The 72,089-nt window shown below is 45.0% G+C and overlaps 1 protein-coding gene across 1 annotated transcript; it reads left to right on the top strand.

The window, feature by feature from the left end:
• The first annotated feature begins 11,310 nt into the window (after positions 1-11,310).
• Positions 11,311-56,624, top strand: LOC126285242 (uncharacterized). The gene is made up of 4 exons (XM_049984539.1): positions 11,311-11,571; positions 43,318-43,539; positions 55,815-56,022; positions 56,146-56,624. The coding sequence occupies exons 1-4, from the start codon at positions 11,311-11,313 to the stop codon at positions 56,622-56,624; spliced, it is 1,170 nt and encodes a 389-aa protein (XP_049840496.1).
• The last annotated feature ends 15,465 nt before the right edge of the window (positions 56,625-72,089 follow it).

The raw sequence follows: 72,089 nt of genomic DNA on the forward strand, positions 1-72,089 counted from the left end.
ACTCCTAAGAACTGGGCGGGGAAATTGAGGAAGTACTTGCATATCTTCTGGTTCGTGCTGAACAATTTGTACATGGGGGAAAGTATGTGGCAATAAGAGGAATCCAAGAAAATGTTGACATCGAAATGAAGGGAATCAGGGATGCAGTCAATTTTTTGCATTGAGGCAGTATTATACTGTATGCCTATTGAGGTATGAGTGATACACGAGAGTTGACTACTGTATTTGGTGCTTTTCAGGAGTACAGAGTACTATTCACTTCCACACTTACTTGCATCTGCACTAAAGGATAACTGAGAGTGGATTGGTTTATCGATTGAGATAGAGCTGTAACGAGGTATGATTTAATGGTTGACTGATTCACACTAGAAAGGAGAGGTTGCTGGAGGTCAAATTTTTTGCAGTGTTCTGTCTGGATGCATCAGTCACGTGACATAGCCTACTACTCGTGTACAGCAACGTGTATGTGGTTTAAAGCATTGTCTACTAGGGATCGTTAACTTTAAACCTGTCAGTCATCAGAGGACTTCCATATCATGTATGATGAAACTTGATGCAGTCCTCTAAACGAACTTTGATTTATGCAATCCCCCCTGTCGCATCTTGGGTATAGAATCGAGACTTCAGCATCATAACTAAGCTAGCGATAGGAGATTGTGAGTTAGTGACGAAATGACTTGCAATTTTCACATTTAGGACGCTGCTGCTATGCGTTTATCTGTTTTCATGTCGGATGTATCCCCCACTGCTAACGATCATTTTATATAGGCCTTATGCAGGCATGGTATAATTTCTGAACCGTGATCGGATGTGAACAGTGGACGCTATACGTCTCTGCAAAGCTATATTGAGCTCGTATCAGGCAGAGCGATCGTTTTACGGAAGTAGTTTGTTTTTCGTTTTACGGTTCGATAAGATAGTTCATCGTAGAGAAATCTGGGAGAAGGATGTATGTCATTCGCTTGAAATATATTCCTCAAAATGCAGTATTAGCAACGCCAAATTCCATACAACTGATAGGTCAGAAACGTAGGCGATCTAACATTATAGGCCCATTTTAAGTGCAGAACGTTGTAGCCTTAGGAGTGTGTGTGTTTGTGTTCTCTCTCTTACCAATACCTCCAGGTACAGATCCTAGATTCTAGAACAATACTTTAGAGTTGATAGCTTCGATGATTTACGTAAAAATGTGTCGAACTCCACCCGTCTGGAACTACATCGTGTATAAAAATTAATTCTTTCTTGTTCTTCTTAACTGTCTGCTATTAAATTACGGCACTTTGAAATCTGTTACTCTACATCGATAAGGAGTGCTAAACTCCTCAACATGGTCCCATCTCGAGAAAACTGGTGCACTTGGACGGGTTAGGACTCGGTAAGCTCGATTTATTGACGAGACGTGGAGTGTGGCAGCCTTCTTCTTCTGATCGGTTGCAGATTAATTAGGTAACGGTGCTGCATGGCAGGTTGGTCATTGACACTGTGAGGATGGTCCTTCAATCTCAAATTTTACCATCAGACAGGGAAATGCTGTGTGACTCCCATACACAGAGGGATGGATCGTAAATTAAGTACTATGCTCGAGGTGTTAGAAATATGTAGAGCGCTGTCTGGTATACTTTGATGATTTATGTCTTCAAGAATTAAACGTGAGTGGGGGTACTGAGCACTGATCTTTCCATGTTCGCAATGATACTCGCAAAGTAGAGAAAGGATGGGTTAGCTATGATACTGAAATTGCGGAAACATGTTGTCACATTATTGGCTGGTGTTGTAGTTACTGTATATTTGGTAAAGTTGTTCGCGGTATCAACTGTGTTGCTTAATATTCTAATACATGGGCGGTGTCTTTTCCATCCCCTCCACGCATTAGTGTGCTGTCGGTTACCACACAGTGATTGACTGACAAGTCTTGTTTGAGCTGGGGAATAAGTTTTGTGGATGGGTGACAGCTTCTGGGGGTTGCTAGCAGCGAAACAGTGATCGCGTACATGAGTGCAAAATGAGCAATCACTTGAAATGGAACGCAGAGCCATCATCTGTTCTGTCATTGTGGCAGATGAGTTTAAATGTAGCGGTCGTCAATAGCTTTCGGACATAAGTTTGGAAACTCTCCACAACTCAGCCAAAGTCTTCTACTTTCCTTATGTTGCAAGTGTCTTTTATTTAAAACCATCCACCGTGTGTCGCGAGTTACCATAGTTATAATAACAAAATCATTTACACCGTGAGATGTCTAGTTTCCTGCGAGAGGCCGTCGATCAGAGCATCTTAATGTCAGTTTAGAACCTGGCACAGGCATCGAAGTTGTGGCAGGAAAAAGGAAATGTTTGGTGATGTACAAAAGCGTGTTAGAAAAGAGTGTTTGAAACAACTAGACAGAACCAGAGGTGGCGTCTCATACGATCATTCATCAAGTGCAAGGGTCTCCAAACTACAGCCCGCGGGCCCAAACCGGTCCGTGTTAGCTGGCCGGACATCCCTGGTATCCGGCCCGCAAAATATTTAAGGCGGTGCCTATACTGCCAACAATTGAGTTTCGAGGCCTATCGTGACCAATACACCGCGACATTGTCGGAGCTCTATCTTTACAAAGCGGAAGGTCATGGTTAAACTTGTGGCTATCCGCAATAAACAGACAGACCATTCTCCGTGCGATAGTGAAAAAAAAAAAGGTTAACAGACTAGTTTGGCGAAAACATTTTAAGTAAAAAAAATTCTTTGCATTTTATTCTACTCACAAGTCTGGTACAAGTCTTTCAAATGGACGCCACTGCGGCGACTAGCCTTAGTAATCAATCATTATTGAAGATGCTTCTTAAGCGAGGTTTCAATTTCTTTTCATTACGTTGTAAAATACGTTTTGCAGTAATAGTGTTGCTAAAAATGATTTTGAGATTTCGTTAACTTTGCAGGACGCTTTCGTGAAGAATGTGCAGTGACACTTTTTTGTCGGTGAAATTCGCCAGAATAAAATATGCCAGAAATTCGGTCAGGTACTTCCACCAATCAAAATTATGTAATTAAATAAAAATCGTAGTTTGTGCCATAGAGACAGCATCAGTAGCAGTAGCAGTTTGATTTGAGGGAGTGGGTACACCATTAGGTTGTTTGGATGGCTGCACGCTACCCTATTCCGGGGAAGTATTGTGAAGTCTGTTTCTCTGCGCTGGAGGCCGACAGCAGCTATACGTCATTGCACGCTCATCGGTCCCTAGGTGACTTGCAAATACGATGAGATTTTGTAATTCGTAATTTTTCTATGTTGGGGGGGTAGAGAATAATGATGATATGATGTTTGGCTGATTGATTTGAATGGACGCGGACCTGTAATACTTGCATCTAGTTTGGGGATGTAGGACATTGCGCGCATTTGCACGCTCGTGTTGCAGTAAATGTGGTCGTTCTATTTCTACATGGAGTGCTGAATCTGTTGTATATGTCTTTCTCCAAATTCTGCTCAGTTCCAACTTAAATTGGAACGATCACACGCGCGAAGCTATAGAAATGGGTGCGGCTGCATGATGTGTAGGGTGTGACTAAAACCATGTAATTTTACTGTAGCAGATAGGTTCGAGGGAGGTGACTCGTTTAGAGATAGGAGAGTGCCTGAAATATGATTGACATGTGGCTGTGAGCATATGCAAGTACGTGCTTGAATGGAAAGGCCGGACTGCAAATGATGGACACGATTTCTAGCGGATGGTGTAACACCAGAGATCTGTGAAGCTTGTGTACATTTTCTTATGACCTCAATCCGCACATCATCTACTACTACTGGTTGTGTCCCTCCTCAGTCAGTCATCGCCTGTGACTCAGTGGATATATTGCGGAATGTGTTACATGGTATTGAGAGCGAAGGCGCTGGAAATAGTGTAGAATTATCCGTTTGAGGGAGTGGCAAATACTGCTTAAATACTACGTTCCTTAACCGAATCACTTTCAAAATGTGGTAATTTTATCCATAGGGTGCATCGTGGGCTTACACACTCCTACGATCACTGTCACGACATTTGTCTGGAAAAAACTACCTCATTCAGAGGTAATGTTGTACCACCATTTATAAAGCGGGTATAACTTTTAACCTGGATACTTGTGTGCATCTGTAGAACTAAGATCGCTTGTGACAGTAACGTACGGTAGTTGCTGCGATCGGGTTTTTTTCTTTAACATCTGGCCGATTACGTCTCTCTAAGACACAGTGGTAGCACTCGCAGGAAGAAATCTAAGAGACATGCTCACAAGTTGTTGATTTTGGGTCAGCATTATTTCCTATAATAGGCAATCATCCATTGACGAAGTATTATAGTTAGTAGTAGTGGTGGGTGCGAATATGTTCGCATTTGAGTATAAGGTTTATGAAGTCTGTGTTTGTTTAAAGGAAATGACTATGTCTGGTCATTAGGAGGGTATGGATTTAACTTGGAGTACTGCGATAGCAAGGGGAATAGTATATCGAGTCATAAGAAAGGTACTGATATTTATATTTCGAGAGCGACTGCTGGCAGCATGGTGTATTTATGATACTTGGCTCATTGTTGAGCATCTTGGAGGACGACGGTTCAATCCGAGTCCGGCCATCCGTGATTTCCCTAAATCGCTCCAGGCAAATGCCGGGATGGTTCCTTTGAAAGGACATGGCCGACTTCCTTCCCCGTCCTTCCCTAATCCGATGAGACCGATGATTTCGCTGTCTGGTCTCCTTCCCCAAACAACCCAACCCAACTCATTGTTGAATGACCTTCAATTGAGACCGCGATCGTAAGATGGGCGGCCTTCATGATCAAGTGGAGATTTGAGAAGATTGCGTCTGGAGGTGCATTTGCGCTTGACCGTTATTCGCTCCCATCTAAATTGTTCTGTTCACTCCTTCTGTACATTTCGCGCATTTATTGAGTTGAGAGAAGATCGATTGTGGTGTGTGCACCTGGCATGTGGAAGACATGGTTGCCAGTTCTCTAGACGTGGGAAAGACCGTAGTTGGCTTGTAAATTTTAGGGACGACTTGGAATCTGTTACATGAGCGGGATCGGTATTCGCGGGTGGAAATATGATTTTTGATGTGTTTGTTTCTAGTTACTCAGTGGTCTAGAGCACACTCCACGTAGCTAAAGTTTCGCGTTTGTAGAGAAATAATTTCCAGTGTATATCATCGGAATTACGTTGCGTTAGCGATCGGTAAGCTACTGCTGTGTGCTTGATATCGAGAAGTACTGCGTAAATGATACAATATTATGGCGAAAATAGGTGTGTTCTTGTAATCCCAGAGTCTGGAGATGTCTGTAGGAACACAAGCAAGCAGGCAGGTCCAGACCAGAAACAGTAGCGCGTTTATACCAAGGGGGAAACGTGTCTGTCTTTGTACATCAGTTCTGAGAGTGACTTCGATTCACTGACGGCGTTCTGATGTAAAAGGGGTGATTTTATATGGTGTAGGATAGGAATTGTATGTTTGCTACATCGACACAGTATGTGTTGATATATTGCTGCTGAGTTGGAGATCGGTTTCACGTACTAATATTCAAGCTCCTGGCCACAGTGGGAGGAGAGTGTAAATGAGTAGGTGTCTTTAAGTATTTGACGATATGTGTGGCGAGGTTTAGTTGTTGATGTGAAGTGGTGATCAGTGTAAAGTAGTTTATTACCACTGAATGTCTTGTCTGTAGAAAGAAAGAAGATAGTGCTTCTCTAGGACTGGGGAGCATCGTAACATATAGCCGGTGTGAGTGTAGGCATACGATAATTTTTCAAGGTCTAAGGAGATGTAAAAGGTAACTGCACTGTTTGTCTAAAATGTGTATATATTGTATTGTAAAGTTACTGTGACTTACATTGTATATATATATATATATGTATATATATATATATATATATATATATATATATATATATATATATATATATATATATATATATATTGCATTGTAAAGTAAACATGGTTTATGTTATGGCATCACTAGAGAGGATGACTGTGAGTCCTATCGCGAGGGACATATAGATTGAGGACATTGATAATGATGAGTGTATGAAAGAGAGTTTTTAAGTGGAAAATTATATGCTCTATAGATACTGAAGTACAGTTGTCAAGAGGAGAGATTACCTGTACATTGGTTTGTGTCAGACTGTAGGAGCAATCATAATATTTAATTGTAGTTACAGTGGTAAATATCTTCCTGGCTTGCAATGTTCTTGTGAGTCTCATATGTATTTGATAATGTGGAGACAATTTTGCGCGTTTAACTGTCAATGCAATTTAGCGATCTGTGTAAAATAACTGCTGAAAGCCCCAGAAAGAGTAGGTGGATGGTGCTTCGATATCAGCGGCATAAGTAATTCGGCGTGTAAATTCGATAAGAGCCAATCAGAATCCTCGATTCATTGACATCATTTGTGTTGGGATATAGGGGTCTCTACATAGTGGAGGGAACATTTGCGTATGTTGAAATCTGGAGGGGTAAGACGTTAAGAGCGCTGGGATGAGAGCATTCGATGTTATTTTCGTAAACAAGTTCTTTTAGAGTAGGAATTTCCGTGCTTACAAGCTGAGACATCTAGAGAGCTAGTGTTAACTATTTCTGGGGCACTATGCAAATGCCGAGAGGTAGACTTGGCCTTTTTTTTTTTTTTTTTTTTTTTTTTTTTTACAAAGCCATGTGACGTAAGAAGAACATTGGGACCGTTGTTAGATCGTGAGCCGCCACGCAGACGTCTCGCCGGGAGATACGGCTTGAGCCATGCTGGGGCGGGCACCCTCGGCTGAACAAGTCACGTATGTTCTGTTAGATGGTAGATGGAAGCAGCGTGTGCTCGTCTGCCATCTGCTGGCCTGAGGTGTTTCTGGTATGGGGGCTGTGCCTTGGAGTTCTGTGACGTCGGTATAAGGGAAACTGTATAGATGCAGATTTCACCTGCATCAACCACTCGCGCGCGCAGCAAAACTTGGAATGTCTGCAGTCTGTATGTTAGGCATCGCTCCCGTCCGATCGTGTCGTCATCGGCGTCTAGGTGAACACGTATTTGGATAGGAATTCCTCTAGTATCAAGTATGAAAAGGGATGTATCTGCATCATGCCTGTGGGCAGCTGTGTGTGGTTTGACATCTGACGGCCACGTCCCTTGGTGGAGCTGTAGGTAACTTCCTATGCGCTCTAGTGGACAGAGGGCAGAGTTTGCGTACGTTGGTTGCGTGTCTGTTGGATTATTTTGCAAGCAGGTATGTAGGCTGTGCTATGCATTATTTTATTTGAACAGTTTACGTGTACTGAGCGTGTCTACACATCACTGTGCTGCATTATTTAGGGGGAGTCTGAATGTCTGTACTTAAATTGTTTGCTTAAATTAGGAGTTGTTTGCGTGTCTGCAGACTGTGTATTGTGACCCCAAGCATAACATGGCGAGTGTTTTGCGTCAGTGTGATAAATATATTTGATCCCTAAATAAAATGTTTCAAACTCCTTCCTTACTCTCCCCAGCAGCCCAACGGAGTCTGAGTCATTTTCGCGCCTTTTTCCTCTTACAGACCACCATTTGGGATTAGGTCACAGGAGGGATGACAGAACCCTATGGTGGCAGTAATGTGTACTAGGTCAGTTGGAGTCTAGATCTCATGGTGGAGACATTGATTGCAAAATAAAAACTCATGTCCATAATAGAGAGAGCAGTTTCTCCACCATTTCACCCAACCATCTGGGATTACATCATGCACTATACACGTTAGTACACAGTAATGCACGTTAGCCTGACAACATTGTCTAGTAGGGGGATGTGGCGATCTGCTGAGGATCGTGGTGGAGACTTTAACTATTTGATTCCAGATCCAGGTGGGTGTGGCATTCCCGAAAATTGATTCCAAGTCCTAGGTTCTATGAAGTTGAACCACATGACTAATGCAGTAGCCAATTAGAGTGCAGCATTCTAGGGGAGGGGGCTCATGAATGAACACTGCACGCATAGTGGGAAAATATGGAACTTCTCATTTGGTCATTGAATATTGAAATTGTAAATTCACTTATTGAATATGATTAAAATTGAAATGGAATTAAGTACTTAGGTAACTGATAGGTTAGATGCATGATGTTAGTGTCACATGTGTTCAGTTAAATTCGTTAGCATATTTACAGAAGACTATCTCCGGCGCGAGTATGAAGGTGCGGGCTTGAGGCTGTGATGTAATCGGTCGCGCGCTCACGGACCGCAGACGCGACACGTATGTCGTTATAAAACGGGGGAGAGAAAGCGGACGACCTTGGATTACGTAATGGGACCGTGCAGTGGCTGTATGTCCTAGAGCACATGGATAATGTATTGGTTGCAGCCATGTTGAATAACGGTACTTGCGTCATCACCCGGCGTAACGGTAGCGCCCTCTGGCGGTGGCGATATGTGCTAAGTCAGTTGGGGTCTTGAACTCGCGGTAGACACACTGGGTGTCGCCATCTTAGATTACGTCACAGATGAGAGCGCCCTCTGGTGGTGGCGATGTGTACTAAGTCAGTTGGAGACCAGACCCTGTGGCGAACACACCTGCAAGGAATTGTTTAAATAATAAAGACAAGTCCTTTTTCCACGAATCCTTAGGAGGAGGTCGGGTTAGCATAAGTGTCGTTTCTTTCATGCCACCAGCGAAACCACATTCATCCATATTCAGAGAACCTCGCACGAAGTAATGGCTACTATCGGTAGGGGATCTCAAGTTGACTCTGTATTTCTAGATTTCCGGAAAGCTTTTGACACCGTTTCTCACAAGCGACTTCTAGTCAAGCTGCGGGCCTATGGGGTTTCGTCTCAGTTGTGCGACTGGATTCGTGATTTCCTGTGAGGACTATGGGGTATCGTCTCAGTTGTGCGACTGGATTCGTGATTTCCTGTGAGGAAGGTCGCAGTTCGTAGTAATAGACGGCAAATCATCGAGTAAAACTGAAGTGATATCAGGTGTTCCCCAGGGAGGCGTTCTGGGACCTCTGCTGTTCCTGATCTATATAAATGACCTGGGTGACAATCTGAGCAGTTCTCTTAGGTTGTTTGCAGATGATGCTGTAATTTACCGTCTAGTAAGGTCATCCGAAGGCCAGTATCAGTTGCAAAGCGATTTAGAAAAGATTGCTGTATGATGTGGCAGGTGGCAGTTGACGCTAAATAACGAAAAGTGTGAGGTGATCTACATGAGTTCCAAGAGAAATCCGTTGGAATTCGATTACTCGATAAATAGTACAATTCTCAAGGTTGTCAATTCAACTAAGTACCTGGGTGTTAAAATTACGAACAACTTCAGTTGGGAAAACCACATAGATAATATTATGGGGAAGGCGAGCCAAAGGTTGCGTTTCATTGGCAAGACACTTAGAAGTTGCAACAAGTCCACTAAAGAGACAGCTTACACTACACTCGTTCGTCCTCTGTTAGAATATTGCTGTGCGGTGTGGGATCCTTACCAGGTGGGATTGACGGAGGACATCGAAAGGGTGCAAAAAAGGGCAGCTCGTTTTGTATTATCACGTAATAGGGGAGAGAGTTTGTGTCAGATATGATAATGCGAGTTGGGATGGAAGTCATAAAACCAAAGACGTTTCTCGTCGCGGCGAGATCTATTTACTAAATTTCAGTCACCAACTTTCTCTTCCGAGTGCGAAAATATTTTGTTGAGCCCAACCTACATATGTAGGAATGATCATCAAAATAAAATAAGAGAAATCAGAGCTCGAACAGAAAGATTTAGGTGTTCGTTTAAAAAAAAAAAAATGGTTCAAATCGCTCTGACAAGGGAACCTCGCCATCGCACTCCCCTCAGATTTAGTTATAAGTTGGCACAGTGGATAGGCCTTGAAAAACTGAACACAGATCAATCGAGAAAACAGGAAGAAGTTGTGTGGAACTTTGAAAAAAAATAAGCAAAATATACGAACTGAGTAGTCCATGCGCAAGATAGGCAACATCAAGGATAATGTGAGCTCAGGAGCGCCGTGGTTAGCGTGAGCAGCTGCGGAACGAGAGGCCATTGGTTGAAGTCTTCCCTAGAGTGAAAAGTTTACTTCCTTTATTTTCGCAAAGTTATCATCTGTCCGTTCTTTCATTGACGTCTCTGTTCAATGTAATAATTTTAGTGTCTGTGTTTTGCGACCGCACCTCAAAACCGCGCGATTAATAGACGATAGGTCGTGCCTCTCCAATGGGAACAGAAAACATTTGATCCCAAGGTCATAGGTCAACCGATTCCTCCACAGGAAAACACGTCTGATATATTCTATACGACGCTGGTGACGACATGTGCACCACATGACAGGAATATATTGTCGACCCACCTAACTTGTACGCTTGGCGAATGGGTAAAAAAATTCTTATACCTTGCCCGATTTAGATTTTCTTGTGGACGTGATAATCACTCCCAAAAAAGTGACGAAAACATAAGAGTGTGTCACATAAACTACAACAAATGAATGCAACAGTTTCACAGTCGCACAGTTTTCACTGTGCTCTGTGAAACATATGTTTTTAACGTTTTCAAATTTTTCCGTGTGTAGACCGTCAAATCTTGCATATGTCCAAGCAAATCTGAACATGTCCTGGAATTTTGGAGAGCGAAGTTGATTATGTGTGAATGGCTGAACTTTGGTAATTGAAACACGATCACGTAAACAATACTGCTCTGTGTACCTGTGCAGCTTCGCAACATCATAGAATGTTTTCACAAAGTTATCTCGCATCGCACGGACGGACAGATAATAATTGCCTGAAAATAAAAAATTAAACTTTTCACTTGAGGGAAGACTTGAACCAGGGATTTCTCGTTCCACAGCTGCTCACGCTAACCACGGGGCCACGGCGCTCCTGAGCTCATACCATCCTTGATGTTGCCTACCTTGCGCATCGACTACTTAGTTTGTATATTTTGCTTATTTTTTTCCCATAGTTTCACACAACTTCTTCCTGTTTTCTCGATTGATCTGTGTTCTGTTTTTCAAGGCCCATCCACTGTGCCAACTTATAACTAAATCTGAGGGGGTGCGATGGGGAGGTTCCCTTGTGTGCAGTATGGGACTTAACTTCTGAGGTCATCAGTCCCCTAGAACTTAGAACTACTTAAACCTAACAACCTAAGGATATCACACAACACCCAGTCATCACGTGTTCGTTTTTCCCGCGCGCTGTTCGGGAGTGGAATAGTAGAGAGACAGCATGATTGGGGTTCGATGAACCCTCTGCCAAGCACTTAAATGTGAATTGCAGAGTAATCGTGTAGATGTACATGTAGAACCTACATCGTTTCAGTCGGGGATATTGCCAAAGTGTGGCTCTCTGTGCCGCCAGGTCCCCATGTCCCAGAGGAGGATATGCTACTGGCCCGGTCAGACGGACTGGGCTCGGGACTGGCTGTTTCTGGACCTCGGCGACAGCGACAGCGACAGCGACAGCGACGACGAGCTGAACGCGGCACGCATAGGCGCGACCGCGTCGTGCTACGACCCGTCCTCGGCCCTAGACGCTTGCTGCTGCTCGTACAACCGGCCCTGGCGCCACACCCCTGCGGTCAAGTCTGGCTTCTCCAAAATCGAGCGCAGCAAGGACGGCTTCAAGGTAAGCAGCTAGACGATATCTGCTTCCCTTAAACTGTTGTTTTCATTTTATAAGCCAACCGAAAAATTATTACCCTTACTGTGAAAGCAGGTGTTGATAGATGTGAAAATTACCGAACAATCAGTTTAATAAGCCATAGCTGCAAAATACTAGCACGAATTCCTTACATACGAATGGAAAAACTAGTAGAAGCCGACCTCGGGGAAGATCAGTTTGGATTCCGTAGAAATACTGGAACACGTGAGCCAATACTGACCTTACGACTTATCTTAGAAGAAAGATGAAGGAAATGTAAACCTACGTTTCTAGCATTTGTAGACTTAGAGAAAGCTTTTGACAATGTTGACTGGAACACTCTCTTTCAAATTCTAAACGTGGCAGGGGTAAAATACTGGGAGCGAAATGCTATTTACAACTTGTACAGAAACCAGATGGCAGTTATAAGAGTCGAGGGGCAGGAAAGGGAGGCAGTGGTTGGGAAGGGAGTGAGACGGCGTTGTAGCCTCTGCCCGATGTTATCCAATCTGTATATTGAGCAAGCAGTAAAGGAAAAATTCGGAGTAGGTATTAAAATCCTTGGAGAAGAAATAAAAACTGTGAGGTTCGTCGATGACACTGTAATTCTGTCAGAGACAGCAAAGGACTTGGAAGAGCAGTTGAATGGAATGGACAATGTCTTGAAAGGAGGATATAAGATGAACATCAACAAAAGCAAAATGAGGATAATGGAATGTAGTCGAATTACGTCGGGTGATGCTGAGGGAATTAGATTAGGAAACGAGACACTTAAAGTAGTAAATGAGTTTTGCTATTTGGGGAGGAAAGTAACTGATGATGGTCGAAGTAGAGAGGATATAAAATGTAGACTGGAAGTCGTTTCTGAAAGTATTTGTATGGAGTGTAGCCATGTATGGAAGTGAAACGTGGACGAGAAATAGTTTGGACAAGAAGAGAATAGAAGCTTTCGAAATGTGGTGCTACAGAAGAATGCTGAAGATTAGGTGGGTAGATCACATAACTAATGAGGAAGTATTGATTAGGATTGGGGAGAAGAAAAGTTTGTGGCACAACTTGACCAGAAGAAGGGATCGGTTGGTAGGACATGTTCTGAGGCATCAAGGGATCACCAATTTAGTATTGGTGGGTAGCGTGGAGGGTAAAAATCATAGAGGGAGACCAAGAGATGAATACACTAAGGATATTCAGAAGGATGTAGGCCGCAGCAGGTACTGGAAGATGAAGAGGCTTGCACAGGATAGAGTAGCATGGAGAGCTCCATCAAACCAGTCTCAGGACTGAAGACCACAACAACAACAAATGTGAAACTGGCTGATTACCCAGCGTTGCCAGCTTAAGAGGAGAGGCCGCTAGACCTGATGGGATACCAGTTCGATTTTACACTGAGTACGCGAAGGAACTTGCCCCCCTTCTTGCAGCGGTGTACAGCAGGTCTCTAGAAGAGCTAGTGTTCCAAAGGATTGGAAAAGGGCATAGGTCATCCCCGTTTTCAAGGAGGGACATCGAACAGATATGCAGAACTATAGACCAAATATCTCTAACGTCGATCAGTTGTAGAATTTTGGAACACGTATTATGTTCGAGTATAATGACTTTTCTGGAGACTATAAATCTACTTTGTAGGAATCAGCATGGGTTTCGAAAAAGACGGTCGTGTGAAACCCAGCTCACGCTATTCGTCCACGAGACTCAGAAGGCCATAGACACAGTCACTCAGGTAGATGCCGTGTTTCTTGACTTCCGCAAGGCGCTAGATACAGTTCCCCACAGTCGTTTAATGAACAAAATAAGAGCATATGGACTATCACAAAATTGTGTGATTGGATTGAAGAGTTCCTAGATAACAGAACGCAGCAAGTCATTTCCAATGGAGAGAAGTCTTCCGAAGTAAGCGTGATTTCAGATGTGCCGCAGGTGAGTGTCGTAGGACCGTTGCTATTCACAATATACATAAATGACCTCGTGGATGAAATCGAAAGTTCACTGAGGCTTTTTGCGGATGATGCTGTGGTGTATCCAGAGGTTGTAACAATGGAAAATTGTACTGAAATGCAGGACGATCTGCAGTGAATCGACGCATGGTGCAGGGAATGGCAATTGAATCTCAATGTAGACAAGTGTAATGTGCTTCGAATACACAGAAAGAAAGATCCCTTATCATTTGTCTACAATATAGCAGGTCAGCAACTGGAAGCAGTTAATTCCATAAATTGCCTGGGAGTACGCATTAGGAGTGATTTATAATGGAATGATCATATAAAGTTGATCGTCAGTAAAGCAGATGCCAAACTGAGATTCATTGGAAGAACCCTAAGGAAATGCATTCCGAAAAGAAAGGAAGTAGGTTACAGTTCGCTTGTTCACCCACTGCTTGAACACTGCTCAGCAGTGTGGGATCCGTTCCAGATAGGGTTGATAGAAGAGGTAGAGAAGATCCAACGGAGAGCAACGCACTTCGTTACAGGATCATTTAGTAATGGCGAAAGCGTTACGGAGATGACAGATAAACTCCAGTGGAAGACTCTGCAGGAGAGACGCTCAGTAGCTCGGTACGGGCTTTTGTTGAAGTTTCGAGAACATACCTTCACCGAGGAGTCAAGCAGTATATTGCTCTCTCCTACGTTTATCTCGCAAAGAGACCATGAGATTAAAATCAGAGAGATTAGAGCCCACACAGAGGCATACCGACAATCCATCTTTCCACGAACAATACGAGACTGGAATAGAAGGGAGAACCGATAGAGGTACTCAAGGTACCCTCCGCCACACATCGTCAGGTGGCTTGCGGAGTATGGATGTAGATGTAGAAGATATTACTGACTGCAATAAAAGAACACAATGGTCGCTCTCGAGCGCTGTAAGTGGTGCTGAACTGCTACCATGCCATTGTGGAGACCTTCACCCCTGAAGTATTATTGTTGAACAGAACTTGGGCTCCTGCCTTTCTTACTTCTCTCTACAACTTGCCTTTAACAAACCTATGACGAGCTCAGTGGAATGCTGGTAAGTCTTAACCACAGATCAAACTACCTCGCATTTAATATTTAAACGAAAAGGCCAAGGACCTGCTTTCCATGGAGTATCGTCATAGTAAGACAAACAAATTAGGACTGCACGGTTATACAGTTCAAGGAAAGAAAAATGGCGCACCACGAAGGAATTATCGTAATGGGACGGAATTCCACTGTTGTCCAGTGCATCTCCAGACACTTCTTCGGCCTGGAATCTCATTGACTGGAGTAGAATTGTCTTCACTGATGAGTCTCGCTTCAAACTGAGCCCCAATGACCAGCGAAGATGGGTCTAGAGACGCCCTAGACATCGATGGGAGACCAAACAGACTTTCTCCCGCCGTAAGGTCCTACAACCAGGAGTAATGGTCTGGATACCATTTCATTTCATAGCAGAGCCCCTTGGTTGTCATCAAGGTACTCTTACAGCATAGCAGTTCGTCGACGATGTTCTGCGCCCCGTTTTGTTGCCCTTCATGGCAAGTCATTCTGGGATTGAATTTCAGAAAGATAATGCCCTCCAAAACATGGCGAAAGTTCCTACTACTTGTCTTCATGCTTGTCAAACTCTACCTGGGCCAGCAGGGGCACCCGATCTCTCCCCAACAGACAACGTTTGGAGCAGTATGGGCAGGATCCTCCAACTAGCTCGGGATTTCGACGATCTAACACGCCAGTTGGGCATAATTTGGCAGTATATCCCTCAGGAGGGCATGCAACAGCTCTATCAACAAATGTCAAGCCGAATAACTACTAACGTAAGGACCTGAGGTGGAGCAACTCTTTAATGACGTGCTCAATTTATGAAGCTCTTTCTCTTGAATACATCATCCTGTATTTTTTCTCTGAAACTGTATTCATTTGCTTGACCGTGCATGTATATGACATCTACCGACTTCCGTCCTATTCGGATACTTCCTTCATAGTGCGTCTTTTTTTGTCTTAGAGTGTATTTGTTTTAAGTGTATGTCCTATCCAGGATATGTTCTAGGGCAATAGTTTGGGTCTGAGATTCAGATCGAGTCTGAGTTTAATAAGTTATTTATTTACTCTAATGTCTCTACTCATACCATTTTAATGTGGCAGAGAATAACTTTCAGCACTAGGAGCTCAAAGTCACCTAAAAGTTTTAACTCTCTAGAATCTCAGTTCAGTTATGAATGTCCTTCTAACACTATGGGGAGGTACCTCACCTACATGGAAGACTGCTTGGAAACGTTGCAAGCTTTCCTAAGCAGCGCACCTCGCAAATGCAAGGTAAACGAGACCAAGATCCATAAACAATACAGTTAATCACGGAAGGCAAATTTAGCAGCATACTCCGCAGTTTGTGAGCTGCTCAGAAAGTGGACAGCGCAAATGCGAAATGTAAAGCTTACTCTAAACGTTGAAAATGTGTACCCCAATCGGCAACGGGAACAGAAATCTCTCTCTCTCTCCATGGCGGGACGGCATATCTCTCTCCATTTGTGCCAGTGCGGCCATGCCCAAAATTATCACCCTCTAAACCAAACTCCCCACTTTTGGAAAATCTCTCCATGGAAGGTAGGATACCCAGCCATTGTCACAGAGACCAACGTCAATTTCGCTTTACTGGCGTGAATACAGGGGAACCTTGTAGGAATTCCTCATTCCTGGCTCATACAATGCTTATTAACATGCGAGCTGATATCGGCTGCTAGCCATGTTCCATTCAGTGGTCAACCCCTTCGCACCTAAGCATGGGGGTGGGCAAAGTTCATTTGATTGGATAGCAAAATCTGGAGGGAGAAGCAACTGATTTTATTGTGGAGGCCGAGGATTGTTGTGGCGGCCTGTTCTTAGATTTGCACAGGAAGGTGAACTGACACACACAGTTGTACCCTAGGGCCTTTCAGTAGCTTGATGGCAACTGCCTTCAACAGAGACCTCTACATTCGCCACCAAAGCGTGGAGTAGGGTTGTACCGCAACTGCTTCCATGAACTGCAATGTCCTGGGGAGCCACTTCCCTTCTCTATAGCATCTGTGACTGACCTCAGAAGGAAAACCTGGGCCTGCTCATTTCTTAAGCAAGATAATTGGAAGCCTTCTTCCTGAGTTAGCATGAGTTGCACTCTCCTCAAAAGCAGTTAAAAAATGAGTAGAATGGTAGAAAGTAGCTATTGTGTTTGGATGTGCTCATGACCACACTGGGAATGAAGTTGCCCGATGTGTTAGTGTGGACTGCCCGACATCTCTACATGGAGTGGTGTATCAGGCACAGCCATGTAACACTGCGTTAGGGCAGGGGTCCCAAAAGCATCCTATCTACCAGGGGCCAGAGACGCATTTCGCGGTGTGGCAATTACAATCGGTTTTAAACCTGGTAGGTATTGCAGTTGTCAGTGATTGTAGGTCCATATCAATAGTTTCTGAGGGACCATTCGGAAAGGGATCTGTATGCAATAAATATTTGGAGATCTGGAGAAGGATTCCTTGTAAGAAGCCATTCTCACAGAACTGCATAAAGGTGCACGTCTTCATCTCAGGAAGTGGACTACGTAGCTGACTGTAGGAATGTAATGTCGTCCGACAAGTAGCGATTTTGCACCAAAACCCCCAATGAGGTTTTAACATGTAGAGTGCAGAGAGCGTAGTTCAGGTCGGAGTTGTTTCTGTGATGTGTTGGTTATGTCTTTCGCACCATCACTTGAACCCATTCATTTTTTTCGTCTGGTTTTTTAAGAGTACTATTAAATAAGATACAGGCAATGGCATATGTAATTTGCAAACAGATCTTTAAATTTTTATATAGTCAGTTGCGTCATTCGTTTCCACCAGGAATTCGTTGAAAGTTCCGTGATTTGGCCTGCTGGCATGTTCTGCGACAGTGTGGCGAACGGTTTGCCTTGCTGCTCCACAGTCGCGTTTTAAAGATGGAGCGCTACCCCATTTATAAAGAAAATCTCCGCTTGTGCCATGATTAGAGCGTTTTCTGTTAACAGTTGTTCATATTCTGCACGGTTGGTCAGAGGCAGGGGGTATCTTTCTAGAACGTAGCAAGTTATGCCAATGTGAAGTATAAGCCTCTGACCAGTCTCATTCCCATGCGTCAGTTAAGTTGAACTGAGATGTGTGTAGTTCCATGGTTGTTTTCGTGGGTGGTTTTCTTGATCGAAGTGAGTTGCAATTTTGTAAACGTCTGTAGGGTAATGCATCAGTGTTGTCAAAACTCTGCAGCCGTTTGCACTTCGTAGATGAAAGCTCGTAACAGTGCTGCGAGCTGCCAGGCACCTTCTTCCACTCGACAACAGGTCGTATCTCCGCTGCGGTGTTTTGCAGATGATTCTTGTAGGACAGTGTCGGGTTCAATGAAACCCCTACATATTTTGGGTGCTGAATGTGGTGAAGTAGTCACCAAATTGGACATGGAGCTGTTTATTCGCCTCTGTGTCACACCATTAAAGCAAGTTGCCTCTATTTTTGTGGGGTTTGGTTTCCGTCTCCATTTCCGAAACTATGTTCTCGTTATTACCAGGTAAGACGTTAAGATGGCTTCCATTGCTTCAACATTTCCTTGTGCCACTTCTAGATCCGAGTCATCGGCATAAACAAACTTGTGAGATCTAGTTTCAAGCATATCGGATATGTATAGATTAAACAGCAGTGAGCGAGGATATGTTCCTTAGGTAGACCATCGCTTATCGTCATTGAAGAGCTTATCCTGTTGCCCAGTATGATTCGAAATGACCTACCGGCAAGCATGGTGTTAGTAAATTAGACTGTTTTTCAGAGTGGGATTATATGAACCAGTTTGTAGAGAAGATAGTGTCTCCAGACTATATCGTAAGCTGGTGAGAGATGTTTTTAAGACCAACAGTTACACCTTGCTTCACATCTTCATGATCTATGTAATGGAAATTCTCGTCTTCCAAGATGACGACATCAGTGTTCACTGGTCCGACGAACACTCTGGTGACTTATCTAATCTCGAATGGCACGATAAGCCACCCTATTTTAATACCACAAAAAACCTGGAGCTATATGGAACAGTGGGTGAGTTGTAACAATCAGCATCTTCGCGGTTTCGTAGTCCTGCGGTGTCTAAACATCAGTGAGTGGAGTTAGATGGATGTGGCACGCCTGAAGAAACTGTGGACTCTATTCCTCACTTAATAATTGTGGCCACTGCCAAGGCAAGACGCGTTGTTACACGGTATCAACGTAACACCACCTAGGGGTGAATATATTTTTTCCAGTGTGCTTATTTTGTGTTGCCCATGCCAACTCCTACCCACCAGTAGAGATGAAACAGCAATTGGATTCTCACCAGTCAGCCTACCGCTTCAAGGACCTGTGATTATGAAAGTAATAAAAGTCAGTGATTCTTCAACTTTTCCCGGTGTGTTTCGTGACGATATAGTTCGCCGGTGAACGGCCAGAAGTCAGCGTCGAACGGTTAAGCGAACCAGTTTGCCATCATCCGGTCGGTTGATGAACTGATTGCCTAGAAGCTGGCGCAGTGCTTTTACACCCAGACCCTTGCTTCCAGCCGGGTGCTCTATTAGCGGTCCGCACCCAGGTGAGAGCACACATCCATCATATCCTTCCCCCTCCTCCTCCTCCCTCATCCCCTCAACAGTGCGCTTAAGCCATGTTTCGCTCCCAAGGCGCATGCTGAATGCGGTGAATACGTCTTGGCTGTTGCTCCTCCTGCGTCCTCCCACTTCTTAAACAGACTGACAGGGTAAGCACAGGTTTCCAGGGCTTACTAAGGATGTAGCCAGTCACGGCTCACCAGCAGTTCCCTTACTCTCCCCTTAATGTCAATAGATCCTTTAATGACACAGTCCCAGAAGTTAGATGTCTGTGTAAGTACCATTGGTCATAGTCCATCCTGTATAATGAAGTCTGCAGTGCGTTCGCTGACGACAAGTTTAACAAGGTAAAGTTAACAACACAGCAAACTATCATAAACTGTAACGATATTAAGCAACGCAAGTTGCGTGGCAAAGTAAGCAATTAACGAGATGCTCTTATAACGCAACAGTGATATTTACATTTCCGTAAAATCGACATACCGGGAGGCCATTAGTACCAAACGGTGGCCATGAGATGAGTGACCCTCTGTCGGGCAGTGAGTGAATGACCCATCAAGGAGGTCCAGCGCAGAATGACCCAGAATCTTAGTTCACAGCGCTCAACCACCTTACTTTCTAAAATACTATATGAAGGGTACGACTTGTTGCTGTTGCCAATGTGACAGACGAGAGCATGGCTAATTTAATGAATGAACGGGGGAATGCTGCATAAACTTCGCACTCTAGGCGTTCAAAACGCACATTAACAAAGGAGAAGTTGGTAGTTTGATGGTGCAGTGTCCCGTCAATTGGTTGACATCTTCGAGCCAAGCGGGATGGCTCAGTTCGATTGGGTGCACTAAATTTTGGAGTGAAAGCAATGGACCTGCCGACGCTGGTCGGGTGGTGTCTCGTCCTTTGATGTCCCAACAGAACAGGCAGAAATGTCGTGCTCAGTTATCCTCTGAGGATGGCGGTGGCAGCATGGCGCCCACCGCTCAAGGCGAGGAGAGGCGCCGGCTCCGACATGCTGCAGCCTAAGGACTGTATTACACTATCATATTCCTTTGACAAAGAAATATGATCAAATATTCGTCAATTTTTCTTCTTTAAGGCCAGCAACGTAATATATGTCTGACAACGACATGATTGTTGCAGTAGATAAATCAAATAGCTGCTTATAATGAGCAATCTTTATTTACAATTACGACAGACTGTTTGGCTTTATCGCCATTTTCAAGTACCTGCAATTACAATTTTGGTGAGAATAGGTATATTAAAGTAGCTGTCTTGTACTCACGTCTCGATTGATGTGACGTCCATATTGCGTCGTTAGTGGACTGTTTTGTAACTGTCACTGCTTTAATAAGATCGTAAATGTTGTTGTCAGTGTGTTAAAAATTAAATGTTAATTACGACGTGACAAAGTTTCACAGTTCCACTATTACGAAGCTATATGTATACAAAGATTGTGCACATGAGTAGGGATATTGTTTTACTAACTAAAATTTGTTAAGCTTATCTTTGGTTGTCGCATATGTTTCTTCCGATTTATCCGTTTTCGTGTTCTAAAAGTTCAGCCAAGTTTTTAAGGTAGTGTTTGTGTCTAAATTCTCTATGTTCGTTTAATGTTTCCTGTGAGTATTTTCTCGTGTACGTATAAATACTTGTGTACGTTGACATCCATACCTATTCTCACCAAAATTGTAACTGCAGGTGCTTGAAAATAGCGATAAAGCACAAAGAGTCTGTCGTAACTGTAAATAAAGATTACTCGTTATAAGCAGCTATTTCTTGTATCTACTGTAACAAATATTCTCCGGCCGAGGTGGCCGAGCGGTTCTAGGCGCTTCAGTCCGGAACCGCGCTGCTGCTACTGTCGCAGGTGCCTCGGGCATGGATGTGTGTGTTATGTCCTTAGGTTAGTTAGGTTTAAGTAGTTCTAAGTTCTAGGGGACTGATGACCTCAGATGTTAAGTCCCATAGTGCTCAGAGCCATTTGGATAATTTGAAGAAATATTCGTCAAATATTTTTACAAAGATTTCTGGCGTGGGGCTATACAACGGGTATTAAACTGTCACGACATTTTTCGTCATACTCAAGATGGCAGAGAGCAACAACTTGTTATTATGCGCTGCAATTGCTCGCACCACAGTTGAGTTGTGTGTACATTTGGAAGAGAAGCGGAGGATAAAAAGAAACACATTTGGGTGAAGCTGTGGGTTTTAGATCGAGATAGTAAAAGCATTCAGCAAAATTTGTTACGAGAGCTGCAAGTGGCGGACGTCAGTCAAGTCTTATATAAATTACTCACGAATGATGAAAGTGCATTTCAGTACTTGCTCAGTAAAGTGGCTTCTCATATTGCAAAACAGAATACTTACTTGAGAAGTGCTATATGTGCAGAATACAGTCTCACCATAACACAACGATTTCTTGATACAGGGGAGAGCGACTCTAGGTTACAATACAGTGCTCAAATACCACATTGCGCATTAACCAAAATAATCCCAGAAATGTGTGAAGTGATGCGTGAAGTACTGAGGGGGGAATATCTGAAGGTAAATATATATTTAGTACACTATGAGGGCAATAAGAACTATTTTTATTTTTTGAATAATTTAATTAATGGAATTAATGTACCAACAACTACAAAACTAATAAGTACGAAATATATGATGCAGTTTTTAACTAGTAGCATTCAGCGTTCAAAAATAGACAAAGTAGAATGGAAAGCTAAGAATATTATTATTTTAGAGTGTGACCACCTCCTCTTCTCTGGCTTGCTGGAAAGCTGCCTGGATGTTTCCAGATGTAGAGGTGGATAGCTGTAGCCGTGACTGGGGATATGAAGTCGCCTGCAGCATATTCTACCTGCTCATCAGCACACAATTAACGTGCCCCTTGCTCACCTCCCCCCCCCCTCCCCCCACAGTCGAAGCAAGGTTATGAAAAAGAATCGAATTAACATACCAACTTAACTTTGAACTCAAACACAGTACAGAGACGTCAGATAGCTGTTGCAATGCCAGCGCTCTAGGCCGTTACATTTCACAATGCAGTCAACAGAAGACGAACAACTTTTATCGTCAACTGTACAATGATCGTATTTACACTCCTGGAAATTGAAATAAGAACACCGTGAATTAATTGTCCCTGGAAGTGTAAACTTTATTGACACATTCCTGGGGTCAGATACATCACATGATCACACTGACAGAACCACAGGCACATAGACACAGGCAACAGAGCATGCATAATGTCGGCACTAGTACAGTGTATATCCACCTTTCGCAGCAATGCAGGCTGCTATTCTCCCATGGAGACGATCGTAGAGATGCTGGATGTAGTCCTGTGGAACGGCTTGCCATGCCATTTCCAACTGGCGCCTCAGTTGGACCAGCGTTCGTGCTGGACGTGCAGACCGCGTGAGACGACGCTTCATCCAGTCACAAACATGCTCAATGGGGGACAGATCCGGAGATCTTGCTGGCCAGGGTAGTTGACTTACACCTTCTAGAGCACGTTGGGTGGCATGGGATACATGCGGACGTGCACTGTCCTGTTGGAACAGCAAGTTCCCTTGCCGGTCTAGGAATGGTACAACGATGGGTTCGATGACGGTTTGGATGTACCGTGCACTATTCAGTGTCCCCTCGACGATCACCAGAGGTGGACGGCCAGTGTAGGAGATCGCTCCCCACACCATGATGCCGGGTGTTGGCCCTGTGTGCCTCGGTCGTATGCAGTCCTGATTATGGCGCTCACCTGCACGGCGCCAAACACGCATACGACCATCATAGGCACCAAGGCAGCAGCGACTCTCATCGCTGAAGACGACACGTCTCCATTCGTCCCTCCATTCACGCCTGTCGCGACACCACTGGAGGCGGGCTGCACGATGTTGGGCCGTGAGCGGAAGACGGCCTAACGGTGTGCGGGACCGTAGCCCAGCTTCATGGAGACGGTTGCGAATGGTCCTCGCCGATACCCCAGGAGCAACAGTGTCCCTAATTTGCTGGGAAGTGGCGGTGCGGTCCCCTACGGCACTGCGTAGGATCCTACGGTCTTGGCGTGCATCCGTGCGTCGCTGCGGTCCGGTCCCAGGTCGACGGGCACGTGCACCTTCCGCCGACCACTGGCGACAACATCGATGTACTGTGGAGACCTCACGCCCCACGTGTTGAGCAATTCGGCGGTACGTCCACCCGGCCTCCCGCATGCCCACTTTACGCCCTCGCTCAAAGTCCGTCAACTGCACATACGGTTCACGTCCACGCTGTCGCGGCATGCTACCAGTGTTAAAGACTGCGATGGAGCTCCGTATGCCACGGCAAACTGGCTGACACTGACGGCGGCGGTGCACAAATGCTGCGCAGCTAGCGCCATTCGACGGCCAACACCGCGGTTCCTGGTGTGTCCGCTGTGCCGTGCGTGTGATCATTGCTTGTACAGCCCTCTCGCAGTGTCCGGAGCAAGTATGGTGGGTCTGACGCACCGGTGTCAATGTGTTCTTTTTTCCATTACCAGGAGCGTATTTGACTAAAGACTACATTTGACAAAGTAGGCTATTACACTATCAAATTTCTTTGACGTAAATTTTTAACGTATCAACTTTGACAAAGAACGCACTCTGGGATATTATAAAAAGGAAACGGGAAGAGGCAAACAAATTCAGAATAACATGCTGCTAAGGGAGGGGAGTAAAAGTACTGCAGAGAAGTTACAGCAAAAATTCCCCAAAACAAATATAACACCAGTAAATAATGTAGCACTAAATACAATGATGTTATTTTCAACGATAGAGAATAAAGTCAATAAAACTGTTTAAAAACTAAAAAATGAAAGGTCAGTAAGCTTAGACGAAGTACCAATGTGTGTACTGAAACAATGCATCGGGATTATACAAGGCCCCTTAACAAATATGATAAATGAATCCGTCGTATCAGGGACATTTCCAGAGCAGTTAAAACGCAAGAGTTGTACGTTTGCTTAAGAACGGTAACATAGAAGACAGAACATTACTGACACATTTCTCTGCTGCCAGCACTCTCGAAAATAATAGAAGCAATTATGAAAGACAGATTAATGAATTACCTGAATAAATACAATCTTTTAAGCGAATAACAGTTTGGTTTCCGAAGTGGCAAAGATACAGTCAGTCACAGTAGAATTCACGAAAGTTGTACTTGATGCTCTTGACAAAGATAAGTGTGTCACAGACATATTTTTGGACCTTTCTAAGGCCTTTGATGCAAAAATGGTTCAAATGGCACTGAGTACAATGGGACTTAACATCTGAGGGCAATAGTCCCCTAGAACTTAGAACTACTTAAACCTAACTAACCTAAGGACATCACACACATCCATCCCGATGCAGGATTCGAACCTGCGACCGTACCAGTCGCGCGATTTCCGACTGAAGCGCCCAAAACCTCCTGGCCACCGCGACCGGCCTTTGATGCATTCGACCATAAGATTCTATTGAATAAACGAGAAGCATTAGGAATAAGAGGGATAGTTAATGACTGGTTCGATCATACCTAGCAGATAGGGCACAAAGAATAGAGATAACACATACTTCAAATAAATCTAAACATTTAGTAAAACATTTATCAGAATTAAAATACATTAATATAGGGGTTCAGCAGGGTAGTGTATTAGGACCAATACTGTTCATGATATACATCAATGACTTTCCCAGTAGTATTACTCATGGTGAAAAAAATTCTCTTTGCTGATGACAGCAATATTATAGTCACTGAGAAAACAAGAGAACTCCTTGCCAAGAAAGTAAACGAAACTCTCAAGGAAGTTTATGAATGGTCAATAAGCAATAAAGTGACATTGAACATAAAGAAAACTAAAGCCTTGAATTGAAGAGGGAAAGTGACAATGATAAATTAAATGTAGATGGTACCTCTATAGACTGTGTAGCAAATGCAAAATTTTTAGGAATGAATATTGATTCTCAGTTGATGCGGTGTGAACACACAAAAGTACTTGTAAACAGAACGTCATCAGAATGTTATGCCCTTAGAATCCTATCAGTGTGTAACACGCAGTGCCTTTTAGTTACATACTTTTCATACGTACACTCAATTTTAGCTATGGCATTCTTTTTTGGGGAACACAATTTTCAAACTCCAGAAAAGAGCTGCAAGAATAATAAGCAAAAATAGTAGTCAATCTCATTGTAAAGATCTGTTCAAAACACTGGGGATTTCAACTGTTCCATGTGAATACATTTACCAGTCAGTTGTAAACATCAAAAATAACATTGGTAATTATTGCACAAACAGCTCTGTCCATGACCATGGAACAAGAGCTAGATTCAACTTACATTTACCAAGAAAAAGTAAACATAAAACTCAAAATAGCATTTTCTACCAAGGAATAAAACTGCACAATAAATTACCAAAAGAAATGAAAGAAATTGCAAAAATATACTTATTTAAAAAGGCAGCTAAAAAGAACCTGTTATGCAGTACATTTCGTACATTGAAGGATTACTTAGATAAAAAAGAGTAAGGGTTTGTTAAAAACGAATGTTATACAAATAAATAATAATAATGATTATAAAACATCCAACATTCCACATAACACCTTAACGCTATGTTTTTTCCTTCTTTTTTCCTTTTCTATAAATTCTTTCCATCAAGCTATGCATAGCACAACACTAACACCTCTTCCTCTTTCTGTGCTCAACATCTCACTCATTATAAAGGGATGCTGACTCAGTTTTCCAGGATAGCAAATGGGAAGTTGTGGTACAGAAAATGGCCCAGAGAGCACCGATGTATGTGTGTGTTTGTGTATGTAGTGAGTGAAGTGTTATGAAACAATGTGTGCACAGTGTGTGCACTAACTGATAGTGGGATATGAGTGAACAGTGTGGCATTACATTATTTCAAGTTATTTGTATAAAAAGTATTGTATACCGGGATTAACTCTGATGATTGTTTCTAACTAGAAGTCTGTAAATGTATTTGTGTACAAATGAGCTTATTTTAAATTGGACCAAATCTGTAAATACTTTGACATGTCCTATATCCTTTCAAAAAGAGATCTACAGATGAATAAAGCTACTACTACTGCTACTCCTAGATGATAACGTAATATCGGACTTAGTCCCACAAAAACTGGCCTCCTACCAAGAAAGAGGACCCAGACATCTCAGGGGGAGGACACGTCAACCAGTGAGAAAAATTCAGAGCTTTCGTCCTATCAAATGTACCTAGTACATTCTAAATAAAATTAAGCAGAAAATGGTGGTAAAAGTTAGTCAATATCGTATAGCGATATGAAACGGTAATGCCACAATAAATTGCACTTTCATCATTACTACACCTTTAAAAAGCAGTGGTGGACTTTAATTTATAATATTTACAGTTGTTACTTGCCCGCGAAAGGCAAAGTCCCGAGTTCGAGTTTCGGTCGGGCACACAGTTTTAATCTGCCAGGAAGTTTCATATCAGCGCACACTCCGCTGCAGAGTGAAAATCTCATTCTGGAAACATCCCCCAGGCTGTGGCTAAGCCATGTCTCCGCAATATCCTTTCTTTCAGGAGTGCTAGTTCTGCAAGGTTCGCAGGAGAGCTTCTGTAAAGTTAGCAAGGTAGGAGACGAGGTACTGGCAGAATTAAAGCTGTGAGTACCGCGCGTGAGTCGTGCTTCGGTACCTCAAAAATGGCTCTGAGCACTATGGGACTCAACTGCTGTGGTCATTAGTCCCCTAGAACTTAGAACTACTTAAACCTAACTAACCTAAGGACATCACACACATCCATGCCCGAGGCAGGATTCGAACCTGCGACCGCAGCAGTCGCACGGTTCCGGACTGCGCGCCTAGAACCGCGAGACCACCGCGGCCGGCTCGGTACCTCAGTTGGTAGAGCACTTGCCCGCGAAAGGCAAAGGTCCCGAGTTCGAGTCTCGGTCGGGCGCACAGTTTTAATCTGCCAGGAAGTTTCATACCAGCGCACACTCCGCTGCAGAGTAAAAATCTCATTCTGTATTTACAGTTGTTGTGTGTAGATGAATAATTATAACATTGTAGAATTAATTTCATTTAGAGGTATTCTGTAATAATGTTTAAAGTCTTTATTATTGCTCTGTGTTTAGCTTGAACCATTTTCATTGGAACACTATACTCTACATATTGCTTTCCTTTCTTCGAGTCTCAGGGTATTTTGCATCTCATATGCTGAACGCCATTATTTTAGTTATTGTCAATATGTTCCTTTAATTCATTTCTTCAAGTAGACAAAACATTTAAACGATACTTTAAAAGTCTACACAAGCGTCAGTTATTTCCTTCGTACTCATATTGATTTCAGATATTTCTCATACTAGAGATTGATTGTATCTTCTCAACCTGTTCAAAGCCATTTACGAATACTTTTATTTAATTTCGAATATTTCTTCAAGTTATTATTATTGTTTGCTTGAAACTCTCGCCTTCTCTTTAATATTTACCTATTCCATTTGTGATTTTCTTTCCTTTTGCTTTCTTCTTGGTTGCAACACGTTTTGATATTTAAATAGGCGCCTCTGTTAAATGTCTGTGTGCCGTGTTCCCTCAGATTAGACCGACTGCAGATTGGTAGACACTGCAGTGTGATCACTGTTCAGCGGGGTGGGTGAGGGGGGGAGGGAGGGGGGAGGAAAGGGTGGTGGTACGGTGGCACCTTAAGTTAAATCCGGCGATCGTGGCGGCCACGCGGTTCGACCACCTCTGCATTTTTCACCATATCGTCTGTTGAGATATGTCCAAACGGCTCTTTAGAAGTGAGCTGGTGCACCATCATGCTGAAACCACATCTTCTGAGCGCATTCTGTGGCATGATTCGAAGAACAGATCGAATACGTTTTGTAGGAAGATCGGCTATACAGGATCGGTTAGCTTAAGTGGAAGGAGTTATGAACCATTCATATGGCCCTCTAGAATACCAGCCCCCAGGGGCTCAGCATTCCTTTGCTGGGCACAGGGTTGGCGACCCCGGGGTTCCTGAGCTGGGGACTGGTAAGCGCCGCCAGTCCCCTGTCACCGTAAGCTCTGGGCATGCTTCAGCGACCACCGTGCGGCGCAGCGGTGGAACGTTGTGTGTCTCAGGGAATGGGGATCTTGGCTTGACCGCTCGGATCGCGAGGGTGGAATAAACCTCTATAAACAACCCCTCAATCTCAAGGTGTGCTGCGCACTGATGAGACACATGACTGTTGAGGTGGAGCAGTCACTAGCGGGCAACCTCTGGGGAACCTGCCGCACCTCAGTTGTATAAGGCTTACCTAGGCACGTGGGGCTCTGTCTAGGTGGACTTCTAGTTCCCTAGCTGCTCGTGAGACCGAGATCGAACCCTCGAACTTTTATTCTTCTCCGCCCAGCGGAAAGGGTGGTTCAAATGGCTCTGAACACTATGGGACTTAACATCTATGGTCATCAGTCCCCTAGAACTTAGAACTACTTAAACCTAACTAACCTAAGGACAGCACACAACACCCAGGCATCACGAGGCAGAGAAAATCCCTGACCCCGCCGGGAAAGGGTGGACCGCTGGTGGGTTCTAACACCAAATCCAACAAGAGGGCTCATGTAGCCAGTTCTCCTGATTCAGTTGCTAGTAACACAATGCAAACTGCTTTGCAGAATGTGTTTCTCATAATTAAAAGAAAGGAGGGGAGTTTCGATAAAGTTTTACCATTATATGTACAGAAAGACTTAGAAGGCATTGCTGGCACCTTAAAATCTGTCAAGCGCTTGCGAAATGGAACTTTGTTGGTTGAAACATCTAGCTTCCAGCAAGTCCAGAACCTTCGGAAAGCACAATTTCTTGGGGCGTTTGCGATTGAGACTGAATTTCACAACACCTTGTACTACAGCAAGGGTGTTGTGACTTGCAGAGATCTCGTTGACATTCCCCCAAGACGAACTGTAGGCTGAATGGTCCCGGGAAGGAATTGTCGGCGTGCAACACGTTATGAAACGGGTGGATGGTACTCTCATGAAGTCTGACTCATTTATCCTTACTTTTAACAGCACCAAATTGTCAGGCCATGTGAAGGCAGGTTTCCTACGTCTCAGTGTATGGCCTTATTACCCCAACCACATGCGGTGTTTTAAATGCCAACACTTTGGACACACTACTCTCGGCTGTAGACGGGAAGCCACTTACGGGAAATGTGGTAAAACCGCCCATGAGGGAGATGGTTGCTCCTCTCCTCCCAAGTGTGTCAACTGCTCTGGGGATCACCCTGTGTGGAATAGGGGATGCAGAGTTTTCCTTGAGGAACGGAAGATCCAGGAACTTAAAACCACAAAACGCATCCCGTATGGTAAGCAAAAAATATATACAAGTCCATGCAGCCACCCGCTGAAACAGCCAGTCTTGAAAACCGATGCAGCTACACAAACGGAGGTTGCTACTGTCAGCACTAGCACCTGCGTTTGTCAATGTACGTGTGCTGCTGTCGTTCCTGTGAAGCCTACTGCTCCCCCCCCCCTCCCCCCCCTCCCCGGCCTTGTGACCAGGCCATGGTAGCTGACATCATGGACCTTCCTGCCCCTTCCCAGGCCCAGTCTTATGCACTGCCCAGCGCTGCTACACCCCCTGCTGCTTCTGAGGTTTTGGCTCCAATGCCACCTCAGGCCAAAACATCTAAGCCAAAACCAAAGGTAAAGACTCGCCCGCTGAAGGAGACTGAAGTTATACAGTCTGCTGATGTTGATGTCATTTTCTCTGACGTCTCTCTCGACTCCTCTTCAGAGGCGATGGATGTTGATGTCAGACTGGGACAATCATCTCGCCCCAAAACTGAGCCTCCACCTGTTGTGGGCTCTCCTCCCCGACAGAAAGTGAGGTTGAAGGTACTCTGACCCTGATAGATGGCTCCCATTATACAGTGGAACATGAATAGATTCTGGGCACATATGGAGAAACCGAACCTCGTAGCAGGGCAACGCCCCCTTTGCTTGTGTTTACAGGAAACGCATTTAAAACCATTTGATGCGCCTGTTCTAAGGGGCTATACGTTATATCGCAAGGATGACCTGACTGGGGAAAGGGGCAAAGGCAGAGTCACCATGTTCGTCAATAACGACCACCACTCCTCTGCTCTCCCCCTAGATACTGACCTGCAAGCAGTTGTAGCTGAAATTCATTCACGTCGGAGGCTTACCATTTGCTCCCTTTATTTACCTCCTCTGGATGTAGTGAACTTAGAGGCTCTCACAGATCATATCGCACAACTCCCCCGCCCATTTTTCCTTCTGGGCGACTTCAATGCCCCTGATGTCCTGTGGGGCTCCACTTCTCTTTGCGCTCCAGGTCGAGTTTTGGAGAGCCTCCTAACATCTCAAGTGTTGTGCATCCTCAGCACTGGTACTCCGACTCATTTCTCTGCTGCTACTGGGTCATTCTCAGCCATTGACCCATCTTTCTGCTCTCCAACTCTTACCGACTCTGTTCACTGTGAGGTCATTGACGACCTTTATTCCAGCGATCATTTCCCCATCCGCATTCATCTCCTGGATGGTGTATTGCTGGAGCAGAGGCCGTCATCGTGAATTATTGGCAGGGCTAACTGGCCACTATTCAGTCAGTTGGCTGTCTTTCAACGCCACCACAGCGTACAGGAATGGGTGGATCACATCACACTTGTGAACCATCATGCTGCTGACCTGTCCATACCAAAGTCTTCTGGCCCTCTTAAGCGGCGCCTTGTGCCTTGGTGGACAGAAGAGTGCCATTCAGCCATCCGGCACAGGCGTGTGGCTCTTCGACGATTTAAATGCCGCCCAACAGCGGTCAATCTTACCGCCTTTCGAATCGCGAGAGCCAGGGCACGCCGTGTCATTAAGGACAGCAAGAAAAGGTCATGGCAGGAGTTCCTGGACTCCATCAACCATTCCACTTGTTCCACAAAAGTATGGGAAGCCATTCGGAGGATTTCTGGTAAACGCAGACGTTTACCAATAGCTGCAGTCCTGAAACAGGGATGCCTCCAAGCGACACCCAGAGCCATTGCTCAGACGCTGGCAGAGCATTTTGCACAAAGTACTGCCACTCCAAACCAGGATCCAGCGTTTCGTCGCTACCTTGCGACCTTCCAAAGAGAAAACTTGGAATTTCGGTCGAACAGTTCTGAGGCCCACAACTTCCCTTTCTCCATGTGGGAACTTGAATCGGCACTTACTGAGACTTCTGACACTGCACCAGGTCACGACCGCATCTGGTACTCCATGCTTCGACATCTGCCAGCGGCGTCAAAGGAAATCCTCCTCGAATGTTTTAATCTCATATGGCAGACAGGAGTGTTCCGTACCTCGTGGCAGGAGGCAATCCTCATCCCTCTCCTCAAACCAGGAAAGGACCGCACATGTCCCAGTAGTTATCGCAGTATCGTCCTGACAAGCTGTGTCGGAAAGACCCTGGAACGGATGGTTAATAGTCGTCTGGTCTGGCTGTTAGAGACCAGACATCGCCTTAGCCGCTCTCAGTGTGGATTCCGAAAATTTCGGTCCGCGGTCGACAACCTGACACTCGTTGAGGTGGGTATTCAGCAGGCTTTCCTCCTTCAGCATCTCTGTATCGGTATCTTCTTTGATATCAGTAAGGCAAATGATACTACTTGGAGACACTGTATTCTTGCACAACTGCATCAATGGGGCTTTCGTGGCCGCCTCCCCATTTTCATTCGGTCTTTCCTGTCTCAGCGGTTTTTTGGGACCCGCGTTGGTAACACACTGTCTGATTGCTTTGAGCAAGAGAACGGTGTTCCCTAGGGCAGTGTTTTAAGCGTTACCCTCTTTGCCATAGCCATAAACAGTATAAGGTCTACAGTGAGGAGTCCAGTACAGTGCTCCTTATTTGTGGACGACTTTACTGTTTTCTGTTCCTCCTCCAGTGTTGCAACCGTGAGCCGTCAGTTGCAGCTAACAGTGCGGCGGTTAGAGGAATGGGCTACAAAGACGGGTTTTCGGTTTTCTGCCTATAAGTGTTTTTGTGTTCATTTTAATCGTTCTCGTCGTCTTTTTACTTTGCCTGCCTTGCATATGAGGGATACTGTCCTACATTTTAGAGACACAGTGCGGTTTCTGGGCCTAATTTTTGACTCCAGGTTGTCATGGTTGCCACATCTACGTGACTTGAAAGCCAGAACCCTGAAGGCACTGAACATCCTCAAGTGCCTCAGCCACAGGTCTTGGGGAGCGGACAGGACGCTTCGTCCTTCAATTTTATCGAGCTTTTATGCGTTCACGGCTGGACTACGGGTGCACAGTGTATGGGTCAGTGAGGCCGTCTTATTTGCAGATCTTTGACGCTGTCCACCATGCTGGGATTCGACTGGCTATGGGTGCTTATCGGACCAGTCCGATACCCAGCCTCTGTGCTGAGGCTGGGGAACCGCCACTTATCATCCGGCGGCAGCTCCTGCTGGTGCGCCAGGCTTGTCAGTTTCTTGCAGCTCCCACCTCGCCTGAGCACCATCTTGTTGCTCATCCACTTTGGACTGTCTTTTTTCCCACCGCCCCCGGGCTACGTTGCCGTTTGGGATCCGTGTGAACATGTGCTGGAGTCCCTCGGTATGGAGTCTGTACAACCCCAAATCCTGGGTTTTAACCGCCTGCAACCCTGATTACTGAAGAGGCCTGGGGTGATTTTAGAATTATTGCAGTACAAGAGAGATTGCACTCCTGCCACCGTTTTTAATGTAGCATTTTCTGCCATTTTATCTGAGCACCACGACTATGTAGCTGCTTTTACGGATTGGTCGAAACAAGGGGATTCCGTTGGTTGCTCTGTTGTTTTTCCGGATCGTGTCCTCAAAGGTCCAACTGCCTCAGACTTTTACTGTCTTTGATGCAAAATTGTCTGCGATCTTGCGGGCACTGGAGCAGATGAGACATTCTTCCTGTCATAAATTTCTTGGCTGTTCCGATTCACTAAGTGCCCTTCACTCTTTGCAACGTTTGTATCCAGCAGGTAAAATAGTCCCTACCATCCAGGATGCCCTCCTCCACCTACAGCGATTGGGGCAGGTGGAGGCTTTCTGCTGGGTTCCGGGGCATGTTGGCATTGCTGGGAATGAAAGGACAGACCTCGCAGGCAAGGAGGGGTGTCTCGATTCACAAGTATCTCAATGTGCTATACCCCTGCACGCACTCACCTCGCTGTTGAGCTCACGAGTCATGCGTCGGTGGGAGGGTGAGTGGTTGGAAGTGACTGACAATAAGCTATGTATAGTCAAGCCCACAACGCGTATGTGGTGTACTTCCTTTCAGCCCCGTCGACTGGACGAGGCTCTCCTCACTCGACTTCGGATTGGCCACAGCCCTATGACGCATGGCTTCCTGCTCCGGCGGGAGGACCCTCCAATGTGTGGTGCTTGTGGTCTCAAGGTCACTATGTGACAAGCTCGCTCATATTTTATGTAAGTGGCCAGCCAATGACAATTTACTGTGGCATTCTTGTTGCTACGTTACGTTCTACTTCCTTATGTAGCATTTTCCTTCTTTTCCTGCTTTCTTTGCGTGTGTGTTTCACTTTTATTAGGTCTGTCCACATTCGTTCCCTTTAATGTGTGTCAGGGCGCTGATGACCTCGACGTTGAGCGCCCATAAGCCCCAACACACATACACACACACGCGCGCGCACACACACACACACACACACACACACACACACACACACACACACTCTAGAATATAGGTTTTCCGTGATTTCCCTAAATCGCTTCAGGCAAATGCCGGGATGGTTCCTTTGAAAGGGCACGGCCGATTTCCTTCTCCATCCTTCCCTCACCCGAGCTTGCGCTCCGTCTCTAATGACCTCGTTGTCGACGGGACGTTAAACACTAATTTCCTCCTCCTCCTCCACTCTAGAATACCAGCCTTCACGTTAATATCAAACCGGTATTGAAATCCGTGATCATCCGTGGCACGAGAGTTTTCGTCTGCCCAGACATGGCTGTTCCGCGAATTCAGAACACATTCCCTAGACAACTTACATTCATCTGTGAACAGAATCGTTGTGGAAACAGGTGTGTCGAAGCAGCAGTGCAGGAACCACGTGCAGTAGACATCGCGTTGTGGAAAGTTGGTTGGACCGATTGTGTGAACCCTTTGTTAAGTAGTACGGATGTCGTCGTCGGCCCAGACGATGCTGTGACTAAAACCCATTGCTCACGCAGTTGTTAGGGTAATCTTTGACAGGTTATCTTCAAAGTGATGCAGTACATCTGCAAATTGAGGCGTGCGGCGTTGCCATGGAGCATCACGGTCGTGCCTCCTCATGCTGAAGGTACCTATTTCTCCGAACCACTGCGTACTTGGCCAAAAAGTTTGTGCAATGGCTTGCTACATTGTGGAAAATATCCATAATACAGCCGACTAGCAGCTCTTCCGTCGCCTCGGCCTTCCTCATACACAAGGAGCCTATCTGTGTATTGCTGTAAACGTGTACCGAACCATTTTTACAGAATAGGAGACGTGAGGGCACTGAATAGGTCTCTCAGCAAGGCAGACGTTAAGAGACATCAAGTGACCGTCTGACGTAGTACAGCGTCATCCTGTCTACCCTATTGCACACCAGGACAAGAAACTCTGAGAATTTTCTCTTTCTCTAAGCATACGCGGAAGCATTACACGTCTGATTGGTTGATTGGTTTAAAAGAGGGGGAAAGGGACCAAACTACGAGGTCATCGGTTCCTTGTTCCTAATAAAACAATGCCACAAGTGTGAGAATAAAACTAATGAGTGGCCGAGCGGTTCTAGGCGCTACCGTCTGGAACCGCGCGACCGCTACGGTCGCAGGTTCGAGTCCTGTCTCGGACATGGATGTGTGTGATGTCCTTAAGTTAGTTAGGTTTAAGTAGTTCTAAGTTCTAGAGGACTGATGACCTCAGAAGTTAAGTCTAATTGTGCTCAGAGCCATTTGAAAACTGATAAGTCATTTAACACAAAACGGAAAGAAAGGAAAGACCACAAGAACGAAGAAGGAAAGGCAACAAGGAACAAAAGAGGACAAGAAAACAGAGAGATGCAAGAAACAGGAGAGAGTAAAACAAGAAAGCAGATTACAGTGGCTGGCCGACCACGAAAATAAAAAGGAAAAGCCAGACACCCTGCAACACTTTAAAACTTCCACCCTAGAAGCACTAGGGTGGAGGACACAGAAGGACAAAGGACATGCGCTAAAACTTGGATCAAATGACAAAAGCCACCCTCACGAATAAAACGTAAAACTAAATCAGCCAATGAGGCGATGTCAGATAAAATGAGCGGCGAGTCCGGTAATCCAATATTTCGTCGCTGGGCTGTCAAAGTGGGACAGTGCACCAGAAGATGGGCCACTGTTAGCCGGGCACCGCACCGACACTGAGGTGAGTCTTCAGGGCGCAGGAGGTAGCCGTGGGTCGCCCAGGGATGGCCAATGCAGAGCCTGCAGAGAACCACAGAGTCCTATGAGAGGCCCTCATCGAGGATTGCCACACATTCGTGGTCCCCTTAATGCCTCGCAGTCTGTTGTGCGTACTGAGGTTTTGCAATTCCGTCTCCCAAAGCTGAAAAACCTTGTGGCGTAATTACGAATGCAGGTCAGTTGCGGGGATGCCAATCTCCAGAATCGGTTTCCGTGTAGCCTGTTTGGACAGCCTGTCAGCAAGTTCATTGCCTGGGATTCCGACGTGACCAGCGGTCCAGACGAACACCACTGAACGACCGGACCGTTCCAGGACATAAATGGACTCGTGAGGATGACGAGGGTAGCACTGGTCGATAGTTTTCAGGCTGCTCTAGGAGTCAGTACATAACAGAAAAGGCTATCCAGGGCATGAACGGAGATACTGAAGTGCACGAGACATAGTCACCAGCTCTGCAGTGAATACAATGCAGCCATTGGGTAAGGAATGTTGTTCAATATGGGCGCCGTGAACGTAGGCAAAGCTAACTCGACCATCGGCCGTCAGTGTAAACCACTTCAGAGCTCTGGAACACGTCAAGAATCGAGAGGAAGTGACAGCGGAGGGACGCAGGGTTAACAGAGTCCTTGGGGCCACGTGAAAGGTCCAGACGAAGCTGTGGCTGAGGCGTACACCATGGAGGCGTGCGTGAGCGGACAGCAAGTAGAGGTGGTAATGGGAAGGATTCCAGTTCGGAGAGAAGTGACGGCATGCAAACCGCAATCGTTAGCCCCGACCTGGGCCACCGATGCGGGAGATGGACTGCCGAGGACAGGAAAAGGAGACGCTAATTCAGATGCTCAGGGGAACTACGAATGTGTGCTGCATACCTGGCGAGCAGTTGCATACGTCTGATCTGCTATGGAGGGATCCCAGCCTCCACCAGCACACTGGTCACGGGACTCGTCCTAAAAGCTCCTGTCACTAGTCGAACTCCGCAGTGCTCCACAGGGTCGAGTAAATGTAACGCTGAAGGCGCTGCCGAACCATAAACCACACTCCCATAGTCAATTCAGGGCAAGGGCTCTGTAGAGCCACAGCAGCGTAGAGTGATCTGCACCCCAACTGGTGTTGTTCAGGCAATGGAGGGCATTGAGGTGCTGCCAGCACTTCTGCTTAAGCTGACGAAGATGGGAAGCCAAATCAATCGAGCGTCGAAAACCAGTCCTAGGAATCGATACGTCTCCACTAAAGTGAGTGGATCGTCATCAAGGTAAAGTGCTGGTTCTGTATGAATGGTACGGCGTATACAGAAGTGCCTGGCGTACGAATTTGCCGCGGAAAACTGGAAGCCGTGGGCTAGAGCCCATGACTGCACCTTGTGGGTGGTTCCATGCAGGCGCCGCTCGGCAACACCAGTATTGCAGCAGCACTACGAAATGCAGAAGTCGTCTGCATACAGAGAGGTGAGACGGAGGGTCCGACAGCTGGTGCTAGACCGTTAATGACCACTAAAAATAGAGAGATACTTAATACAGAGCCCTGTGGAACTCTATTCTCCTGGATATGGATGGAACTACGGGAGGCACCAACTTGGACGCGGAAAGTACGGAGCGATAGGAAGTTTTGGATAAAAATCGGGAGCGGGACCTGGAGACCCCATTCATAAAATGTGGCAAGGATATGATAACGCCAAGTCGTGTAGTATGCTTTACATAAGTAAAAAAAGACGGCAACTCGGTATTGCCGTCTGAAAAAGGCTGTTCAGATGGCAGACTCGATGGACACAAGAATATCAGTAGTACAGCGACCCTGGCTGAAGCCGCCCTGACATGGAGCCAGCAGGCCACGTGACTCCAGGACTCAATCCAACCACTGACATACCATAAATTCCAGCAGCTTATAAAGAACGTTGTTGAGGCTGATGGAAGGATAGCTATCCACATCAAGCGGGTTTTAATCCGGTTTGAGCACCGAAATGATGGTGCTCTCCCGCCATTGTGATGGGAAGACGCCATCGCAGCAGATCCGGTTGAAGATGACGAGGAGATTTCGCTTATAGTGAGATGAGAGATGTTAAATCATCTGGATGTGGATCCAATCACGCCCAGGACCTGAGTCAGGACAATGTGCAATGGCACTGATGAGCTCCCACTCTGTAAATGGGGTGTTATAGGATTCACTGCGGCGTGTAGTGAATGAGAGGATGTTTCCTTCCAGCCACCGTTTGAGAGTGTGAAAGGCTGGGGTCTGATTCTCCGATGCAGAGGCTCGACCAAACTGCTCAGCAAAGTGCTCGGCAATCGCGTTTGCGTCAGCAGATAACAAGCCATTTATGGTAGCACTGCTACACATGTTGGGGTCTCGTACCCGAAAAGATCTTTGATCTTTGCCCAGACTTGGGGAGGTGACATATGGTCCCCAGTGGAGGAAATGTATCTCTCCCAAGACTCCTGCATCTGTCGTTTGGTAAGTTGGTGAACATGGGCACGGAGCCATTTAAAGGCTATGAGGTGCTCCAGGGAAGGGTGCCGCTTATGATGCTGTAGAGCTCGCAGACGCTCCTTAATTACTTCAGCGACTTCTGACGATCACCAAGGGACTGCCTTACGCCTTGGGCACCCTAAAGAGCGAGGGATCGCGTTTAATCCGCAGAAACAACTGTTGATCAAAAATGTTCAAATGTGTGTAATATCTTATGGGACTCAACTGCTAAGGTCATCAGTCCCTAAGCTTACACACTACTTAACCTAAATTATCCTAAGGACCAGCACACACACCCATGCCCGAGGGAGGACTCGAACCTCTGCTGGGACCAGCCGCATAGGCCATAACTGCAGCGCCCTAGACCGCTCGGCTAATCCCACATGACAAACAACTGTTATGTCACCGTGTGGGGGAGATTAAACGGTGACAGCAGAGGTGAAAGTTTCCCAGTCTGCCTTGTTTAAAGCCCATCTGGGCAGGCGTCCGTGGGCCTTATGCTGGGGCAGTGACAGGAAGATGGGGCAGTGGTCACTACCACACACGTTCTCATGTGCTCTCCAGTGGACAGATGGGAGAAGTTCTGGGCTGCAAATTGATAGATCAATGGCCGAATAGCTACCATGAGCCACAATGAAATGTGTGGCTGCTCCAGTGTTTAAGACGCAGAGGTCGAACTGAGACAGTAAACTTTCGACATCTCTGCCTCGGCCAGTAAGCATGGTGCTACCCCATAAAGGGTTATGGACATTAAAATCTCCCAAAAGTAGGAAAGGGTTAGGGAGGTTATCAGTCAGTTTAGTTAATACATTCAGGGGATCTGCACCACCTGGAGGAAGATATACACTGCAGACAGTTATTTCCTGCGTCGTCCTTATTCTGACAGCCACAGCTTCAAGAGGAGTTTGAAGGGGCACAGGTTCACTGCAGAATGAGTTTAGGACATAAACACAAACTCCACCTGACACTCGATTATAGTCGCAACAGTTCCTGTAATACCCCTTACAGCCACATAAGGCAGGGGTCCACATTACTGGGAGCCAGGTTCCCTAGTGGACAATACAAATAGCAGGTATGAAGCTTAACAGTTGGCACAGCTCAGCCAGGCAGTGAAAAAAAGTGCCGCAATTCCACTGGAGGATGACATCGTGAGACTGGGAAGCAATGGAACATTCAAAGAGGCAGTTTACGCCTCAGAGTCACCTGCTGCCACTGACTTATTGCCTGAGCGGTCTATATCCATTGCGTCTGATGGACTGGCGAGATCTAGGCTCTCAGCGGACGCCAAAATCTCCACACCATCCTCAGACGCAGAGCTTCTAGGTAGCGGTGGTGTGGGTGCCAACGCCATTTCCTTGGCCTTAGGGGTTTTCTTTTTGGATTTCTCTCGCTGCTCGTTGGGCTTCCCTGGTTGGGAGGACTTCACTGGCTCAGTCTCTGGGACTGAGGATGAGTGTGAAGCCCTACGACGAGCTGCTTTTGAGTTCTTCAGCCAGTGGTGGGTGTCATATTTCCCACTAATAGAAACCTGGACAGGGAGGGGCCCAAGGGACCCCTTCCTAGCGAGAGAAGCCGAAGAAGACTGACGCTTCTCCGGCTTAGAAGTGGGGACAGACGTCCCTGATGGCTGAGGAGGGGTGCTTCTCCCAAAGTAGGTGGTGAAGGAACAACAGGGAGGGAAATACCCCCCACCATTAAGCGTGCAGGTGTAGCCTTCCAGCTCTGAGAGGTGACGGGTTGGCGGAGCTGATGGTGCCAGAACTGTTGTAGTGGCGGCGTAAGACGATGTCATATGCACAGGATGCATGCATTGAAATTTTCTCTTAGTCTCAGTGTAGGTCAGTCGGTCCAGGGCCGTTACTCCATAATTTTCATTTCATTCTGGAGAATCCTGCAGTCTGGCGAGCAAGACGAATGGTGCTCTCTGCAGTTGACACAGATGGAAGGTGGGGCACATGGAGTTTGGGATGTGATGGGCGTTGGAAATCTCGACATGTGACATTGGAAGTACAGTGGGAAGACATATAGCTGAACTTCCAGCACTTAAAGCACTGCATCGGGGAAGCAATATAGGGTTTTACATCACAGTGGTAGACCATCACCTTGACCTTCTCGGGCAATGTATCACCTTTGAAGGCCAAGATGAACGCACTGGTGGTAACCTGATTATCCCTCAGATCCCGGTGGACACGCCGGACGAAATGAACACCTCGACACTCTAAATTGGCGCGCAGTTCATCGTCGTACTGCAAAAAAAGGTCCCTGTGAAATATGATACCCTGGACCATATTTAAGCTCTTATGGAGCGTGATGGTTACAGAAACATCCCCCAGCTTGTCACAAGCGAGTAACGCCCGTGACTGGGAAGAGGATGCTGTTTTGATCAAGACTGACCCGTATCTCATTTTGGACAAGCCCTCCACCTCCTCGAACTTGTCCTCTAAATGCTCAACAAAAAACTGAGGCTTCATTGTCATGAAAGATTCTCAATCAGCTCTCGAGCATACAAGGTACTGGGGCGAATAAGATCCACTGCCATCCTTAGCCTGACGTTCCTGCCATGGTGTGGCCAGTTAGGGGAACAAAAAATGGTTCAAATGGCTCTGAGCACTATGGGACTTAACTTCTGAGGTCATCAGTCCCCTAGAACTTAGAACTACTTAAACCTAACTAACCTAAGGACATCACACACATCCATGCCCAAGGCAGGATTCGAACCTGCAACCTAGCGGTCGCGAGGTTCCAGACTGTAGCGCCTAGAACCCCTCGGCCACCCCGGCCGGCGGAGGGGAACAATTTGGGGTTGTACTTCTGTGCGTTGAATTGAGCTCGTGAATGCTTAGAGAATGCTGGTGTTTCACCACTAGCAAGAGATGATGGACTACGCTTCATTGCGTGTCATCCACCCTGATGCTACCCACTCTGACCAAGGGCCCTCCCCGCAGGCGCCACCCAGCTGCAGGAAAGGCCACCTGGCAGGATGCTCATTGCTGGAAGTTCCGATGCCCCAGGGGGATTGGCATCTACCCCTTGGCATATGTGTGGAGTTGACAGTACAGGCATCAGCAAAGCGATCCCTGTCTGGCCAGGGGGCTACAACCAACAGGGTACATGGCAGCCCCAGACAATGGACTGGCTACTGTGCTAGTTATCAGGTGCAAAGAATTCCATGGTCATTGTCGACGCAGAAAGCGACACTGCATAGTGCATGGTGGAAAACGCACCAGGAAAGTGTCCTCGCCCAAGAGATGGAAAATGGGTGGGGCTGCAATGCAACGAATAGAAAGTGGGCTAAAGATCTCATGCACGATGGACACACTGCATCATGTAAGGCGCCCTTCCCCAATTGGCTCGATCTTCAGGAAAATTTTGAAGAGCAGAGCTCAAACCCTACAGGGGACCATCACATAAAGGCCGAAACGTGTGAAACGCCTTTTAGTCTCCTCCTACGACAGGCACGAATACCTCTGGCCTATTGTAACCCCCGGACCCGTAGGGGAAGTTACATATCTGAACTGAAACCGCCGCAGAACAGAAATGGTACGTTTCCAGACATGCGTTCCTATTCAAAATGTTATTCACTCACTGACCTGTACAAGTCCCGAAGTTTGTAATGGGAATTTCCGAACACGCTGTATAAGAACTGTTTTTCGAGTTTGGCGTCAATGTTTTGTATTTTTTTACTGTTTAGATTTTAACTTTTTAGTTGAATTACGACTGCATTGTCAAAGATTACATTTACTCAGTGTTCGTGTCTCACTCTTGATGAGTAACATCTTTCAATGTTGTTCACGAATATTGTACCTTCGTTGACGACTTTAGCCGTTTAACGTCTGATGATGACCAATGTAAGCCGAAAACGATTAAGTAAATAAATTAATTCTGTAGCACATAGACAATAAAGAGCTTTTCATTTATAAAAATACATTGAATTTCGTTTCTTTTTCTGTTTAATCCTTGTCCATTTTTTCTAGAAGCTTCTGGTAGGAATTACGTATCATTCTATTCGGCAACTTACACTGAGGTATTAGCTTTGTCGTTTCTAATATCTTATCCAACGCTTCACACAGAAAAACAGTTGTTTAGTTTTGGCCTTATACCCACACTGAAATCTCTCATTATCATCCTGTAGTGGGATTTGCTGTCAGCGTTTTGTGCAGCTCCTCATACACTGAGGTGACAAAAGTCACAGGATACTTCCTAACACCATGTCACAAGGTACCTCCTAACACCTCCTTCTGCCACGTCATCCTTAAAAATGAATCTGATGAATGGCTGCAAATGGTCTCCAGGCAGTTGAACATAACCATTTTCAGACAACGATCGCTTCAGTTGGGCTAGAGGATGCAGTCCATTCCATGTAAACACAGCCACACCATTATGGAGCCACCTCCAGCTAGCGCAGTCCCTTGTTGACTTTTTGGCCCATGGCTTCGAGGGGTTGCGTCAACCTCTAACCGCAACTGAAATCGGGACTCTTTATCTGTCCAGGGCACGTTTCTCCAACTGACCAGGGACAACCAGTATAGTCACGAGCCCGGGAGAGGTGCTACTGGCGATGTCATGCTGTTAGCAAAGGCACACTCGTCGGCCGTCTGCTGCCATACCCAATTAACACCAAATTTCGCCTCACTGTTCTAAAGGATACGTTCGTCGTACGTACTACATTGATTTCTGCAGATAGTTTACGCAGTGTTGCTTGTCTGTCAACAATGACAACTCTAAGCAAACGCCGCTGCTCTCGGTCGTTACGCGAAGGCCATCGGATAGTGCGTAGTACATGGTTGGAGTAATGCCAGAAATTTGCTATTTTCAGCACACTCTTGACACTGTGGACCTACGAATATTGAATTCCCTAATGGGTACCGAAATGGAATGTCCCATGCCGCTAGCTCCAGCTACCATTCTGCATCCAGAGTCTATGAATTCCCGTCGTGCGGATATAATCTCGTCAGACACTTTTTGATGTGGATCACCTGAGTACAAATCACGGCTCCGCCAATGCACTGCCCTTTTATTCCTGGTGTACGCGATTGACCGGCATCTGCATATGTGCCTATCGTTATCTCATAAAATTTCTTACCTGAGTGTATAGGTCTTCCTTGTTAGAATGTATGAAAATTGATGTATGGCATTCAGTAACTTCCACAGTATTTTTTTTTCCTGTTCTGTCTTAGCCTATTTCAGTATTTGTAAAATATCTTATTTAAAACAAAGCATACACATTAAGTACACCATGCTCCCTGTTCCATTCTTCTGACGGAGTTTACTGAACTCAAATTGCGTAAAGGTTACCTTGGACGTCCAACATTTCAAAGACGGGGATTTGAAAGTGAAGGTGGTCGGCAACCAGGTGGTGGTAGAGGCGGAGCACGATGAACGTCAAGATGAGCACGGCTACATCTCACGCAGCCTGAGGCGCAAGTACGCAGTGCCGGAAGACGTGGATATCGAGAAAGTGGCATCAGAACTATCCTCAGACGGTATACTCACTATCACTGCTCCGAGAAAGGTAAGCAAACACGCTGCAGAACCTTTTGATCTCGAGTTAATTTCTCAACCAGCTCCTATTTGTTAAAAAGATAGAAGTTCGTGAATTACATTGCGATAACCATAAGGGTGGGATGGTTTGTACTCTACTAGTTGCTGGAAGTGCAGCCCCATGATGGCGGCGTGCAACAAATGTCAGAATGGCGTTACGCGTACTACGCATTTGGATATACACTATTGGCCATTAAAATTGCTTCATCAAGAAGAAATGAAGATGATAAACGGGTATTCATTGGACAAATGTATTATACTAGAACTGACCTGTGATTACATTTTCACGCAATATCTGAGCATAGATCCTAAGAAATCAGTACAAAGGACATCCACCTCTGGCCGTAATAACGGCCTTGATACGCCTGGGCATTGAGTCAAACAGAGCTCGGATGGCGTGTACAGGTACAGCTGCCTATGCAGCTTCAACGCGATACCACAGTCCATCAAGAGTAGTGACTGGCGTATTGTGACGAGCCAGTTGCTCGGCCACCATTGACCAGACGTTTTCAATTCGTGAGAGATCCGGAGAATGTGCTGGACAGGGCTGCATTCGAACTTTTTCTGTATCCATAAAGGCCCGTACAGGACCTGCAACATGCGGTCGTGCATTGTCCTGCTGAAATGTAGGCTTTCGCAGGGATCGAATGCAGGGTAGAGCCACGGGTCGTAACACATCTGAAATGTAACGTCCACTGTTCAAAGCGCTGTCAATGCGAACAAAAGGTGACGAAGACATGTAACCAATGGCACCCCATACCATCACGCCGGGTGATACGCCAGTATGGCGATGACGAATACACGCTTCCAATGTGCGTTCACCGCGATGTCGCCAAACACGGATGCGACAATCATGATGCTGTAAAAAGAACCTGGATTCGTCCGAAAAAATGACGTTCTGCCATACGTGCACCCAGGTACGTCGTTGATTACGCCATCGCAGGCGCTCCTGTCTGTGATACAGCGTCAAGGGTAACGGCACCCATAGTCACCGAGCTGATAGTCGATGCTGCTACAAGCGACCAACGCGAGTAGCAATGTCGCGATACGATAAACTGCAATCGCGATAGGCTACAATCCGACCTTTATCAAAGTCGGAAACTTGATGGTACGCATTTCTCCTCCTTACCCGAGACATCACTACAACGTTTGACCAGGCAACGCTGGTCAACTGCTGTTTGTGTTTGAGAAATCGGTTGGAAAGTTTCCTGATGTCAGCACGTTGTAGGTGTCGCCACCGGCGCCAACCTTGTGTGAATGCTCTGAAAAGCTAATCATTTGCTTATCACAGCACCTTCTTCCTGTCGGTTAAGTTTCACGCCTATAGCACGTCATCTTAGTGGTGTAGCAATTTTAATGGCCAGTAGTGTACAAATGATTAGCTTTTCACAGTAAGTGATGAAAGAAGGTAGTAGTAACAGCATCTGTATTCTGTTTACGGAATGATTCTGGTAAATAGGGTAAAACCACGGGAGACGTTGTCTGATGTGCATTCCAAGGGAGGTACATCCACTTGAAAGTCGACATGCAAGATCTGTGACAGTGTCCTTGTCAGCACCATGCAGACTGACCACCAGCATGGGGTGAGACGGACGACTGTGTGGAACATTCTTCACGACAGGTGACACCAACTGTATCATTACAACGTGTGCAGGCCTTAGTACCTACGGACGTGCCTCTGCGGCCACGATTTCTCGCATACGCCACCACTCTGCTGGGATTTCTGTCATGAATTCTATACACAGATGAGGCTGTTTTTACGAGGGTTGGTACTGTAAATCTTCACAATACCTGTCTGTGGGCTAAGATAACCCCCACATTGTGGTGGCAGTGCACCCTTATCATGGGGTTACCCTCCCATCTACAACGCCCCATAGGCTGGACGTTTTTGCACTTCCTGTGGGTGTCACTGCTTCCCTCCTCGAAGACGTGAGGTTGGTGGTACAAAAGGTAATGTGGCTACTGCATGTTGGTGCTGGAACTCACTGCCCTTTTCAATACAGAGCTAAAACTCGAGTACAGTCACAACATATCTGGTGTGTTCTCGTGTGGCCTTTCAATCACCGAAACTTATGCTGTCAAAGGTCTTTTATCTCCACCTTGAAGTGGATGTGCCTCCCTTGGAACACACTTCCAGTCATATTTCCATATAGCCTTTCTTGCTCATTGCCATCTCAACCGTTTGTTCCCTTGAGCAAAATAATACTATACAAGAGGAGATTACGAGGGTAATCCCAAAAGTAAGGTCTCCTATTGCTTTATAAGTACAGAACTCTGTTTATGTGGCAGTTGGTCGCACTGTTATCAAGAGTGCTTCACGCGCTGTGTGTAAACATGCGCACGCCGCGCTGAGGTGCTCATTGAGAATGGAGCTCCCGTTGGATGTTACCGCCAAGTGCGAATTGCGCGCAGTTATTCGGTTTTTGAACGTAAAGAGGACTGCGCCGATTGAAATCCATTGCCAACTGACGCGAGTGTATGGTGAGTCGTGCATGGATGTCAAAAATGTTCGTAAGTGGTATAGAGAGTTTGCAGCTGGTCGGACCGAAATTCACGACGAACAAATGAGCGGGAGACCGTCAATTTCTGAGGAGTCAGTGTTGATGGTTGAGCAAAGGATGCATGAAGATCGGCGGATCGCCCTGCATGATCTCTGCACGTTGGTTCCTGAGGTTTCCCGAAGCACCGCTCACAGGATTTTAACGGAAACATTGAACTACCGGAAGGTGTGCGCATGATGGGTGCCACGTATGCTGACCGAGGACGACATTGGCAACGAGTTAATGCTTCCCGCGCATTTCTTCACCGCCATGCAGCCGAACAGGACAACTATCTGGACTCAGTTGTCACTGGTGACGAAACCTGGGCATACCACTTTACACCTGAGACCAAGCAACAATCGCGCCAGTGGCGGCATCCTTCTTCGCCAAAGCCGCAGAAATTTAAACAAACACAGTCTGTCGGTAAAGTCGTGACAACCGTTTTTGGGATCGGAAAGGGATATTGTTGGTCGACTTTATGTCCACTGGGACAGGTACTTTGAGAGTCTGAAAGATCTCAAACGGGCAATTCAGAACCGGAGAAGAGGAATGTTGAGCAAGGGCGTCTCCATGGCTACGCTCGCCCACACATCGTTCGGCAAACCGTTGCTCTCCTGCAACAGTTTCAGTGGAACATAATCACCCACCCACCCTATAGTCCTGACTTGGTGCCCAGTGGCTATCACCTGTTCCCTAACTTAAAAAAAACATTTGGCCGGAAAGCGATTCAGCTCCGACGACGAGGTGAAAGAAGAGGTTCATAACTTTTTGAACAGCATGGCGGCGAGCTGGTATGACATGGGCATACAAAAACTGCCACAGCGTCTACAAAAATGCATTAACAGAAATGATGATTATGTCGAAAAATAGCTAAATGTTCAAACTGTAAACTAACGTAAACCGTTGTAGAAATAAACAGATCTATGTGCTTATAAAAAATAGGAGACCTTACTTTTGGGATTACCCTCGTACAAGTCGGGACTCTCCGTCAGAAAGAAGCTGGCATGGAAAAGTTAAAGCGAGTGAAGTTCGCACGATGTGCCATTGCCAAGCTACATCGCTCTATGAAACTTGTACGGTACATAGAAAGAAGAGTTATAGAGTAGTCCAAAGGACGACTGTAAGAATTATGCGATGAGACCAACGGAAACAATGTTTTCATTCAAACACAAGAATTACACTGGAGACACCGTGATTCATGATGGTCCCCTGGACATTACAAAAGAAGGGATGGGGTTCTTGAGAGGGTGAGTGATCAACAGGGACAGCAGTGTATGCTCTGCAAGGTGCTCCCATGCTGGCCACGAGGGTGGTGGGAGTTGTTGCGGTAGGGCGTTCCATTCCTCCGCTGTTGACAAGCGCTGGACGGTCGCTGGTGCGTGTGGACATGCTACAACATGTCCCCCAACGCATCCCAGATACGTTCGATGGTTTTCCATTCAGGAGAACTGGCATACCAGTCCACTCGTTGAACATCGTCCCTCTCCATTGGCTCGTCCACGTGCTCTCTTAAATGCGGTCACGGATCGTCATCCATAAAAATGAAGTCCGGGCCAAATGGACCCCTGAAAAGAGGCACACGGGAAAGCAGTGCGGTGTCATAATAACGTTGAACACTGAGTGTACCGTACCGTGTTCAAACAGTTGGAGGTCAGTACGCCTAAGGGACGATATGCCTCCCCACACCGCAGTATGTGGACCACCAAAGCGAGGATGTTCGACAAAGTTCCTGAATGCATTACGTGTTCCGCCGTCTAACCTTATTAAGTGAACGGTCAGAACCGCTCCTATGGTGCCTTTACCGTCTCTAAAGCCAAATGATCGTCATCTAACACATTCTCAATTTTATTTTCCAGTCTTCTGACATTATTCTTGCCAGCAGCTTTGATGGACGAGCTTTGAGGCAGATTGTGTGATGATTGTCACACCTGCCGCTCTTGCTCTCTTCGAAATAGTGTGGGTGATATTTTACCGAAAGTCTGATGATATATCGACAGTCTCATATATCCTAAACACTAAAGTAAGTAGTCGTTTTGTTACCTCTTCCCCCAATGATTTTAGAAATTCTAGTGGCATGTTATTTTTCCTTCTGCTTTTTTGGATCTTAAGTCATTCAAAGCAGTTTCCAATTCTGACTCTAAACTGGATCCCCTGTCTCTTCCACATCGACCCATGTCATCAGAAGAGTCTTCCCCCTAATAAAGGCCATCTGCGTACTGTTTCCAATTATCTGCTCTCTCTCTCTCTCTCTCCTATATTTAACAGTGGAATTCCCATTGCTCTCTTAATGTTACCACCTGTGCTTTTAATTTCAAGTTGTTTTGACTTTTCCATGTGCTGAGCCAGTCCTTTAGACGATTGTTTTCTTCTCGATTTCTTCACACTTTGCATGCAGCCAGTGATTTGTGTTGCTGTGTTCCTGCCTTTTGGTACTTCTTTCTTTGATCAGTTGAAGTGTTTCTTCTGTTATCCCTGGTTTCTTTGGAGTTGGCTTCCTTGTAGTTGTGGTTATTCAACATCTATGATTGCCCTTTCTAGAAATGTCCACTCCTCTTCAACTGAACTCTCTGCAGGGGTATGCCTTGCTGCAGCATCAACATACTCAGCAAACTTCACATATGACTCATCATTCCTCAGTACTTCAGTATCATACTTTCTTCAACACTGATTCTTTCTGTAGGAGTCTCTTAAACTTCAATTTATTCTTCATCATTACTTAATTGTGATCTGAGTCTATATCTGCTCCTGGGTATTCCTTACAATCCAATATATGATATCGGGATCTCTGTCTGACTGAGATACAATCCAGCTGGAATCTTCCTGTGTCTCCAGGTCTTTACCATGTATACCTCCTCCTCTTGTGGTTCTTGAACAGAGTATTCGCTATTACCACCTGAAATTTATTGCAGAACGCAATTAGTTTTTGTTCTCTCTCAATCCTATTTCCAAGCCCATATTCTCTCGTAACTCTATAACCACATTCCAATCGCCCATGGCTACCAGATTTTCATGTCTCTTGACATATTGCGTTACCCGTTCAGTATCCTCATATACTATCCTATATTTCTTCATCTTCAGTTTTCGACGTCAACATGTGAGCCTGAACCATCGTGTTCAGTGTGGGTTTACCTTCGAATCTGATGAGAACAACCCCATCACTGAACTCTTCATAGTAGCTCACTCTCTGTCATACTTCCCTATTCATAACGAATTCTACTCCTCTTATACGATTTCATGATGCAGTCGATATTACCCTGTATTTGTCTCACTAGAAATGCACATCTTCTTTCTGTTTCAGTTCACTCATCTCCAGTATATCTAGATTGATCCGTTACATGTCTTTTTTTTAGATTTTCTAGCTTTCGTACTACGTTCAAACTTCTGACATTAAATGCTGCGTGATGCTACTGGGTGTCATTAGGCACACAATACCATCACCTCTGCTTTGTATAGCTGGTAATATGGACAGCATTCACTCCATTTCTCACGTATTATGGCCAGTGGCTGTGCCCTCTCTTTGAAGTTCAGTGACGTCAGCTTCTAAAAAGTAACACAAGACTATCTCTTTATCCTGCTGTCCTGACGTACCATTATACAGAGAATGCTCGACTGCTGCCATGTCCAAAACATTTACGTCTAATGAAGCCACCTGGTCACGATTTCCCGATGGAGTAGTCATAAACAACAATGTCGATTTATTATCCTAAGACTCGTCGTGTCTTGGATTTCACTGGAAGAATACGATTTAAATATAAAGGTTGTGTCAAAAAGTACAATAAAACTTTGGAATGACGTTAAAATTTATTGAGAATTTATTGAGAATCGGTAGATGTCATGTTGTTGTAAACATCCTCAAATACAAAATATCCTCATAACATCCTCATATACAAAATACCAGTAACAGTTTTCTCCATGAAGAAGAAAAGGCTGTACCATTTCAGTTTGTTAAGGGCACTAAACACATAACTTTGGGGCTATCAAGAACGTGTTCCAGGCTGGCATGTGGATTTTTGCTGCCCATATTCTACTGTAGTTGTAAGTAGGCACCATTCCACTGATGAGAAATGTACACTCAACTCTGACGACTGTTGTGTTCAGGAATGTCTCGTCGTCCTCTTCTCCGATGCAACATTTCTGCACAAAATTCCCCATGAGCAACCTTACGTGCATCACTATTGTGCTGTGCCATTGTGAACCATATAGTTTCAAGTGTAAACTTCTACGCAGTACTCACGAAACAGTCTTTTGTGAATTTCCAGTCCCATGAGACGCACTTGGCGTTGAGTTTTGTGGACTGCAGGCAACGCTCTCCCTAATTGTTCGACATAATCATGAACACATGGGCGACCTGGTGATTCATCATGCTGCAGTGAACAACCCGTTTCACCTAAGTTATTGTGCCAAGAGTAAATTGTAGGTCTGCCTGGAGGCCCTTTCGTGTATTTGGTGCGAAACTTACGCCTACCAGTTGTTGCACAGTTTGTTTTATGAAACAAAAACACATAGCCAGCACGCTCGGCACCAGAGAAAGTTGCCATTTTAACTGCGATCTACACTGGCGCTCGCAATGGCGGAATGGCGTACTGATGCACTACGTGTATCAAACTTTAAGGTTGTTTCCTACAAAATGACACATCTACCGATTCTGAAAGTTATCTCAGTAAATTTCTACGTAATTTCAAAGTTGTAAAGTCCTTTTTGACTCACCCAGTACTGCGAGACTATAGTCTGCATATTCATATTGGTTGCCCAGCTGCAGGTCACTGTCATATCAGTAACTGTGGAGGAAAAATTCGTGCTTTATTTTTTCCTGTGCGGCTTTAACCAGCAACACAAAAAGAAACACGTCGCTGGTGAGATAATTTTAATGCAGTTAAACATTCTTTCTACTGCCAATGTGCAATGTGGGAAGGGCCTTGATTCTTTTATATATTTGTTAATAATGTCGATGAGTGACTGATCTACATTTCTGAAACTAATAAACATATACAATGAATTTTGTTTTTTGATGAACAGGGAACTCAATAAGTTTTTTTCATATTCATAGGTGTTCAATATCCCCCCCCCCCCCTTGAGATGCACGCTATGTGTCAGCGCGTTATTCAATTGTTCCCACACTGCAGCGAACATGTCTTGAGTTACAGCATCCACAATTGCTGTTATGCGATGTCTCAGTTCATTCACTGTTGTTGGCAACGGAGGCACATAAACAGTTTTTTATAAACCCCCTCCCCCCACAAGGAATAATCGCATACAGTCAGGTCCGGTGGCTTTGGGGAAAAGTAACGTAAGGCTGAATCATTTGGTTCAGTGCGACCGATCAGTCTTTCCGTAATCCTTTGATTTAAAAATCCCACACTTCCAGATGCCAGTGTGGCGGTGCCCCACCCTTTCGGTAAATGAGGTGGTTGGAATCAGTCTCAAACTGAGGGAAAAGAAAGTTCTCAATCATATCGAGATGTGTGCTTCCTGTAACAGTGTTCTCGACAAACACAAATGGACCGTACACCTTTTCCCACGAAACTGCACAAAACACATAAAATTTTGAAGAGTTTCCCTCATGTTGTACAACTCCATGTTGTTGTTCCACGGCCCAGATTCTCACATTATGGCGGGTCACCTTTTCATTTAAATGGAATGTTGCCTCGTCACTAAATACTGAATGTGGAAGAAAACCGCCATCCTCCACCTTGCCAAGAACGAAATTACAGAACTCCACATGTTGTTGTTTGTCACGTTCACGAAGAGCTTCTAGTAGCTTAATTTTGTACAGTTTCATGTGTAAGCGTCGATGAAATACACGCCAAACGGACATTGGGGGCATGCTGAGCTGTCGAGCTGCACGGCGAAAGCATTTGTGCGGACTCCTTGTGAAACTAGCGGATGCGTTCGATGTCTGTGTCAGACACCAGAGGACGGCCGGAAATTTGTCTATACACAGCAAACCTCTTCTTCGGATTCGTTCATGCTATCGTCTAATGCTCTGTGGTGTAGAAGGATCCACACCATACCTAGTACGAAAGTCACGCTGAACAGTTATTACTGACCCGCGCTGCGCAGAACGTAGCAAACAAAACGCTTTGTTTTGTCCGGACACCATTTTTACTTGAAATGAAGTGGGCGCACACAGCTGTTACCTAGCGGGAGTTTTCACGCACTTATCTCAAAAAAACATAGTAGTTATGATTTTTTAAAAATCGGACGATTATTCTTTATCAGGTTACCTTCCATTCAGAAGGCTGTTGCACTCAGCGACTGTTCTACTGACTTGTAAATAATAGATTTCAGTTATGAGCCGTCCTTTTTAAATTTTATTGGCTGATCTATATTTTAGCTAGAAACTAGCCATTCTCAATGCGCTATCATTTTTGATTAATGCATGTAATGCCTGTTGGTCGGGCTTCATCCACAGTTCATTGGATAGTATTCATACACCCTGTATATTGCTCTGTGTGAGAGGAAGTGTGTCAAGCCCCAACGTCTACCTGCCTCGTATAGTATCGTTTGGTGTGCACGAAGCTCGCAGTTATCGTGAAAGAGAAAAGACGATACCTCTTGTCAAAACCTAGTCTCGTGTGGAAGGGAAAGCATAGCTTGTTAGTACAAGAAAAAATAATAAACAAATAAATAAAAATAAATGTGAGCGGACTGCTGTAGTCCCTCACATGGGCATGATTTTGCCAAAGCACTGGCGTAACACCAATTAGCCAGCCACTGCTGTTGGTGAGCACTAACACAGACTTGAAGCGCCATTGAATGACGTACCTTTATCTTTCATCCAAACTTAGTTCGACTCTGTTATCAACTGGGTCAGAGCTACATTCTATATAAACACCAGTAAGATTCAGTAATTTCTTCCCCTTCCTGGTGATGTAATTTCAGTTGCCGGCTATGTTAATACACTACTGGCCATTAAAATTGCTACACCACGAAGATGACGTGCTACAGACGCGAAATTTAACCGACAGGAAGAATATGATGTGATATGCAAATGATTAGCTTTTCAGAGCATTCACACAACGTTGGCGCCGCTGCCGACACCTACAACGTGCTGACATGAGGAAAGTTTCCAACCGATGTCTCATACACAAACAGCAGTTGACCGGCGTTGCCTGGTGAAACGTTGTTGTGATGCCTCGTGTAAGGAGGAGAAATGCGTACCACCACGTTTCCGACTTTGATAAAGGTCGGATTGCAGCCTATCGCGATTGCGGTTTATCGTATCGCGACATTGCTACTCGCGTTGTTCGAGATCCAGTGACTGTTAGCAGAATATGGAATCGGTGGGTTCAGGAGGGTAATACGGAACGCCGTTCTGGATCGCAAGGGCCTCGTAACACTAGGAGTCGAGATGACAGGCATCTTATCCGCATGGTTGTAACGGTTCGTGCAGCCACGTCTAGATCCCTGAGTCAACAGGTGGGGACGTTTGCAAGACAACAACCATCTGCACGAACAGTTCGACGCCGTTTGCAGCAGCATGGACCGTCAGCTCTGAGACCATGGCTGCGGTTACCCTCGACGCTGCATCACAGATAGGAGCGGCTGAGATGGTGTACTCAACGACGAACCTGGGTACACGAATGGAAAAACGTCATTTTTTCGTATCAATCCGGTTCTGTTTACAGCATCACGATGGTCGCATTGGAAGCGTGTATTTGTCATCGCCATACTGGCGTATCACCCGGCGTGATGGTATGGGGTGCCATTGGTTACACGTCTCGGTCACCTCTTGTTCGCATTGACGGCACTGTGAACAGTGGACGTTACATTTCAAATGTGTTACGACCCGTGGCTCTACCCTTCATTCGATCCCTGCGAAAGCCTACATTTCAGCAGGACAATGCACGACCGCATGTTGCAGGTCCTGTACGGGCCTTTCTGGATACAGAAAAAGTTCGAATGCACCCCTGTCCAGCACATTCTCCGGATCTCTCACGTATTGAAAACGTCTGGTCAATGGTGGCCGAGCAACTGGCTCGTCACAATACGCCAGTCACTACTCTTGATGGACTGTGGTATCGCGTTGAAGCTGCATGGGTAGCTATACCTGTACACGCCATTCAATCTCTGTTTGACTGAAATCCCAGGCGTATCAAGGCCGTTATTAGGGTCAGAGGTGGTTGTTCTGGGTACTGATTTCTCAGGATCTATATACCCAAATTTCGTGAAAATGTAAGCACAGGTCAGTTCTAGTATAATACATTTGTCCAATGAATACCCGTTTATCATCTGCATTTCTTAGTGTTGTAGCAATTTTAATAGCCAGTAGTGTACATGGCGATTCAACTGCCCCTGTCGACGTCGTTTTACGCAACCCGCAATGTAATAGCTGACCTTCAACAACCATGCTCGAGATTTTCATATTCGCTCGCTCGACTCAAGCAAGCTATTAATCCAACAGATAAAAATGAACACGACATTGTTGTAGAAAATTTAATGTAGCTAACTTTTGTACTGGAATTCGGCTTCACTGGAGGCCGCGGTTTTCGAGTTACTGATGAAAAACGTACGAAAGTGACTTTCAAACGCACTTCCACCCCCACATTCATCCATCAACAGCCAGGATTTCTAATGTTGTTCGTGGCACTCCGTCCTATCACTGTACAAAAATTCCCGATATTCGACTTTTTTGTGGTAATTTCCTATGGGACCAAACTGCTAAGGTCATCGGTCCCTAGGTTTACATTCTACTTAGTCTGATTTAAACTAACTTACGCTGAGGACAACACACACACCCATGCCCGAGGGAGGACTCGAACCTCCAACAGGAGGGAGCTGCCCGAACCTTACAAGGTGCCTGAAACCACACGGCTATGACACCCCCAGTATAGTAGATTATTTCGTTAATGTCAATAATTTAAACATACCCGCAAGGGTAATGCAAGGAAAACGGCTGCTGTAAACACTGAAACTAATCGCACTGACAATTTGATCCGAGCTTAACCCTTACAAACACAGTAGTTTCGTAGCCAAAAGGCCTAATGAATGCAACGAATTAATTAGTTATTTTATGCTGTTAAAATTCACAAAACTGTCAGGTAAAATTTACACAGACACCAACTTTACAATCTGAAAAGTCAGTGTGTCGGTGGCATAATAAAGTCAATCAATGAACACCAAAGAAGGTCGAATGCAGGAAATATTTCGTTCAGTCGCAAACAAAAAAAAAATGGTTCAAATGGCTCTGAGCACTAAGGGACTTAACTTCTTTGGTCATCAGTCCCCTAGAACTTAGAACTACTTAAACCTAACTAACCTAAGGACATCACACACATCCATGCCCGAGGCAGGATTCGAACCGCTAGATCACCGCGGCCGGTTCAGTCGCAAACGTCTGTACAGTGGTAGGAGGGAGTGCCATGAACAACTTAACTAGAAAATAACGTCCTCTAGCGAAAAGGTTTTCCCTTGTGATCTACATTAAATTTTCTACACAAGGATCCTCTTCACTTTTCTGTAGGAGTAACAGTTTGCACACAGCGAGTGAGAGAACGTGGAAATCTCGCGCGTTTTTAACGCCGGCTGTAACATTGGGGACTGCATAAAGCGACATCGGCAGGGGCAGCTGAATATCCTGTACAAGGATCATATGGTTTACATTTATAGCTGCTTCACTTGAATCAAATGTATGTCTCGCTATGCACAAAATTAACGTTAAATATGAAGCACAGAATAATGGCGTTCTAACACAGAAATTTTGCAGGAGACAGACCGACTTGCGCGAGGGAGTGAGCGCTTGATCCCCATCATAAAAGTTAATAAACCTGCTCTCAAAAGCAAGATGAAGGGAGACAAGGAGGCGACGCCTGGCACATCGCGGAGTGATGTAGTGTCAGCCAGCGACGCCGGAGAGGCCGACGACGAGGGCGGTAACGACGACGGCAACGGCGGTAACGACGACGGCAACGGCGGTAACGACGACGCCAACGGCGGTAACGACGACGGCAACGACGACGGCAATGGCGGCAACGACGATGTCAGTGGCGGTAACGACGACGGCAACGGCGGTAACGACGACGACAATGGCGGTAAAGCCGACTGCAGCTGCGGTAACGACGACGGCAACGGTGGTATCGACGACGGCAACGGCGGTACCGTCGACGACAACCTCGGTACCGTCGACGATAACCTCGGTACCGTCGACGACAACCTCGGTACCGTCGACGACAACGGCGGTACCGTCGACGACAACCTCGGTACCGTCGACGATAACCTCGGTACCGTCGACGACAACCTCGGTACCGTCGACGACAACGGCGGTACCGTCGACGACAACCTCGGTACCGTCGACGACAACCTAGGTACTGTCGGCGACAATGGCGGTACTGTCGACGACAACCTCGGTACCATCGACGACAACCTAGGTACCGTCGACGACAATGGCGGTACTGTCGACGACAACCTCGGTACCGTCGACGACAACCTCGGTACCGTCGACGACAATGGCGGTACCATCGCAGACAACGGCGGTACCGTCGCAGACAACGGCGGTGATGATGGCGCCTTGGGCTAGTGGATGCCATTCTGCCTGAGTTTGTTGAGGTGCAGATTTGATAATGTACTTTCAGTGTAATAACTGTAATTTCTAGTTTCACTAGACATAGGTTCAGTAAATACAGTGTGACAAAAGCAGTATCGTAGCACTGATTTTGTTAGCTGCTCCTCAAATACATGTGTCTCAGTAATAGAGCAGGTGTAACTTTTTAAAGAATGATGTAGATAATTTGAGCTCAGAACATAAACATTACAAATTTATTGTATGTCATTATAAAAACACAGATACAGTAATCATCGTTATCAGTGGTGGCTGCTGTATAAGAGCACAAAAGCATGTGAACACCCCAATTTCCGACACAATTTATTATGTATTTTTCTTTGAATGCTGTCAAACGTAACATAGGTGCTGCAGTCTGAAAGATACGGCACTTAAAACTACAGCGCTACTGTTCCTCTAGACTCCATGAAACTTGGCGCCAGGGTCGCGACCACACCCTCAGTTGTGCACATTTTAAGGAGCAATTGCGCACGCGCCACGTGATTGCCTTTCGGGCCAAATACATCTGGATTTGATAAATAACATGCACTGGTCACAATGTGCACAGTTAGCCCTTGCCACTCAACTAGAAGTTTACTTCAGTGCCACACTGCGGCAGACTTTTATCCTCATTCGCTAGACATAAGTCCTGCTAGGTAATAGCACACTCCTTTGATATGCTAATTCACTCACTACATAATGCTATAAAATTAGATCGGACGTCAGTATATTTTAAACTTGTACTGACAGTAAACCTATTTTGTGGGTTTGTGAATGAGTCATGGTACATTGAGTTGTGAATTTTATCAGACTCTAATCCACTTGAGGCGGTGAGAATCTGACAGATCTAAAGCACATCACAGAGGTTGTAGCATTTATTAATGCTTCTGAAATCTATTGATCTTATGTTGAGTCAGGGTTGTCTGTGCTGTAGGCCCACATTGTATATGTTATAACGCAATTGGAAGATTATGGAAGGTAAAGCTTCCCTAGTGGATGTACACCATCACTAAAACGATCAGGGAGAGCTAAATGTGCCAGTGAAGGTGCACTATTACCAGTGCACTGAGGGCAACATTACTGTCATTTTGCCTCAGTCTCTTCCTGTTCTCGAAGCTTCTTGCATGGAAAAATGTTCGAGAATCTTCGCTGCTTGCTCCTTTCCGGCTCGGCTGCTCATACAAAATTTGACTGTTGGCGCCGCTTGCATTGCGCGCGATTCATTATTTGCCAATTAAAAAATGCAATTGCTGTTTTTCCCTAATTTATACATCTGTATGCTCTCTCACATTTAAGAATTAATTGCAATTTTACGTTATAAGAGAATTTGAAGACAATACATTGAATTAATACAAAAATGCAGCGTTTCTTACGTGAGTTTACATGAATTAGTTTAGTCTTGGGGCTTAAATTTATTTACACATAAAACGAGACGTTTCATCTCGATGTTAAGTTTTTCGCTACTCTCATTTCTGCTACTTATCATTACTTTCATCTTTCTTTGATTTACTCTCAAACTATATATTGTACTCATTAGACTGTTCATTCCATTCAACACGTCCTGTAATCCTTTTTCACTTTTACCGTGTATAAAAATGTTATCAGCGAATCTTATTATTGATGTCCTTTCAACTTGAATTTAATTCCACTCTTGAACCTTTCTTTTCTTTCTGTCACTGCTTCTTCAATGTAGAGATTGAACACTAGGGGCAAAAGACTAAATCCCTGTTTTACACGATTTTTAATCCGAGCACTTCACTCTTGGTCTTCCACTCTTATTGTTTCCTCTTGGCTATTGTACATAATGTATATTACCTTTCTTTCCATATTGCTTAGCCCTATTTTTTCTCAGTGTCCATGTGGCTCTCCCCATCGGAGGTTCGAGTCCTCCCTTGGGCATGGGTGTTTGTGTCGTCCTTAGTGTAAGTTAATTTAAGTTAGATTAAATAGTGTGTAAACTTAGAGACTGATGACCTCAGCAGTTTGGTCCCGTAAGACCTTACCACAAACTTCCAATTTTTTCTCGGTGTTTGGAACATCTTGCACCATTTGATATTGTCGAACGCTTTTTGTAGGTCAGCAAATCCTATGTATCTGTCTTTGTTTTCGTTTAGTCTACTTCCATGTCAACCGCTATGTCAGAACTGCCTCTCTAGCCCTTTACGCCGATACCCCTACGATCATGAGGGTCTGGTACAACTTCATACTTTTTGTTCCCTGGAGCTAGAATATAATTGCAGTCGGAAACGAACGATAGTGAGGGCTACTTTGGTTCATGTAGTACCGCCGAACGCCACTAGATCGCAGCTCCGTCCACTCTGCAGTTTTGGCGGGCGTCTTTGGCTTCCAGTGTCGTTGCGTGACGTGTAGCGACTTTGTCTTGTCTTTAGCAGTTGTGTTTGCATGTGATTCTGCTGAATTGTCTGGATTCAGTATGTTTCTAGACATCTCAAAGAATTTGTGTATTATCTAAATAACCATTTTGCGTGATTATTGTGGCTGTAGTGCTCGAAACTGTCTCCACCATCACAATCGTGAGGGTTAGGCGTTGCTGCAATTTTCACTTATTGAGGTTAGTTTTACTCAACTACTTTTTTCGCATTCTTACATGCTGATTAATGCAATGTATATGGTATAATGTATTGGAACATTTGTAGATAATGAAGGGACTTATTGAGGAAGATATTTTGAAGTTGCTTGATGCATCAGACTTAGAAGTGAGTGATGAAGACAATTCTGAAGATTTGTTTGTGCCAGAAAATATTGGTGCATCGAGTTCTGATTCTGATACAGATGAAATACCAGTTCAAACTGCATCAGAATCGTCAAGGAATAATAATCAACTAAAAGCAGTCACTCTCAGTTCTCCACAAGTTATAAAGAAGAAAAACCTATCAGGCGGAAAATATCTGTGGAAGAAGAAATTATTTAAAGCTAAGCATCACTCAGAACCATTGGACTTTTCTAGAACGCAGGTAAAATATACGCCTTCTCTCTGAGTTACTGTAATATATTTTGTTCTGTAAATGAAAATTTGGTCCATTGTAAGCTGTTTGTTCCGTTTTCAAATCAATTTTCTTTTCAGTTTCCAGATCCATTGCGTACTCCTTTCCAGTATTTTACCACATATTTTACAGATGAATTCTTTAAGATTGCTGAAGAACATACGAATCAGTATACTGTGTGGAAGCATGGGAAAGCATTAAAACGGATGCAACAGAACTTAAGAACTTTATAGCTGTCAACCTGATTATGGGTTGCATCAAACTTCCTCGACTGAGATTATACTGGAGCACTGAGTATGGCTATATTCCAGTTTCGAGTATCAGGTCAAGAGACAGGTTTCTGGCACTCAGAAATGATTTTCACTTGGTTGATGTTTCCTCTGCTCCAGGTAATAATAATAGAGTTTGGAAAGTACAGCCAGTTCTTGATGCAGTAAGAAATGTGTGCCTGAGTCTTCCACAGGATCATGTTACTTATTCAGTTGACAAACAAATGATACCATTTACACGTCGCTGCCCACTGAGGCAGTTTGTAAAAAACAAACCTCGACCAGTTGGATTAAAGAACTTTGTACTTACTACATAAGCTGTCTTGTATTTGACTTTGAAATATATCAAGGTGATTCAACTCCTCTACAGAGTAAGGAGGTTGGATTAGGCCCGTCTGTGATATTAAGATTGGCACAAACTTTACCTCAAGAAACCTTCATCTACTTTGATAGATATTTTACATCATTGCCTTTACTGGAGAAATTGACTGAAATGAAGCTCTATGGAAGTGGAAAAATAATGGCCAACAGACTAAAGGGCTTGCCTCTCACTGATGCAAGCAAGATGGTTCGTGGACAGAGTATAGAACATGTTGCTGAAAACTGTGATTTAGTTGTTGTAGAGTGGAAAGACAGCAACAAAGTAATCATGGCTTCAAACTGCTTTGGCTCCACACCGACTGAGCCTGTGCAACGTTGGTCCAAAATTGATAACAAGCGCATTGAAGTCGATTGTCCTTCTGTGGTGTGCAAATATAACCAAAACATGGGTGGAGTTGACGTTTGCGACCAGCAGATGGAATGGTACAGAGCCTGGTTCAGAAGTATTAAATGGACATGGAAAGTTATTTTGCACTTTTTGCACCTTGCTGTGGTAAATGCATGGAACCAGTACATGAGAAGCATCACAGGGAATAATATTCCAAGAAAAGAACAGAAAGATTTTCTGCACTTCAGATTAGAGGTAATGGATAATTTGCAACACCACATTACTATATGTTTACATTAAAGTTATTTGATGTTGTATTATTTGATATAGATATTTGAAATTATGTTATTTGATATTGTTATATGTTTCTAGGTAGCAGGAGGACTGCTTGCAGTTTCATCTGAGGATAGAAGGGTATTAAGTGACAGTGAGACTGAACAAGAAAGAGATGCACTTCCTGCGGCCAAAAGTTCTAAATTCTTCAATCAACCTGCAAAGCTTCCATGCAGTGACAAGCGCTGTGATGGATGTGAACATTTTCCAATTTCTGATGATATTCCAGCACCATGCACTTGCAGATATGAGCCATGCAAAAGACGCAGCAAAATACGGGGCGAAAAGTGTAACGTATACTTGTGCCTTTTGAAGGACATGACATGTTTTAAGGACTTTCATGTTCCTCCCAAATAGAAAGAAAGAATACAAACATTCATTCAAAACAGCTGCAGCAAGAGTTTTGTACATTTTTGTATAATTTTACAATATTTTTGAGTTTATTAAAAGAAATCTGGTTGAGTTGAAACTGTTATACAGAAGATGGAAAAGAATACGGGAACACCAAGAACACGCCTAATGCGGTGTAGGAAAACCGTTGGCACCCAAAACAACTTCCAGTCCCTCGGAATTGATAAATACAGGCCCTGAGTGCTTTTCATGGGAGTCTTATACCAGTCTCCTACAAACCAGAGACAAGTTCACATACTGATAATGGACGTGCATAACACTCGCACGCCCTTCTCTGCAAAGCCGACCACAGATTGAGATCTGGTGAATGTGGCGGCCAGGGGGAGATGCGAAGATTCAACCTTGTACTCACGAGACCATTCATGGGCCATGCAAGGTATATGAGCAGGGGCTCTGTCGTCAAACAACGCAGCAACAAAATGTGTCGTACTATGGGTTGGACCTGATGAGCCTGAATGGTCGCATAATCCTTGTCAGTAATACGATATTGCAGAGGCCCATGGAATACCACCACACAGCTGCCCGTATCATCACTTTTTTCATGGGGAAGCAGTGCACCTTGTAGAGTTGGAATGGTGCACGCTAGATGTAAACTGGGCGATAAGAGGCGAACGAATCTCATCTGACCAAATGACTTTCTTCAATTGCTCCAAAGCCCTGGTTTTATGCCTTCGGCACTACATTCTTGGGCATTTGCATCACTGATGCATGGTTTTGAAATTCCAGCTTGCCCTGAAATTCCCAGTTTATGGAATTCCGTTCGTGTTGTGCTGGTGCTGACAGGGTTCGTGAGTGCGAGATTCAGTTTTGCAGTGACTTTTGCGGTTGTCATATTCTTAGTTTTCGTCACAATCCTCTTCAGTAAATGTCTGTCACGATCACTCAACACACACTTTCGTCCTAACGACATCATGGAGAAAGGTGGGAGGTTCAAAAATTGCCAGATAAATATAATTTGTATTTCAATTTCTAAAGCGGTAGTACGGCCTCATTACGATAAGCTACGTAAAGCTACAGTTCGCCTAATCAGAGATGTGGCGGAACCACGCGAAGCCACATCTAGGAGTGTGTGAGAGTTCTCTACTGCAGTGGTCGCCAAGCTTCCGAGCTACTATACCGTTGAAAGATCCTACTGACAGCTACCAAAAGGACAGAAATAAAAACTTTTAAAAATCATACATTTCTAGTAAATATGACATGAGTTTTAGTTAAAGTGTAAATGGGAAAACAGATTTGTGCATAAGAAAAAAACACAAAGTGTAGTTAGTAATAAATTACAAATGTAAAAACAGATTTTTTATCAGACTTATTATTCTAAAGAGAAGGATGATTCTCCTTTCAGTCATCAACAATTTTTTTGACGTTGGGAGAGTTGGTAGTGGTAGCCATTCGAATACAGTTGCCCAAGTGTTCAACAGTCAGTCTGTTTCTGTACTTATTTTTTGTAATTTTATGCAGTAAAAAGAAACCTCACACAGATACGAAGAGCTGAACATTGCCTTCACTTTCAGGCCAACCCAGACGAAAATTAGGCATTTTTCTTTAGGAACGAAAGGCCAAATATTTTCAGAATTTCAAGAGAGTTATAATTTGCACTTTAGTCTTACCTAATGGTTGACTGTTGAGCATTAAGTTCCGAATTTAGCTGCCTAATATTTTCTTTCCTTAGAGCAGAAACCAGGGGGAAATCCTTTAATTCTTAGGTGAACAGTTTTGAAGCGACGTTCGATGTTCCCTCTTTTCCCATATGATACACTTGCATAGCGCAGTAAACATACACATCACCACTATCAGATTTTTACTACGTTAGGAGGTCCTTTGTGTTCCCATTTCCTGCAGTTCTTTGAGTGTTGCTTAGATACACACATTTGTTCTTTACCTGGGTAAAGAAGTAATCGGTTTCCCACTCCAAGTGAAAGTGATATTTTTTTTGCTTTTTGCTTGAGCACACCATCATTAGAACAATCCTAGCTTAGTATCAATGCTTAAATCAAACTAGCTACCCACATTAGCAAACGTTTGATATTCACACGAAAAATATAACGTGCAGACCCTCAAACGTATACAGTCAACAATGAAGCTGACAGGTAGTAGTCTTGGCATAATGGAACTTGAGCGGGATACAAAACAGTTGTCGTGGCCTCGTTCTGAGCTCAGGGAATCAATACAAGGTAAGAAATTTGAGTTTTGCCGCGACCTCCCGAACACGTCCACGTGAGACACAAGTAGCTTACGATCAACTGTAATTAATAGGAACTCTATACCCCAGATTCCGGTTGAGGGGGTAGTAATAAAATTTTAATAAGAGTTCAAAAAAAAAATAAAGTTGCAGTACTGATTGTTCCTTTCTTTTCATGTAAGTGTTTTCAGCCCAGTAGACACTGAGATACCCCCTCCACAGTTTTGTTGAACGCAGCTAAGGAGATAAAACACAATTGTACAGCACACTGATACTGTGCCCTATCCATCAAACCTTTCCTGCTCCAAGACCTTACAGTACGGAAAATCGCCATGAGGATTGAGGCAACCATTCCACAGATAGACCACGTTGAAGACACTCATCGGGTAAAGCGCAGTGCCTTGCTGCTTGAAGAAGTACGTAAGTGCCGGCTGCACATCCCCGCTCAGCATGAATCATCAACCATTCAAGGACCGAAGACGTGATAACCACATGAGGAGAGGGCCAGGCTACAGGGCAGGTCCTTGAGTGTCTCCCACCGGAGTTGGCGTAACTTCAGCGTTACAACATTTGCGGTATGGGCACGTGCATCTTGTGTCGAATCGCGACCAGCACGGAACTTGGCGCACCATTCCAAAATCGTGATTTTTAACATTCGTGCTGACCCATACATGTTCTTCATTCTGTGATGGATGTCTGCCGGCGTTCGTCCTTCGGCACCCAAGAAAAGAGTGACAGCACGTTGGTCCCGTTTGGACGCATTTGGTAAGAATGTCGCCATAGTTCACGTTTCCGTATTTACTGCACGCACGTCGGAAAGACACGAATCCCACGCTAATCCCTTGCATACGTGTCGGTGCTTATGCACGGACATTGGGGTCGCGCTGAGCTGCATATATTGTACTCTGCAGCAACGACCTCATACGCATACTTTCCCATCACCACTTGTATGATGATTCCTTTCCTGCATTTGAAGAGGAACGATACTGCAACAATCCATGTGAAGTTGGTCAAATTGTGCAGAAAGGATGCATCATCATATGACATACGCTATTTCGCTGTCTCTGCTTGTTTTGTTATTGCTCGCGTAACAACTAATATATGAAATAAAATATATTGCTACGAAAAGAGCCCTGAAATACTTTTTTTTTAGGGATGCTGTGCTGTGACTTTCTTTGGATCATTAATTTTCAACAAAATAAAATATATTATGTTCTTATTATTGTGGATCTGGCTTTCTATTAAAGGAACATTGTTTCGTTAATGTAACTCGCTATAAAGTTCAACATATCTTCCTTAGTTTACAGTTTACAGTTATTGAAAAGGTTACTGAAAATTATTTCGTTATCAACACTGATGTTACAGTACGCAATGTTTGTTCAACATCAAAATTTTGCAATGGATTTTTGCTAACAGTAAAACACCAATACGTACCACGACTAACACGAGAACATGAGACTATTACCAGAGAAAAAGATGTTTTTACTATAACGTTTACCAGACCAGAACTACGCACAGCAAAATTACTTTTATGTTATGAAGGTAAATTATCTTTTTGCACTGTTAACAATATATCATCTTCAGCCCGCGTCCACCTGTAAAACACATCATAAAAGCTGCTGCTCTGCTCTGCAATTCCGAAACCTGAAAAAAATAATTTTAGTTCACTATTACCTGTCCGCTTCTTCGCGGTATGATTGGTTTCATTTGATGCAGTTTGAATGCGCCCCGGCAGCGGCTCGTTCGTTCGTAGCGCAGCTCTGCACCACGAATAATATTTAAATAACTGAAAATGTCTTAAGGGGATGGGATAAAATACCAGGCAAGCTTATTACAAATGATAATGCAAGTTTCCACTAAGTAACTCTATTCAAAACATTTAGACAGATTAAATTATTACACACCTTTACAAATCAGTACCTAATAACTTCCTTCTCTCAATCTTGACAAAAGAATGGTACACAGACATACAATATAGCATCACAGTCTCTTCCTACTCACGTTAACTCCAAGAAGACGACAGAGAAATTAATGCTCGGTCGCTACTATTTATACTCGTTGTGACATATTCTCATCTTTGTTTGATATTTAATAAGTATCGTCTGTGGCGGTTTCAGTACTCGCCGACACAGATATTATCTTTAAAAAAATCGGTACATAATTCTATACAAGCATAAAAAATGGCACATAATGGTTTTTCTTTATTACATAAAGTTGACACAATCGTTCTCCACACAATTACGATCATCCAGTTCAGTTATTCTTTTCTCCTTATTTACCTCACATAATATGTGTTTTGCTAGGAGATGTTACAACTACTGGCCATTACAATTGATACACCAAGAAGAAATGCAGATGATAAACGGGTATTCATTAAACAAGTTTATTATACTAGAACTACATGTGATTACTTTTTCACGCAGTTTGAGTGCATAGATCCTGAGAAATCAGTTCCCAGAACAACCACCTCTGGCCGTAATAACGGCCTTGATACGCCTGGGCATTAAGTCAAACAGAGCTTGGATGGCGTGTATAGGTATAGCTGCCCATGCAGCTTCAACAAGATACCACAGTTCATCAAGAGTATTGACTGGCGTATTGTGACGAGCCAGTTGCTCGGCCACCATTGACCAGACGTTTTCAATTGGCTAGCGATCTGGAGAATGTGTTGGCCAGGGTAGCAGTCGAACATTTTCTGTATCCAGAAAGGCCCGTACAGGACCGGCAACATGCAGTCGTGCATTATCCTGCTGAAATGTAAGGTTTCGCAGGGATTGAATGAAGGGTAGAGCCACGGGTCGTAACACATCTGAAATGTAACGTCCACTGTTCAAAGTGCCGTCAATACAAACAAGAGGTAACCGAGACATGTTACCAATGGCACCCCATACCATCACGCTGGGTTATACGCCAATATGGCGATGACGAATACACGCTTCCAATGTGCGTTCACCACGATGTCGCCAAACACGGACCATCATGATACTGTAAACAGAACCTGGATTCATCTGAAAAAATCGTTCAAATGGCTCTGAGCACTATGGGACTTAACAAATGTGGTCATCAGTCCCCTAGAATTTAGAACTACTTAAACCTAATTAACCTAAGGACATCACACACATCCATGCCCGAGACAGGATTCGAACCTGCGACCGTAGCGGTTACGCGGTTCCAGACTGAAGCGCCTTTAACTGCACGGCCATACCGGCAGGCTCATCCGAAAAAATAAACGTTTCGCCATTCGAGAACCCAGATTCGTCTTTGAGTACACCATCGCAGTCGCTCCTGCGACATTTCTGTAGGAGATTTAATATACACTCCTGGAAATGGAAAAAAGAACACATTGACACCGGTGTGTCAGACCCACCATACTTGCTCCGGACACTGCGAGAGCGCTGTACAAGCAATGATCACTCGCACGGCACAGCGGACACACCAGGAACCGCGGTGTTGGCTGTCGAATGGCGCTAGCTGCGCAGCATTTGTGCACCGCCGCCGTCAGTGTCAGCCAGTTTGTCGTGGCATACGGAGCTCCATCGCAGTCTTTAACACTGGTAGCATGCCGCGACAGCGTGGACGTGAACCGTATGTGCAGTTGACGGACTTTGAGCGAGGGCGTATAGTGGGCATGCGGGAGGCCGGGTGGACGTACCGCCGAATTGCTCAACACGTGGGGCATGAGGTCTCCACAGTACATCGATGTTGTCGCCAGTGGTCGGCGGAAGGTGCACGTGCCCGTCGACCTGGGACCGGACCGCAGCGACGCACGGATGCACGCCAAGACCGTAGGATCCTACGCAGTGCCGTAGGGGACCGCACCGCCACTTCCCAGCAAATTAGGGACACTGTTGCTCCTGGGGTATCGACGAGGACCATTCGCAACCGTCTCCATGAAGCTCGGCTACGGTCCCGCACACCGTTAGGCCATCTTCCGCTCACGCCCCAACATCGTGCAGCCCGCCTCCAGTGGTGTCGCGACAGGCGTGAATGGAGGGACGAATGGAGACGTGTCGTCTTCAGCGATGAGAGTCGCTTCTGCCTTGGTGCCAATGATGGTCGTATGCGTGTTTGGAGCCGTGCAGGTGAGCGCCACAATCAGGACTGCATACGACCGAGGCACTCAGGGCCAAAACCCGGCATCATGGTGTGGGGAGCGATCTCCTACACTGGCCGTAAACCTCTGGTGATCGTCGAGGGGACACTGAATAGTGCACGGTACATCCAAACCGTCATCGAACCCATCGTTCTACCATTCCTAGACCGGCAAGGGAACTTGTTGTTCCAACAGGACAGTGCACGTCTGCATGTATCCCGTGCCACCCAACGTGCTCTAGAAGGTGGCCAGCAAGATCTCCGGATCTGTCCCCCATTGAGCATGTTTGGGACTGGATGAAGCGTCGTCTCACGCGGTCTGCACGTCCAGCACGAACGCTGGTCCAACTGAGGCGCCAGGTGGAAATGGCATGGCAATCCGTTCCACAGGACTACATCCAGCATCTCTACGATCGTCTCCATGGGAGAATAGCAGCCTGCATTGCTGCGAAAGGTGGATATACACTGTACTAGTGCCGACATTGTGCATGCTCTGTTGCCTGTATCTATGTGCCTGTGGTTCTGTCAGTGTGATCATGTGATGTATCTGACCCCAGGAATGTGTCAATAAAGTTTCCCCTTCCTGGGACAATGAATTCACGGTGTTCTTATTTCAATTCCTAGGAGTGTAGTTGAATTTTGTACTAGGGAACGTTTTAGCTAGAGGCTATAATTTTCGTGTGAATTCAAGAAAATCGCATCTACACTCAACCGCATCAGTCGAGATTTCTCGTATGTTGTTCATGGCCCTTCCTGCAACCACTGTACAAATATATGCGACTATACGAAATATTTCCCATATTCGACCTAGTTTGGAATTCATTGACTGACCTTATTACGCCACCTGCTTAGTCGAACACTTACAAATTCTATAATTGTCCTTTGTTGTAAGTTTTATGTAGCAGTTTTGTGAATTTTACCGGCGTGAAATAGACAATTACATCGCTGTATTCGTCAGGTCTTCTGGCCACGAAACTACTGTGCCTTTTAGGGTTAAGTTCGGACCGAATTGTCATCGTAGTTTTAGCGTAAAATTTCTTTCACTACCATCACGGGTACGTTTAATGAATAATGTTAACAAAATACGGAGTATGCTGGTGGATTCATAACGTAATCAGTAGGAACTAAAAAAAAGTAGAATATCGGGAACAATTCGTGTAGGTGGAGGTTTTTGTACAGTGGTAGGAGAGGGAGCCACGAACTACATACTAGAAATCTTGACTGATGAAGGATGAGTGTGGAGGTATTGGTGCATTTGAAGGTGTTTTTTGTACGTTTTCTTGAATATCTCGAAAACCATGGCCCCAGCGAAAACTAATCCCAGTACGTAATTTAACTACATGAAGTTTCTTACAAAAAGGGTTACTGTTTATTTTTTCTGTAGGACTAAATGTTTGGGTGAAGCGAGCGAGAGAATATGAAAATCTCGCCTGTGGTTTTTGAAGGCCAGAAATAACACTGCGGGGTTGCAAAGAATAACATCGATAGGGGCAGCTGAATCACGTTTTATACAGGGTGAAGCGAAATTCGCGCACCCGAGCTTCGCAGATCGACTCCTCACATGCTAGCGATAAAAAAATGTCTCTCACAAAATTTCGTCTGGCGAGTACAACCGGCAGAAAAAGGACGTTAAAAAACAGCAATCTGGCAACACTGTAACCACGTGTATGGTAACTACCTCTGTTATCACGCAGTACCTGCCCTGTACAGTTGGTGCACTGGATAGAATTTTGGGTTAGCATACAGGTGGTCGTGGGTTCAATACTAGGTGGTGGCGCATCTTTTTTGTTAATTCTGACATTTCATTCTGTAAACTACACCGTTTCCTATGTCATATGTACCCTAAATTAACAACATTTTGTAACGCTGATCATAACAAACACATGGCTAGACAAAAAAGAAATAGACAGTTGAAATATATCAATTTCGACATGCTAAAGATGATAGCAAAGTACAATAACACAACATCTACTTGTCATTTATACCACATGTAATATGATCGTTCAGATGCCGCACATTAGCAACCAGTGACAATAATAATGTTCATATTAAGGGCAGCGTGACTTTCACAACAGTATACGTTGTCCTCAGAAAAACATATTCTCAAAGCTACTTCACTGCATTTCCAAATATTGCGCAACCCTCCGGATCAAAGCTGTGTCCACAGTAACAAGAGCAGCATGAACACATTTCTTCCACATTCGTCGGCAGAGTAGAATACACGAGCTCCTTCAGGTGTCCCCACAGGAAGAAATCCAGGGGACTTAGGTCAGGTGAACGCGGTGGCCATACATCTGGACCTCCACGTGCGAGCCATTTCCCTGGAAATGTTCTGTATAAATACTGTCACACTGAGTGTCGAGGTGCATCATCGTGTAGGAACCATATCCTCTGCCGAACATGTAGTGGAACATCTTCCACCGCATCAGGCAGATAGTTGGAGAGGACTGCATCATAGCCGGCCGCGGTGGTCTCGTGGTTCTAGGCGCGCAATCCGGAACCGCGCGACTGCTACGGTCACAGGTTCGAATCCTGCCTCGGGCATGGATGTGTGTGATGTCCTTAGGTTAGTTAGGTTTAAGTAGTTCTAAGTTCTAGGGGACTGATGACCACAGATGTTAAGTCCCATAGTGCTCAGAGCCATTTTTTGAACTGCATCATACCTTCGCGCAGTTAAGCGGTCAGGCAACATGTAGAAACCCAAACGCCTGTCGCCCAATATTCCGGCCCAGACGTTGATACCAAAGCGAACTTTATATCCACGGTCGCGGGTGACGTGCGCATTAACCTCACACCAATTGTGAGCCTTGTGCATATTGAAGAAGCCCACGCGAGTGAATGCTGCTTCATCCGACTACATTACGGTGTTCACGAAGTCATCGTTGGCTTCCTGTCGTTGTTGGAAGCATTCACAGAATTGCATCCTTTGATGGCGATGAGCAGGTTGCAGATGTTTCTTGAAAGCATGATGATAGGGGTGCAGTTGGCGACCACGGGATGTGCGACACGCAGCTGCCGTGTTACGCTACATGTACTTCGCTGATGTTCTTGGTGTATGACCTCCGGTATAGCTTCCCCAGTAGCTGGAGTACGGCGAGTCCGATGACGACCTCTGTCACGTGATCATGGAAGGAGAGAACCTGACTCAAACGCATTTTTATGTGGATGGCGTTGGCGAGGATATCTAGCGCCAAATTCGCGATCGGCAACACCAGCCCGGTAATAAGATGCACCAAGGACCAGAAGCACATACGCATATTCATCGTTTTTGTGTGCCATACGTCTGCAACACTGGTATAGAGGTTCAGAAAGAGAAAATTCGATACGTATATGCATGTACTTTGGAGTCTGTCACGGGAGCGTTACTAGTCCCTGTCTGGTCGAGAGCGCAAACAGTATAAACATGCCGTCAGTCCTGCGCGCTGTTCCACATTAGGGGATTTAGTAAATGACAAACCGATGGCAATAGTATCTATCCCTTTTGTAGGTAATGTAAGTTACAAATTAGGGCGTTTGCTTAGAGCCTATAACTTTAGGGTAGCCTTTTCTACCAACAACAATCTGCACAAGAATTTAATCCACTCGTTGCAGATCACAAGTGACAAACTTTTTCAGTCTGGTGTGTATAAAGTTACTTGCGGTGACTGTCCGAAATTTTATATCGGTCAAACAGGCCGAGCTCTCATGACTAGATATAAAGAGCACATCCCCACCAGAAGCGGTGATGGCACGAGGGGTTCCACTTACGCAGAACACCTTATACAAATGGCTCATGCGCCAAGCCCTTTGTCTAATATAGAGTTGCTTCATGCTGAAGTTAAGGGCTTAAAATTGGACATCTTAGAGGAAATGCAGATTTTTAAACACCAGCAGTATGCCAAAGACGATGTCCTCAACGATCAGCTACAATTAAAAAACAGGAATTTCTTTGAAGGTTTCGGTCCCTTACTTAATTCTTTTCATTAAACCACATGACGTGGAAGTTGGCTGATGCATGCACAAGTTGTTGATTGTTAACGGATGATAACGATGCCCCTCCCCTCTCTTTTTTGGAACTTTTCCCTTTCTGTGAGATGAAGGTTTGGTTAGCCAAGATGAACGCCTTTCGGTCATCGTAAGTTCATATCGCTGCGCGCTTTTAAGACGTATTGTATCTTCGTTGGCTTCTATATTTATAAGATCGTGGAGCCAAGATATGTCCTAAATCTTTTATGTTTTTTGATTACGGCCTGCTCAGCCACTTAGCATTTTGGCGATGTAGCGACAGTGATGGTTTCTATTAGCAGAAATTGTGTGGTTTTATCCGTTAACAACATTTTGAGATGTTCTTTCCACCGCCCCTCCCCCCCTCCCCGTCCCACACCATTATCCGTTAAGGTGTCAAGTTTTGCAGACCGTTTGCTCTGTGAGTTACAACTTAATGGTTCCCGCATTTAGTATGGTTTG

This window comes from Schistocerca gregaria, chromosome 8 (genome assembly GCF_023897955.1).
Source record: "Schistocerca gregaria isolate iqSchGreg1 chromosome 8, iqSchGreg1.2, whole genome shotgun sequence".
Taxonomy (NCBI): domain Eukaryota; kingdom Metazoa; phylum Arthropoda; class Insecta; order Orthoptera; family Acrididae; genus Schistocerca; species Schistocerca gregaria.

Coding starts and splice junctions, on each gene's coding strand:
- LOC126285242 (XM_049984539.1), top strand. CDS start 11,311: ATGTCCCAGAGGAGGATATGCTACTGGCCCGGTCAGACGGACTGGGCT. Junction 43,540..55,814: donor CTATCACTGCTCCGAGAAAG/GTAAGCAAACAC, acceptor GAAATTTTGCAG/GAGACAGACCGACTTGCGCG. Junction 56,023..56,145: donor TAACGACGACGGCAACGGCG/GTAACGACGACG, acceptor ATGGCGGTAAAG/CCGACTGCAGCTGCGGTAAC.